Below are 72,089 nucleotides of genomic sequence, written 5' to 3' on the forward strand. Positions count from 1 at the left end.
AGGGTCTTGGGGTGGGCTATTTTTCTAACCCTCACTGTTTTCTTACAGTCCCAGCGACCCTCTACAAGCTCACATAGGTTTGGGATCCATTCGTGGTTTGCATTCCACTTCTGGAGTATATGGTTTGTGTTGCCCCTATACCTATGTGGTCCTATTGCAATCTACTGTAACTTTACATTGCTTGCATTACTTTTCTTGCTATTACCTACATAATTTGGGTTTGTGTACATATATCTTGTGTATATATCTTATCCTCATACTGAGGGTACTCACTGAGATACTTTTGGCATATTGTCATAAAAATAAAGTACCTTTATTTTTAGTACTTCGGTATATTGTGTTTTCTTATGATATTGTGCATATGACACAAGTGGTATAGTAGGAGCTTTACATGTCTCCTAGTTCAGCCTAAGCTGCTTTTCCAAAGCTACCTTCTATCAGCCTAAGCTGCTAGAAACACCTCTTCTACACTAATAAGGGATAACTGGACCTGGCACAAGGTGTAAGTACCTCTGGTACCAACTACAAGCCACGCCAGCCACCTACATTGGTTGTGCAGCGGTGGGATAAGTACTTGTAACTGCTTACCAATTTGTCATTGTGTACTTTTCATAAGAGAATAATATACAAAACAGTTCAGTGTATGTACACCTAACCAAAAAGTTTTGCTTTTCTCCTCTTAAACTTTTTACAAAGTTCTGAAAAGTTTCTCTAAACTTCTAAAAGTTTTCTAAAAGTTAGAAAACGTTTTTTCTCTGTTCTTTAAAAAGTTCTGAAACGTTTTCTTCCTTCTCACTGTCTCTAAACCTTTTGCTATCATGTCTGTAGAAGACTTTACTTTTAGAATTGTCAATACTACTTATGACAATTTGAATTACAAGAGCCTAAGGAGTCTCTGCTTAGATAGAGGTTTAGTGATAGGAAAGAACCCTACAAAAGAGTTTCTATTTAACATGCTTATTGTGAACGATGAGTCTTAAGCAGGCACTTCAAATGAGAGGTTAATAGAAGGTTCCCATTCTGACTCAGGGGATCTCCTTGAGGGCGGTGGGGAGTGTTCTGTACCAGATCTGCCCCCTAGCAGAATACCTAGTAATGTTGGTAGTAATGGAGGTTCCCATCATAGTAGGGGAGTCTTTATTCCTGGAGGCCAAGTTGTTAGGGTTCAGACAGTTAGGGACAGATCCCCCTCTGTTGTTTCCAATTTATCTTATGTGTCCAAGCATTCCCAACCCACCCACCCTGAAGACAACATGTTAGAAAGGGAACTCAAAAAGTTGAGGGTTGAAGAGACCAGACTGAAGCTTAAACAGCAACAGCTGGCCTTAGATAGGGAATCCCTAGACATTGAGAAGGAGAGACAGAGATTGGGGTTAGGACCCCATGGTGGCAGCAGCAGTATTCCTGATAGTAATCCTGTTAGAGAGCATGATTCCAGGAATCTGCACAAGATAGTCTCCCCTTACAAGGAGGGGGATGACATCAACAAGTGGTTTTCTGCACTTGGGAGGGCCTGTATGGTACAGGGGGTCCCTCAAAGGCAGTGGGCTGCTATATTGTGGCTATCTTTCAATGGAAAGGGTAGGTATAGGCTCCTTACTGTTAGAGAAAGTGATGCTAACAATTCTGCAGTTTTGAAGGATGCACTCTTGGATGGATTTGGCTCAACCACTGAACAATACAGGATTAAGTTTAGAGATACCAGAAAAGAGTCCTCACAAGACTGGATAGACTTTGTTGACTGTTCAGTGAAGGCCTTGGAGGGGTGGTTACATGGCAGTAAAGTTTCTGACTATGAAAGCCTGTATAATCTTATTCTGAGAGAGCATATTCTGAATAACTGTGTGTCTGACTTGTTACACCAATATCTAGTGGACTCAGATCTGACCTCTCCCCAAGAATTGGGAAAGAGACAAATGGGTCAGAACAAGAGTGAACATAAAGGTTCATACGGGGGTGAGAAGGATGGCAAGAAGAAGGATGGTAAGTCTGCTGACAAGGGTGGGGACAAAAGTAAAACTGAGTCTTCATCAGGCCCACAAAAATCCTCTGGTGGGGTGGTGGGTCCATATCCTCTTCCAATAATCAACCTAAAAAGCCTTGGTGTTATTTGTGTAAAGTCAAAGGCCATTGGACAACTGATGCCAGTTGTCCAAAGAAAAACACCAAACCTCCCACTACCACAACCCCTACTGCAAACTCTAGTGCCCCAAGTAATAGCAGTGGTGGTGGGAGCAAACCTACTAATAGCCAATCCAAGGGAGTAGCTGGGCTCACTTTTGGTAATTTAGTTGGGGTTGGTCTTGTTAGGGAGACCACAGAGGCTGTGTTAGTCTCTGAAGGTGCCATTGATTTGGCCACCTTGGTTGCTTGTCCCCTTAATATGGATAAGTACAAGCAACCTCCCCTAATAAATGGTGTTGAGGTTCAGGCATACAGGGACACAGGTGCCAGTGTTACCATGGTAATAGTGAAACTGGTGCACCCTGAACAACACCTACTTGGTCAGCAGTACCAAGTGACAGACACTCATAACAACACTCTTAGCCACCCCATGGCTGTTGTGAATATCAACTGGAGGGGGGTTACTGGTCCAAAGAAAGTTGTGGTTGCCTCAGATTTACCTGTAGACTGTCTACTAGGGAACGATTTAGAGACATCAGCTTCGGCAGAAGTGGAGTTGGAGGCTCATGTAGCAATGCTGGGCGTTCCTGGGCATATTTTTGCTTTGACAAGGGCTGAGGCCAAAAAGCAAAAAGGACAGGGTAACTTGGATCCTGGAACAATGGACCAAGTGTTCCCTAAAGCTAGGGGCAGCAAGGGTAAATCCCTACCCACTATCCCTCCCTCTACAGATGATTCTCCTTCTGAGGAAGAAGAATTTCCTCCCTGGGCAGAACCGTCACCAGATGAGCTGGCAGCAGATACTGCTGAGCTTTTGGGTGGAGGGGGGCCTGCCAGGTAAGAGCTGAGTGTGGCACAGCAAACCTGTCCCACATTAGAGGGTCTCAGACAGCAAGCTGTCAAACAGCAAAATGGGGATGTCAGTGACTCACATAGAGTTTACTGGGAAGACAACCTCTTGTACACAGAGGCAAGGGACCCAAAACCTGGAGCAGCCAGGAGATTGGTCTTTCCCCTGCAGTACAGAGAGTTCCTCCTAACTCTTGTACATGACATTCCTTTGGCTGGGCATTTGGGCCAGATCAAAACATGGGAAAGGCTTGTCCCCCTGTTTCACTGGCCTAGGATGTCAGAGGACACAAAAGATTTTTGTAAGTATTGTGTGACCTGCCAAGCCAGTGGCAAGACTGGTGGCATACCAAAGGCTCCCCTTATTCCACTACCTGTGGTTGGGGTCCCCTTTGAAAGGGTAGGGGTTGACATAGTTGGCCCCCTTGACCCTCCTACTGCTTCAGGCAATAGGTTTATCTTGGTGGTTGTGGACCATGACACAAGATATCCTGAAGCAATTCCTCTAAGGACCACTACAGCTCCTGCAGTGGCAAAGGCCCTCCTGGGAATCTGGGTGGGGTTCCCAAAAGAGGTTGTATCAGACAGGGGTAGCAACTTTATGTCTTCATACTTGAAAGATATGTGGAAGGAATTTGGTGTAACCTACAAATTCACCACACCTTATTATCCACAGACTAATGGACTGGTAGAGAGGTTTAATAAAACTCTCAAAGGTATGATAATGGGACTCCCTGAAAAACTCAGGAGGAGATGGGATGTCCTGTTACCTTGCCTCCTTTTTGCTTACAGGGAGGTACCCCAGAAAGGAGTGGGCTTCAGCCCCTTTGAACTCCTCTTTGGACACCCTGTAAGAGGTCCACTAACTCTTGTGAAGGAGGGGTGGGAACAACCTTTGAAAGCTCCCAAACAGGACATAGTGGACTATGTACTTGGCCTAAGATCCAGAATGGCTGAGTACTTGAGAGAGGCCAGTAAAAACCTTCAGCCCAGCCAAGAGCTCCAGAAGCAATGCCATGACCAGAAGGCTGTTCTGATCCAGTACCAACCAGGACAGAAGGTGTGGGTATTGGAGCCTGTGGCCCCAAGAGCACTCCAGGACAAATGGAGTGGACCCCATCTAATTATTGAGAAAACGGGTGAGGTCACCTATTTGGTAGGCCTGGGCATTGCCAGGAGTCCCCTCAGGGTAATTCATGTCAACCGCCTAAAACACTACTACAACAGGGCTGCTCTCACCCTGCTCATAGCAACAGATGAGGGACATGAATAAGAGAGTGACCTTCTCCCTGATGTCTTCTTATCCACTGAAGAAGATGCTTTAGTGGAGGGAGTAGTTTTGGCAAATTGTCTGACTGCAGAACAGAAAGACAACTGCATAAATCTCCTTGGACAATTTTCTGAACTCTTTTCAACTGTGCCAGGTACCACATCTTGGTGTGAACACACAATTGATACTGGAGACAGCTTGCCTGTCAAAAGTAAAATCTATAGGCAGCCTGACCATGTCAGGGACTGCATAAAACAAGAGGTTCAGAAAATGCTTGATCTAGGAGTGGTTGAACCTTCTGAAAGCCCATGGGTGAGTCCTGTGGTGCTTGTACCAAAGCCTCACTCAAAAGATGGAAAAAGGGAGATGAGGTTTTGTGTAGACTACAGAGGTCTCAATCAGGTAACAAAAACTGATGCTCACACTATACCCAGGGCAGATGAGCTCATAGATACACTGGCATCTGCCAAGTATTTAAGCACCTTTGATTTGACTGCAGGGTATTGGCAGATCAAATTGGCTGAGGATGCTAAACCTAAAACTGCATTTTCAACTATAGGAGGGCACTACCAATTTACAGTGATGCCCTTTGGTTTTAAGAATGCACCTGCCACTTTTCAAAGGTTGGTGAACACAGTCCTGCAAGGGTTGGAGGCTTTTAGTGCAGCATATCTAGATGATATAGCTGTCTTTAGCTCCACCTGGGATGAGCACCTGGTCCACCTTTGGAAAGTTTTGGAGGCCCTGCAAAAGGCAGGCCTCACTATCAAGGCCTCAAAGTGCCAGATAGGGCAGGGAAAGGTGGTCTATCTGGGACACCTAGTAGGTGGAGAACTGATTGCACCACGTCAGGGGAAAATCCAGACAATCATGGATTGGGTTCCCCCTACAACACAGACCCAGGTGAGAGCCTTCCTAGGCCTCACTGAGTATTACAGGAGATTCATTAAAAACTGTGGCTCCATAGCTGTCAGAAAGCTTTTGAGGAGCTCATCAGGCCCTGTGCTCTGCACCTGTCCTAAAAAGCCCATGTTACTCCAAGAAATTCATTTTTCAAACTGATGCATCTGAATTAGGGGTAGGGGCGGTTTTATCACAACTGAATTCTGAGGGCCAGGATCAACCAGTTGCTTTTATCAGCAGAAGGTTGACCCCTAGAGAAAAGCGTTGATCTGCCATAGAGACGGAGGCCTTTGCTGTGGTCTGGGCACTGAAGAAGTTCAGGCTATACCTGTTTGGCACTCACTTTATTGTTCAGACAGACCACAAACCTCTACTTTGGCTAAAACAAATGAAAGGTGAAAACCCTAAATTGTTGTGGTGGTTCATATCTCTACAGGGAATGGACTATACAGTGGAACATAGACCTGGGAGTACCCACTCCAATGCAGATGGACTCTCCAGACATTTCCACTTAGACAATGAAGACTCATCAGGTCATGGCTAGTCTTATTGTCCTTCGTTTGGGGGTTGGTGGGTGTGTAGGAAAGTACCATCTTGCCTGGCATGTTACCCCCATATTTCACTATATATATGTTGTTTTAGTCTATGTGTCACTGGGACCCTGCCAGGCAGGGCCCCAGTGCTCATCCGTATGTGCACTGTATGTGTTCCCTGTGTGATGCCTAACTGTCTCACTGAGGCTTTGCTAACCAGAACCTCAGTGGTTATGCTGTCTCTGCTTTCCAAATTTGTCACTAACAGGCTAGTGACTAAATTTACCAATTCACATTGGCATACTGGTACACCCATATGATTCCCTAGTATATGGTACTGAGGTACCCAGGGTATTGGGGTTCCAGGAGATCCCTATGGGCTGCAGCATTTATTTTGCCACCCATAGGGAGCTCTGACAATTCTTACACAGGCCTGCCACTGCAGCCTGCGTGAAATAACGTCCATGTTATTTCACAGCCATTTACCACTGCACTTAAGTAACCTATAAGTCACCTATATGTCTAACCTTCACCTGGTGAAGGTTGGGTGCAAAGTTACTTAGTGTGTGGGCACCCTGGCACTAGCCAAGGTGCCCCCACATCGTTCAGGGCAAATTCCCCAGACTTTGTGAGTGCGGGGACACCATTACACCTGTGCACTGTACATAGGTCACTACCTATGTACAGCGTCACAATGGTAACTCCGAACATGGCCATGTAACATGTCTAAGATCATGGAATTGTCACCCCAATGCAATTCTGGCATTGGGGGGACAATTCCATGGTCCCCCGGGTCTCTAGCACAGAACCCGGGTACTGCCAAACTGCCTTTCAGGGGTCTCCACTGCAGATGCTGCCAACCCCTCAGACAGGTTTCTGCCCTCCTGGGGTCCAGGCAGCCCTGGCCCAGGAAGGCAGAACAAAGGACTTCCTCTGAGAGAGGGTGTAACACCCTCTCCCTTTGGAAATAGGTGTGAAGTCTGGGGAGGAGTAGCCTCCCCCAGCCTCTGGAAATGCTTTGATGGGCACAGATGGTGCCCATCTCTGCATAAGCCAGTCTACACCGGGTCAGGGATCCCCCAGCCCTGCTCTGGCGCGAAACTGGACAAAAGAAAGGGGAGTGACCACTCCCCTGACCTGCACCTCCCAGGGGAGGTGCCCAGAGCTCCTCCAGTGTGTCCCAGACCTCTGCCATCTTGGAAACAGAGGCGTCTGTGGCACACTGGACTGCTCTGAGTGGCCAGTGCCAGCAGGTGACGTCAGAGGCTCCTTCTGATAGGCTCTTACCTCTCTTGGTAGCCAATCCTCCTTCCTAGGTAGCCAAACCTCCTTTTCTGGCTATTTAGGGTCTCTGCTTTGGGGATCTCACCAGATAACGAATGCAAGAGCTTATCAGAGTTCCTCTGCATCTCCCTCTTCACCTTCTGCCAAAGGATCGACTGCTGACTGCTCAGGACGCCTGCAAAACCGCAACAAAGTAGCAAGACGACTACTAGCAACCTTGTTTAGCTTCATCCTGCCGGCTTTCTCGACTGTTTCCAGGTGGTGCATGCTCTGGGGGTAGCCTGCCTCCTCTCTGCACCAGGAGCTCTGAAGAAATCTCCTGTGGGTCGACGGAATCTTTCCCCTGCTAACGCAGGCACCAAAAGACTGCATCACTGGTCCTCTGGGTCCCCTCTCAGCACAAGGAGCGTGGTCCCTGGAACTCAGCAACTCTGTCCAGGTAACTCCCACAGTCCAGTGACTCTTCAGTCCAAGTTTGGTGGAGGTAAGTCCTTGCCTCCCCACGCTAGACTGCATTGCTGGGTACTGTGTGATTTGCAGCTGCTCCGGCTCCTGTGCACTCTTCCAGGATTTCCTTCATGCACATCCAAGCCTGGGTCCCCGACACTCTAACCTGCAGTGCACAACCTTCTGAATTGTCCTCCGGCGTCGTGGGACTCCCTTTTGTGACTTCACATGGACTCCAGTTCACTCTTCTTCCAAGTGCCTGTTCAGGTACTTCTGTGGGTGCTGCCTGCTTCTGTGAGGGCTCCGTTACTTGCTCGGTACCCCCTCTGTCTCCTCCTCCAAGTGGTGACATCCTGGTCCCTCCTGGGCCACAGCAGCACCCAAAAACTTCTACCATGACCCTTGCAGCTAGCAAGGCTTGTTTGCAGTCTTTCTGCGTGGGAACACCTCTGCAAGCTTCATCGCGACGTGGGAAATCTATCTTCCAAAGGAAAAGTTCCTAGTCCTCTTCGTTCTTGCAGAACTCCAAGCTTCTTCCAACAGGTGGCAGCTTCCTTGCACCCTCAGCTGGCATTGTCGCAACTATTGGACTTGGTCCCCTTGTCTTACAGGTACTCAGGTCCGGAAATCCACTGTTGTTGCATTGCTGGTGTTTGTTCTTCCTGCAGAATCTCTCTATCACGACTTCTGTGCTCTCTGGGGGTAGTAGGTGCACTTTACACCTATCTTTCAGGGTCTTGGGGTGGGCTATTTTTCTAACCCTCACTGTTTTCTTACAGTCCCAGCGACCCTCTACAAGCTCACATAGGTTTGGGGTCCATTCGTGGTTCACATTCCACTTTTGGAGTATATGGTTTATGTTGCCCCTATACCTATGTGCTCCTATTGAAATCTATTGTAACTTTACATTGCTTGCATTACTTTTCTTGCTATTACCTGCATAATTTTGGTTTGTGTACATATATCTTGTGTATATATCTTATCCTCATACTGAGGGTACTCACTGAGATACGTTTGGCATATTCTCATAAAAATAAAGTACCTTTATTTTTAGTACTTCTGTGTATTGTGTTTTCTTATGATATTGTGCATATGACACCAGTGGTATAGTAGGAGCTTTACATGTCTCCTAGTTCAGCCTAAGCTGCTTTGCCATAGCTACCTTCTATCAGCCTAAGCTGCTAGAAACACCTCTTCTACACTAATAAGGGATAACTGAACCTGGCACAAGGTGTAAGTACCTCTGGTACCCACTACAAGCCAGGCCAGCCTCCTACATACTGATACTCTTGTCTGTGGGAGATTAGGTCATATGTGAACCCACTGGGTGGATCTGCTTTCAATGAGCTTGGTGGGTCAGGAGTAATTGCCATGGGGAGTGCACACTACTGTTGCCACCTAATAAGTAAGGGTGACAGACACGAGCTAAAGGTTTTATTTCAGGGCATAAAGAGCAACCCTTAATGGAGGCAGGGTCTTGTCAGGGCCATTGTGGGACCAGACAGGGGACACTCTCAAAAGGATCCTGCTAACATCAAACCCATGTCCGCTGGACTCAAGGCATGAATGGAAGATACAAAGCTGAATGTCCTGACATCGAAGGAGAAGTACCTTGATGATTGGATAAGCATGGTGCCACAAATGGGGAAGCCAAGCAGTGATTTTCTGATCTAGAGGATGCAGCGGAGCAGTGTTAGAATCCATGCAGAGTCTGGACTCTCAAATGTTGCAGCTGCTGATGTAGGTAGAGTACTTTGGGAAGTGGTTCTGCAGAAACAGCATTTGCATTCTTGACATGGACAAGAATGCTCAGACAGACATAATGGAGGACTTTGTTGACAAGTTACTGCACCTTGATTTCCGATCTCTCATTCTCATTCTGCTCCGCCAATCAGTCACTCCTGCCATGGCAGACTCCCAGGATTCTGAGACCCTGTATTGTGATGCTACTAAATTTCTGAGCTAAATATCGGGTTCTCTGTGTGGATCAAAAAAAAGGACTACTGCAGTACCAAAGATGCTCTGTACTAACCCAATAGGACTTCAGCTCTTTGGTTCAGGTGGCTTGTAAAACTTTCATTGCCGTTGCAAAATTCGTAGAGTAGAATCCAGTATGGGTTTGCTGCTCAACCTCCACATCAATTACAAGGGATGATGCATTTCTTCTGCTCTTCATAACCTGCCATGGACTTTGTGCATTACCATACAGGAAGTGTCTCCAAAGATGGATCTTTGCTTCAGTGGGACAGCAAAGTATCCGCTAGTGGTCGAGACCTAGTTGAACATTGATGTCTTTGAAAATCATTGAAACGGAGGGTGTCTGACTGTCTGTGAAGGTGTTGGTTTCCTTGGTGAAGTTAAAGACTGGAGACATATTTCGTCCTGGGCCTGCTACTTCTGTCATCAGATTCCTCTATGTTTTAACACTGGAACAATAATGCCTTAAGCTATTGAGTGTTTTCTAAGGATGTCTTTCAACAGATATGTGTAGCATGTTGAATGAAAATTTACTTTATTCTTGTTATAGCATGGTTGGGTTGCTCAGGCTAACAAAGTTTTTTTTCTCCCCAAGTGATCACAATGACTAGTTTGTTGGGTGTGCCTCTTGGTGGGTGGGTGAGAGGGGGTATGGGATCATCTACAAAGTTGGACTGCTCACTCTTTAGTTCATAAGTGTAATGCTGAAATACTTGAGTATATTAAAGATCCTTTAGACGTGTCGATGAGGATGGCTTCTAGTGGTAGGGGAATAGTGGCTAACCTTGAATGTAAAGGGTTTAAGTTATTACATGAAGGCTAATAAATCATGTATTATTCTGAACATAATAAAACAAATATAACTATACTGGAGAAGAGCCATTTAATTCTCAGAAAATGGATTCACGTTTTTTGCTTTGTATTTTGTGCACTTCAGTGTTGCAGACACATTGATACATAGAAGAGTGGGCATTTACTTTATCAAACGAGTGCCCAAATGGCAGGTATGTAATAGCATATGCAAATGTAAGTGATCACATTGTAACAAGTCAATGTTTATGAGAAAATATTAATGATGATGCATTTTTGTTAAGCTAGCTGTCAAATTTCACTGTTCACATATTATTTGTGATGGTGATTTCAACACAATAGTTGACCATGACAGTAACTGATCTCTTAGAGTGATGAGATCTCTTTCACAGTTTTCTAGGTCCGTAATACCCTTTCAGGATTTGTTTGAGTTAGTGGATTCATCGAGACAGCTGCATAAATATTCCTTTGAAAGTACTATCCAATCCATGGTACACCAGACCTATTCCCATTTGGACAGAGTAATAATTACAGTAGGTGTGACACAAGCAATAGAAGAAGCCATTATTTTGTCTACAGCGTTTAAAGATAATTGGCCAGTTCTTTTACAGCTGTACCTTGGGTAGACTTCCAGTCATTGGCTGCTTTGACACCATTAAAGGTGGAGCCCTACTGGATACAGTCTTTTGAGGTAAATCATCGAGTTGATAGTTTTACTTCATCTCTAATGCTAGGCCAGTGGCTGATCAAAGTGTCCGTGACGTGCATGCAAGGTGTATATAGAGGGCATATATATTGCTAAAGAAAACGTGGTGCTGAAAGCACTGCACCAGCGTTAGATGTACTGAAAAATAAGGAACATGACTTGGAAGTGCAGTGTAACACCACTGGGTATGAGAGGGTCCTATCTGAGGTTAGGAAAAGTTTGAATGAACTTTGGTCCTTAGCTGAAAGGAAACTCAGCCTGTTAGATTGTAAGACAATAGCTGGCTGATATAAGAAGGCAAACACCCTGAGTATACTTTGGCCAACTCACCTATGAACGAAAGGGGGCATACAACACCACAGGTGTTAAAAATCAGAGGGTGGCATGGTCATCAGTGAAAGAGAAATTAATATTGAGTTTGCTCAATATTATATCGGCTGGTTTTCAGCTCAGAATGAGGCCCTGATTGAGGTGATCTATCATTATTTGGATGTAGTTCTATGGATTGAATGTGTGGTGGGAGACCTTTTGTGCACTCCACTAAATGCTTCAGTGGCTGAGTGCCCTGGTTCAAAACCCCAAGGATTGGGTTACCTGCTCCATGAATTTTATAAGGCCTATTATGAAGATGTCTACAAGGCACACATTCATGTTTGGTGTAAACCTTAAAAGTTGCCGGAGCATTGCAGCAATTCTAGGCCTTTAGCCCTCCCTCAAAGACAAAACGCGAAGGTTTCTGCTATGAATATGCGCTGTTTTAAGCAAAAAGAATAGAGAGAAGATTTAAATGGAACTATATTAAAGAAATTGACTTTTTCAATATTGTTGATTGTGGTGCACTGCCATTATTCAAATTATATCTAGTTCATTGTTCAAAGGAGTGCACCTTGACAGCAGGTGTTTGTATGAATGCACATAAAAGGAATTTTTCGTCTTCCACTTAAATTACAGTCATATGGTAGGGAATTAGGGTTAGGCGCGTTGAGCTATAGCCCACTGCCACGTGTCCTGCTGTAATAGGTGTGTACACTGTCAAGGTGAATGTCCCCTATGCTATTCGTCGTAGCTGTTCAGCCTTTAACCAGTATGTTAAGGAAAAAATGCAGAGGCATCTATTTCTGAGGCTGGCATACACTGCTATTCATGTAGGTGGATGACACTTACTGCTTCTGAGGGATTCAGGCTAATCTTCACCCTATTCAAGAGGTCATGGCCTTCAGTGAACTATCAAGGTCGATTAAGCTAATTCTGAGCTTCTCTCCCTGACTGAGAATAGTGATGAGATTGGGGAAGGTCAGAGATTTTGTTTGGAAGGTAGAAAGTACAAGATATCTGCGGATAATAGTAAGTCATAGCCTGGGTCTCCTACATGAAGATAAATTGGCTATTTGACAGTTTGAGTAGTTAACTGAAATGTGGATCGAACTCCCTCTGTCTGTTATCTGTAGGGTGTTTTTGCTGAAAAAGGTAATCCTTCCCAGGTTCTTGCACCAGTTCATGAATATCCATTTGATTTTACTCTGCTTGTGTTCTTCTCAGCTTAGGAGTACATGCATTTGCCTAAGGTGCATTTAGACACATTGAAACCCTATGGAAGGAGAGGGGAGTCTGGTGGTCCCATATTTCTAAGTGTGTTATTTGGCTACTCAGGTCCCGTAGGTGTGACAATTGTTTTCTGAATCTAGGCCTTATGTAGATGGAAAAAACAGTAGTGTACCCAGCCGTTATGAGAGTGGGATGTCTGGTAGTGCAGAGGTGTCATGCAGAAAAATCAACAGCTGAACTGTTATAGGGTGGGCTTGGAAGAAGCGGTCAATCAAGCTTGATGTAAAGGTAGTATACTCCCTACTGTTGCCCTCTGTCGACATTTCAGGGGTGCCGCACTCGTTTGACCCAGGTTAACACATGCTTTCATAATTTAAATATTGCACAAAAGGGATGTTTTTTACACGCAGGAATTTAAGGATGAAGGGGACATAACGTGCTGAATGTCCTATTTTACTTCAGGATTCAGCATGATCTCAAAGCAGTGCTACAGTAATTTCAGAAGCAACCCCAAATTTGACATCTTGGAAAAGGCCAATTCCATGAAAGGAAAGTGACAGTGGTGAGTTAAGTGTGGAAAGACTGTGATGCAAAAAGTACCCAGGACCCATGGTGAAACCCTGCACAAAAGTGTATAAGAGAAAGATGCAATCCTCTCCACAAATCGGTTCTAGTGATGAAGAAAAACCTATAAAAGAAAATCTCCTCCTGAAACCAGGAAACGAGCTAAGCAAGTTTCCATGGGAAGAAATCCAGAAGATCAATCTGCTAAAATTAAAAATTAAGGACAAAAGAAGTAGCATGGGGATGAAGAACGTAATGAAAAATAGGCTAATGCATATAATGTGATGCATCTTCCTCTTGTTATCCCTCCCTTATATAGGATTTTACAGGAACCGGCAAAAAAAGAGTCAACATCTATCTTAGATTCAGCATCTCAAATCATATTCTATGGCAAACCCAACATCTTAAGAAGGACTGGTTATAAGGCATGTCCATGTCCTATTTCAGAAAGTCATGGCATTTGTTTGGAGACTGAAGTAGAAATCCAACATCAACATTTTCCATTCCATGCTGGGTACCAGGACCCCACAACTGCCTGGTGCTCAAGGAAACTTGCAGACCACTCATCACGTGTCTGCACGAATGAAGAAATGAGAGTGTTCTGAGTGGTGTGATTGAGAGCAATGTTCCAGTGACAGAAAGTGCGCGGAGTACTCCTTCTTTTCTTAAACACTTGCCTCCTTCTACAACATCTTGACACAGATGCATGGTGTGTTCCAAAACACTTCAGTTCAGTGTGGTTGATGTGTTACTGAGGACGTGAATTTTATGCATTACGTTTAGAGCTGCTTTAGGGTACAGGGGCTCTAGAAGTGATCTACACTGTTAAAGATGTAGCTGGAAGAGAAATTCGGTGAGATCCTGTAGAATTTGTTGCTGGGGCACTCATAAGATCTCAAAGAAATTAGTGGCTCTGCGTTTGCCTGCTTACCAAGCAAGGCATTGCTGTGAGCTGGAAATGAAGGTAAGGTCGCAGGTCAAAAATGGCTACTTGAACTAAATAATGTCATAATGTCGAGCACGAATCCCTCAAGGAAATCCAGCAATGTGTGTCCATAAGACATATGGGCTCTGTTTGTGACCTACGTACTAAACAGAGATTAATATTGTCATTTAATTGTGGTTATGGTTATTATCTATCATGGCATGGTACTTTCATTAATGTTAAGGTTATATACAGAAAATGGTTGCTAAAGAGCAGTGGGGTTTCAAGGAGTTTGTTTGATAGCCATCAGTGTGAAAACGATGTAGTACATGGCATGTGGTACATGCAATCTGTTATAATCGTGTACTAAATAAATGAAAACGATTTTGCTGGTAGTAGTTGTGACTTACTCCTGGTGTACACTTGACTCAATCCAGAAGTCTTGGCACTATTGTGTCACGTATGTGAACATTTTAGGTTTGATTCACAAAGATTATGCTGTGACTTCCTTTTGGAGTACTACTGACATTCTCCTGATATCCTTGATATCCAGGGGTAACCCAGGACTCCTTAATATTCAAGAGTCCTGGAGCAGCTCAAAATTACTCCAAGAGTAAGTCACAACAATATCTTTGTGAATCGGATATGCAGTGTTCATATGCATTACCCTTTGCTAGTAGTATCTCAATTCAGTTATAAGAAACTCTTCAGATGATTACTCCATATGGCTGTCCTGTGTTGAAGGGTGCATGGAACTCTACGTGCAGGATGGTGAAGCCGGACAGCGGAGATTAAGGTTTACTGTGTTCTTCATGGCAAAGTGGACCATAGAGCATGTGTACCACTGGCCCTATTCCTTCTGTACACATCACCTGACAACCTCCATGGTGCTATGCACATAGTCAATGCTGTTTGCTCAGCCAGTGGATAATACCCATCACTGAATTATTGATTGAGTGTTAGTATTCTGAACATAAGGAGAGGGCTCCTAACTAGGGAGCCACTCTAAATTAGATTGTAATATTAGCAACACAGTCTGATAAAATGTTCAAATAAACATTCCCCTTCCAGGGAGACTCAAGAGGTAGAACATTACCCTGCCACTCCTGACATACTCATTTGACCACAACCTGCCCAGCCCTATAGAAAGCTTAGTTAACAATCATTGGAAAGGCCAACTGGTCTTGGCAATTCATAAGCTATTAATGTTCTCAATGTTAATGTCTATTACCTATGCATTATGGAGTGGAGTGGATGTATGTGGTGTGGAGAGGAATTGTGTGGGTTGGAGTGGAATTGTGTGGGATGGAATTGTGTGGATAGTAATTATGTGGTAATTAGTCTGTAGTGGATCCTGTTTTAATGGGAATCAGGAGTTAGCTTAGCCTTCTGGCTTGCGGCCTCTGCCCTCGCCACCCAGTGACTGTTAACCTACTTAGCTTGCTCTGTTTTAGCACATTTATTTAATTATTTCTTCCAAGATGGCTGCCATGTTTATAGTTAGGAAGATGTTTTAGTTTCACGTTATCAGTGCCATTCTGTAAAAGTGTCACTATCAGCGTCAAAGATAAATGAGATACGTAGGTATTCCCATTATGTACTTTCCCACTTTTGTGTGGCAGTAACATAATGTACCTTTTCAGGGAATTGTTTATATAATTGCTACCCCAAGTATGCCTTCTTATCTATTGTTTTGGAACATACCTGTGTCAGGGGTCCTACCACATCTGTATAAATGCATCTCACACAGACAAGATAATCAGAGGGATTCCTCCCAGATGCCATTGACGCTATCTATGCTATACGTCACCTTGATGTTGACCCAGTCTTTGTGTCCCCACGGAGTCTGATCTAGAGACCTCATTCCAAGGTAAAGAGGGTTGGGGGGCTCTTCTCATGGACATTGTACTGGCAGATTAGGTTTAACAAAGCTAGGGCCAGATGTAGGTAGCTTGCAAATTGCGACTTGCAATTTGCGAGTCCGTGCGACTCGCAAATTGCAAGTCACAATTTGGTATGCAGAAAGGTGTCTCAGACACCTTCTGCAACTCGCAATGGGGTCGCAAAGACCCACCTCATTAATATTAATGAGGTGGGTCGCAGTTTGCGACCCCATTGCGAGTATGGGCACTCACGGGATGGTGGCCTGCTGGAGTCAGCAGACCACCATGTCCGTGACTGCTTTTTAATAAAGCAGTTTTTTTTTTTTCCATCTGCAGCCCGTTTTCCTTAAAGGAAAACGAGCTGCACTTGAAAAAAAAAACGAAACCTTTAGTTTCGGTTTTTTTCAGGGCAGGCAGTGATCCCTTGGACCACTGCCTGCCCTGAATTATTATTATTTTTTTCATTCACGAAGGGGAAGGGGTCCCATGGGGACCCCTTCCCGTTTGCGACTGGGTTACCATCCACTTCAAGTGGATGGTAACTGCAATTTCATTTGTGACCGCTTTCGCGGTCGCAAATGAAATTGCATTGCATTGCGAGTCGCAAATAGGAAGGGAACCCCCCTTCCTATTTTCAAGTCAGAAATGCATTTTGCGAGTCGGATCCGACTCGCAAAATGCATTTCTGCATACCGGTGAGGCTTTTGCGCCTCGCAAACGGCGTTTTTCGCCGTTTGCAACTCTCAAACGCCTTTTTACATCTGGCCCCTAGCTCTCTCCAGGTTAGAGATTAGGTTTATCATGTTAGGGTCGTAGGGCCTATTTCACATATATTTCATATTTCATGATATTGCAAGATGATGGGGGTAGTTGTACTCATGACTCTTGCTTTTACAATTCTGTTTCTTGCATTGTTCATTATCCTAATGATTCTAACTATCCCATGCAATTTATCATAGATTGCAGTCTTGTTAATAAAACCTATTGAAAACTTTACTGCATCTCTTTGATAGCTTGTGTTTCACTGAGACATGTTATTCATGTGAGAAAGGTGTAATCTCCATTTAACCACGACCTCCCTCAGATGTCGCACTTTTGAGTCCATGCGCAAAGGCTGCCACAAATCACCTTTAACTATTTGGGTTCTTGGTGAGGTACTGCTTGTGAGTCGGAAGGGTGGGGACGACAGTTTCAATTTGTTGTAGGATTGGCCTAGTCACCTACAAACATGAATACTGTCATCCTTTAGCCAGCAGTCTTGCCTTGAGCAAGAGTCAAACTACGACACGTCTAGTGGAATTATGTGGAGTGGGACTGTGTGTCATGGAGTATAATTGTGTGGAGTGGTATTGTGTGTTGTGAAGTGGCATGTAGTAGAGTTTAATTATGTGGCATGGAGCTGAATTTTGTAGCATGATTTGGAATTCTGTGGTGTGGATTGGATGTATGTGGTGTGTAGTGGAATTATGTGTTGTGAAGTGGAATTATGTGTTGTGGAGTGAAATTATGTGTTTATGTGTTGTGGAATTATGTGGTGTGGAATGGAATTATCTGGAGTTGAACTGTGTGGCTTGGAACTATAGGGCACCAAGGGCACCAAGTGAAACTTTCTTGAGTGGAATTATGTGGCATGGTATAGCGTGTATTTATGTAGAGTGTTGCTGTGTGGCATAAAGTGGAATTATGCAAAGTGTATTTATGCTGTATAGAGTAGAGTGTACTTTTCTGGAGCTGTGGAGCTGTGGAGCTGAATTCTGTGGTGTTGAGTGGTATTATGTGGATTGTAATTATGTTGCATGTGTGCAATTAAATTTTGTGGTGATGAATTGTGTGGTGTTGTGTGGAATTATGTGGCATGATGAGGAAAGGAAATATGCAGCATGTTGCAGAGTTGAATTTTGCGGAAAGTATTAAAGTGTTTTTGAGTTGAGGGGATATATGTGGAGTGTAAATATGTGGTGTGAAATGTAATTATGTAGGTTGGAGTGGAATTATGTGTAATGGAATTATCTGGAATTTAACTGTGTTACGTGGAGTGGTATTATGTGAAGTGGGATTGTGTGGCATGGAGCCGAGTGGAAATATGTGGACTCAAATTTGTTGGGTTCTAACTATGTAGTATGAAGTGGAATGAGGTGGAGTAGATTTGTGTGTAGTTGAACTGCATGGCATGGAATTGTGAGATGTTTGAATGTATTGTGTGCAGTGGAATTACCTGTGTGGACTGGATTATGTGACACTAAATTGCGTGGTGTTGTGTTGAATTATGTGTAGTTGAATGGCTGTTGTCTTCACCGCCCCTGCTTGTGCAGTGATCTCTGTGGGGCTTAGATTGCTGCAGGCAGCACATCTACTGCAATACTGAGGGAGCAGCCTTCAGCGGAAGTGAGACAATGTTGTTTGTTTATCTTAAACAGCAGCTTGCATTGCAGTGATGCCCTTTAAATTGCGAGCATCTGCAGCCATTAAAAGAAGACATTACCCTCAACTTTGGTTTCCTGCTCTGAAACGGTGCATGCGGGAATGAAGAAATACAAGTGGGGGGATAGGGATGAGGAGGGGGATGAAGAGAGAAAAACATTACAGCACAAGATGCAGAGGAAAAGAAGCAACAGTTGCAACATATCCCTAATCAAATTTGCTCAAATCAAAGAAAGGCACAATTGCCTTGATTTAAGGTAACCACACAAAATATGCTAAGGGGAACCCCCCCCCCCAACCAAAGCTTACGATTCAAAACTGATGAAGATGCAAACCAGATCTACGTGAAAAAAAAATATGATTGGAACTGGAAATAGTAATCCTAAAATGACGTAGGGCAGGAGTAGAATACAGTATATGCACTAAGAACCCTGCTTGCACTGGTGGCAGATCCAGAAACCATGAGGTATAAATAGGGCCATGTATGGAATGACAAGAAACTGTAAATTATGGCATATTCTGTGGCAATATTGTCTGTTTTTAAGGTCCATGAACACTGTTCGCTGAAAGGATTCACATTATTGGTATCAGTTTAACACCCGACTATATCAATCAGAAACTAAAACTGAGGCCAGTTAACCTTTGCCAAAAGTTTGTCACAGCACACCATCTCCTTAGGTACGTTTTGAGACATTTGAGTTAGCTTTTTTTTTTCTGAAATATGCAAATTATGTACCTCACAAGGATTATGTGGGAAAAAAAACACTGCAGAACCACATAATTCTGTGACTTTAAGTATAAGTAATAAAATGCTTCCTGGAGGTATATTGTAGCTTTGTCTCTTTGAGTGGATATCGAACTTGGCGAGGTCAAATGACTGGGGAATGCCACTTGTTAAAAGAATGTATACCATAATGTAACTGTATAACTTGTGTAAAATGTGAAAAAAAATTTTTTAGGCTACTCTGCCATTTTGTCCTAATTACATCTTCCCACCCTCTTTCTCCTGACCTCATCAGATCTGGTTTGTGTGATAAATGCTCTACCACAGTGGTTCCCACCTTTTGACTTCTGTGGACCCCCACTTCATCATAACTGGAACCCGGGAACCCCCACTGAATCATTATTGGAATCCAGGGACTCCCTACTGAGTCATTACTGAAAGCTGGGGACCTAATCTGTTGATATTATTTAATTTTCTAAGCTGTCGCGAACCCCCTGAGGAGGCTTCGCAGACCCCAGGAGTCCCCAGACCACAGATTGGGAACCACTGCTCTATCATATTATTATGAGTACAGTTCTTCCTTTTTTAACTACTCCTACTGCAATAAAAATATTCTCCTCCGCACAACGCTGTGCCGCTACTGAAAGCTACTAACCCTTCTGTATCAGATTGGTGAATACCATACCAGCGGGTCTTATTGGACTATAGAGTGCTGCAGCAGCGTTGCAAGAGAGCTGGTCATATACACAGGGGACACCAAAAGGGGTTGAGGGAGGGGTTGAGGGGTAGTGAACACTGGCTGGCTAATTATATACATAAATAGACTAAAAGAGGAGGGGAAGAGGGTAGCAGAGAAGAGGAAGCTTGTGCACTTTACGCAGGGGGGCATACGAGGAGTTGAAGGAAGGGAGGTGAATCATGAGAGAGCGCTGCTCTAATGGGAACAGAGGAGGATAAAAAAAACTAGAAATAGATCCGTGTATTTATTTTAAAAGAGGGAAATCCACAATTGAAACCCAAACATGCACCAATTCTAATTTGTGAACTTTTTAGGTTCAAGTGAAAGCTGTTGTGAAAGTGAAAGCATGCAAGTTGCGATGTGGGCATCTGGGGCAGGAGGCACTGCCCGTGAATGAATACTAGTGCTGGGAGATGAAAGCAGGGCAATATGTAAAGGGGAATTATCCAAGTGATAAAGACACAGTGCCAGAGCATCCACTTCAGTGAAGAGTGCAATACTCCAGTAACTGCACAGAGGGACAGACCCTGGCCCAAGAGCAGCTCTGGGATAGCGAATGTGGTACCCGAGCAGTCGTTCCGGAAGAGAGAATGTGGTAATTATGCAGCTACTCCGACTAAACAAATGCAGCATCGAATAGGTGCTAAGAAAGAAACATGGGTGTGCATAAGCAGCTGCTTCCAAGAAGGAATGCAGTGCCCAAGTAGCTGCACTCGTCCGTGGAACGCGGCATTCGAGAGGCTGCCATGAAGTAAGAGTCAGCAGTCGTGGCCCGCTGGGATTCCTGGGGGTGGGGCGGTGCTAGGCGGGGGAGGGTTGGTTAATACAATTACAAAAAAAAAAAAAAAAAAACATTAAAAATTACCTCCGGTCCCGTCCCGCGTCGCTCCTCTTTCCCTCATAGTAGCTGCAGGCACAGGCTGCCCTGCACGCGCGCTGTCTAGAGCCCAGACCTAAAAATAAAGAGAGAGCTGTGCCAGCTTGTGTGCACTGTCCTTAGTGTTGCAATTATTCGGTTCTGTTATGAGTGGGTGCCAAACCGGGCAGGATAGGTAGAATAGCCTTCCTTGGCCAAAACGCCAATTCAATGCTTCATGTTCTACCCTGCCAGAGTAATGTGATTTTTAAAGACATCATAGGCATCTTTCCCCTTATATTTCTACAATATGTTGCCCTTTATATTTTTTCATGCATGCAACATAATAAGTATGTCTGTTTTCACAGTGCTGCCTGACACAATCCAGGGACTTCCCTGAATACAAAGAACAGCTTTTATTAATGCTGGTACCGATTTTATTAAGGATGATTCGATGAATTATCCCCAGCAAAACTTGAAACACCTGCACGTTTCTCAGAGATTGCTACCGAAATTGTCGTAAATCCACTGGTTTATTTAGGAATAGACTGCAACAAACTGGAAGGGGAACTGCAACCATTGGATAAAATTTAACCTTTTTTGGGCTCCAGTGATTTAAAAATAACACCTCAAAAGGAATTTTAGCTCGGAGTCTACTATTTTGAAAACCTTTTTGTACTTAATGTCATTGAAAATACAGGTGCGGTAACGGCTTTCTAAATTGAGACGTCATTTCAATCAAAAGAAATCAATGTAATTACTTAATCAGGCGTGACTAAAAGCATGTTTTATTTATATTACAGCTCAAAGATGTTACTTTTATTTGCATGGCATTTACGTAATTTGCAGAAGGTAGAGGTAGAAAATACACATCATAACATAAAAGAACAAAATTAAATCAACATCATATCACTAGCGTCCCGCGAATCTACGCGGACGCCCAGTATGGAAAATGTTGTTTTGAAAACTTCTCGTGCGACATCTAAGGTCGCTGTCATGAAACACGCCAAACTTGAAAAGATCCTCCCCTGTGTACAGGTTTTCTAAGAAAGGTCCACGTCCCTACGGCACAAACTTTTGACTTAAACATTCTTACTCCATCATCAATAGTAAGGCTAAGCAGAATGGATAAAAAGAGGATTTTTACTATGCAGCAATTCCACCATTCAAAGTCAGGAATGCGTCATCATGTAATGTATCGGGGCCATATTGGTTTTAGAAATGTGCACACATATTTACTTGTTTAATGTAGTTACTTTTAACAGTCTAGTCTGCATTTGTTTTAAAAAGAAGAATTTGAGCTGCATAAATTCCAGGTTTACAAATACCTACAAAGACGGAACCCTCCAGGGGATTACAAGAAGGCCCTAAATGATGTTCTGGAGTGTAGGCCCTTAAAGTGGAACTTATCCTACTTCCCCTGGGGGAGGAGAAAAACAATTCTCAGGTGCATTTATAAACGTCTGGCAATCTAGATCACCTTTAAAAAAGACTGGGAGGCAGATATGGGGCCTATGGATGATAGTAACTGGAAGAAGGCAATAATGGCATCCCGTACACATGCTTGTAACTTACTTAAACATATTCAACTTCATTGCATATACTGGTTCTACTTTATGCCAGAAATGTTGTGGAAAATGGGGAAGACTAAGGTCCTCATTACGAGTTCGGCGGTCTCAGGACCAAATCATGACCATGAACATGGCGTTATTCCCAACAGAATACAGCCAATCCACCGCCGGCACCACCAGTGCGGTCAGGCCACCACAGACGATGGCAGCCACCTTCAGGGCGGCAGAGACCATGTTCCCGCCAGACAGATTAAGAGGCTGCACACTGCCAAGCTTTTCGTCACGGTTACACCACCACAGAACCCCTGGCAGAAACCAACACTATAAAAGGAGACACCCACCTTCAGGAACACATACCTATCTGGAGCCGCCATGGAACCTGAACAGCACGTCTTCCCTCTGCTCCTGCTTACCGGAACCAGCGATGATGGCAACAACACCAACCGTCGGTACAGAGACCTATCTGTCACTGTTGCAAAATGCCAATATACCTACGCACACACAACATACACATCCGGGATGGGTGGTGTGGGTGACACACGTCACCTCACACTAACACACACACACACACACAGCCACATACACACGCACATACACAGTACACACACAATACGGCCATCACACACACACACCAAAAACACACAGCAACCCCCAGATACACAGCACCAGCACGGTCACAGACAACAACACATAACACCACCAAATGATACAACACCACCACAATTGCAACACCACAAAACACCATTACGCACCCACATTCCACACCTTCTCTTGACACATCACACATACAACACAATGTAACACCAAAGAACAAAAACACACAACAATGAGCCATACCACTTACCCTGCAAACTCACATCACAACACATCTGACATACCAATCCCCACTGACACTCATGCACACAGTACAACCACACAAAAGCACACAACACAGCAAATAACACATGTAAAAACAAACAACCCACTATAACAACACAACAACATGTCCCCAACATACACATGCCCATCACAAAACACACCCATCACTGGGGGACAATTGCTATGCACACAACCACACATGCAGCCCAGACACAACTGGTAGCACAACCACCAGTCACACACAAATGCTTGCACACAAACAAGGTCAGCCAAGACCTAAACTGCCCTAAGTAAAGAAATGCAGGACAAAGATGTAACCATGAAATCAACAATAGGTTGGTCCTGTGATATAATAAACATTAAAACATCCGAATAAATGTCCAAGGCCAGAGTCCAGTCCAATATATACAAGTGCAACATGTACAATATGCACATGTCTGTGCCCCAACTTGAATCCTGACTGCCATGTAACTCCCACAGGTTTGGGCATCAAAGGGGCAGGCATGCACCTCAGGGATTGGAGGGGGTTTGTCTTAGGGTTGGGTGGATGGTTCTTGGGCTTGGGTTTGGGAGGGGGGCTTCGGTCGAGTCTTAGGGGAGGGCTGGGACCTCTTTGGAGGGGTCACCTTCTCAGTGAGGGAGGGACATGGAAACTTGCAGGGGCAGCAGGGGAGGTCTTGGAGGTGGAAGGGCTGGTATTGGGGAGGGACACAGACTGTCTAGGAGTGTCATGGGGTGGGAGAGGAGTAGGGAAAAGGCACAACTCTGAGAGCAAAACGTACTTACCAACATGGGGACAGTCATGGGAAAAGGGTTTGGGGATGGAGGGAGAGGTAGTGGTTGTTAGTGGTGTCTTGGTTTGATGTCTTGGGTGCAGGTGTGTGCGAGGTATGCTTGTGGGTGTCTGTTGGGTGGTTGAGTGTGGGCGTTTATGTGTCTTGGGAGGAGGGGGGTGGAGGTGCTGGGAGATGCCGTTGTGGATGGGTGACTGTCTGTTGGGGTGGTGACTGCAGGCATGGTGGATGTGCTGCATGTAGGTGTGCCGATAGTTGTGATGGCTGCGGATGTGGTGACTGAGTTGGATGTCTGAGGGTCTGCTATTGTGATGACTGTGTGTAAAATACATGTTGTGGCTGTATCGGTGAATGTTGGTGAGGTGACTGCAGGTATGTCAGATGTGGTGTTTGTGGTGCTGGGTGTGGTGGGGTGTCAGGGCAGGTAGTGACTTGCTGTGTCTGCAGGTGGGTGTTGTTTGTGTGCATTGTAGGAGACTGGCCCTCTATGAAGTTTACAAAATAGGCACTCTGTGCAGGGGGTCTAGGCAACAACACATTGGTTTCCAGAGGCAAAAACTAGGTCACCTAATGCGCTAATCTGTTTAGGCAGCTTATTTATTAAGTTCATTCGGTCTAGAAATCTAGTCCATTTAAAATAATAATAACAATCATACTTAAAAAAAGGATGTAGTAAAAACATGATACCAATGTAAAACCAATAGACTTCAAAACAGTGTAACAATAAGAACAACAAAACAAAACATTTCATCAAATATATAAATACAATAAAATAAAACATGAATAGATATAGTAAAAAAGGGGACAGAGCTAAAGACTAAAATATAAGACTTTTTGTCTGGAGGACCAGTATGCACCACCAAAAGATAAAAAAGACAAAAGATAGTCTAATTGGACTAAAAGAAGACATTATCAGAGTACCAATCAAAGAAAACAACAGGAAAACTATATGAGAAGGCTATATGAGCTTGTGCAGTCTTGGTAGTCATAAGGAGGGCAACAAATTCATAATGGAAATTTCCAACTAAAAACAATACAAAAAGGATAAAAAGAGAAGATTAAAATCCTTCTAAAAACAAGTATAGAAATGGCTCAGGAGCCTTTGGGTGCAATGAACTTGCGACGGATGTACCAGGCCTCCGATAAATATTTGGTAACTGGAATGGCAACCCTGGGAGAAAAATCATGCGTACAGATTCTAATGGCTGTTACTCTGTCCTGAAATGACATGTTTTTACAGAGGGGAATAATCCACCTCTTTCTTGGTGTCTTGTACAAAGGGCAGAAGAATAATACATGCTCTGATGTTTCTTTACAATGTTGACAGAAGATACACCTATCATTTGTAGCGATGTTAGATGGCCAATGGGCCGTGAAACCATTGGTAGGCAATGTGCCATATCTTAACTGCAGGTATAGAGCACGGGCATACGGAGGGATAGGGAGGTTCAGGAAAATCTCAGCCCAGGGTTCATGCTTAATTTGGAGAAAATCCATTGTTAACCTACCCGCCTTCTTTTGGTGCAGGGAATCTTCGTTAACTTTCTCCCAATATCTGTTCGTAACAAATCTCCTAGCCTTGTCAGGGATTTGATCCGGGTGATTCCAATAGTGGGGAAGACCCATTTTGTCCCAGGCAATTTTCATCTCTTTCAGCCAAGGGATTCTCTCCAATGCCTTAGGGGCGGCTATCAACTCTCTTATAGCCAGCCTATATGGTTCTAGTTCAGCAGATTTCCATAGACGAATCCAGTAGGAAAGGGGTCTTAAGGCCGCTATGGTTTTAATGCCATTTAAACCAAGATCAAGCCTTAAAGGGGTCATTGGAGTGCCCGTACCTAGCCTGGACACCTGCCTAAGGAAGATATTTTCCTTAGTTTGCAGAATGTCCAGGTTTTTATGGGACCCCCAAAGTTCCGCTCCATATAGGGCTGCTGCTCTGATTTGAACATTATAAATCTCCGCAAGAATGTTCAGAGGGGGGCTCGGTGCCTTTCTAGATCTGCGGACTAAGGCCCCACCTCTTTGGCTTATGATCAGAGCCCCTTTGTCAATGGCTGCCTTCCATTTGCCTGATGTAGATAATCTGAAACCCAAATAATCAAACTCTTCAACTTTCTCCAATGGGATCGAATTCATCTCAATATTAGAACGCAGTCGTTTTTTCGAGGTAGTGAATATCATAAATTTAGTTTTCTTAATGTTTACATCTAAACCATAATCACTACAGTAAGCACAGAACTGGTTAATTAGGTGTTGAATTCCCATTGGCGATTTTGATAGTAGGATCGTATCATCTGCATAAAGCAGGCAGGGGATTTTTTTCCCACCTAGTTTTGGAGAATCATTTATGCAGTTCTCTAGGTAGTGGATGCAATTATTAATGTAGAGCAGAAAAAGAGTAGGTGCCAAAACACAACCTTGTCTAACTCCTTTTTTGATAGCTACAGGGTCAGTCAGCTCGCCCCCTTGTCCACACCTGATTTGGGCAAAGGTATTTTGGTGCAACTGGGCTATGAGTTTCAGGAGGCCAAATGGCACTCCCATGTTTAATAATGTTGACCACAGCAGATTCCTGGGGATCAGGTCAAATGCGGCTCTTAGGTCTATAAAGACCACATAAAGGTTACCCCCCCCCAGGTCGACATTCTTCCATTTTATTGACATAAATCTTAGAGCTTGGTCAACTGTGCTCACAGCGGGTCTGAAACCCGCTTGTAAATCAGAAAGGGCTTCAGACTCAATAATCCATTCCTCAAGGTGGGACAGAAGATGTTTCGCATACATTTTTTGGAAGTTATCGAGGAGACTAATTGGACGGTAGTTAGCCGGAATGTTTGGATTTCCTTTTTTGAAGATCGGTACAATTTCTGCCCCTTTCCAAGTAGATGGAACTGGAGCGCCTGCTGCAATAGTATTGCAGATAAAATTGAGGTAGGGAGCCCATATATCAGGTCTAGATTTATATAGATCACCTGGAATTTTATCTGGGCCAGGAGCCTTCCCCCATTTCAGGGAGTCTATTGCAGCTCTAGTTTCGGAAAGAGAAAAAGAAATTGGAATGATCTCTTGGTTTGTTGAATCATTGGGGGGCCACGGAGAAACTTCTGGTGGACCTCCATAAAGTTGCCCAAAATGCTCTACCCAAGTTGCTGAGAGGATTGTAGAGCCAGGCGCGGCTGGAGAGTCACTGTCATTATCAGCTATTAGTTTCCAAAACTTGGAAGTATTATTAGATGAGGCTGAAACCAGGATAGTGGCCCATCTGGCCTCCTCCCAACTTCTGCGTGCCTTTGAGCATTCCTTCTTATAAGCGGCCCTGGCTATTCTCAGCGTCGCAGCATGGCCTTCTTTAATTGCATCCAGGAGAGCTAGTTGTGCTGTTCTGCAGGAATTATTGAACCAAGGGGCATTGTGTTTTTTATTGGAGTTGTTAACAGTCTCTTTTGTAAAAAATTGTTTTAAAGATTGGAACAGATCAGTGTGGGCTGTAAGAAGGCTATCACCCTCCTCGGACTCATCTAACCGGATCATACACTCCATATGATTCGCAAGCAAGCTGTAGATAGATGCTAAATGTTTAGGGGAGGAGATAACAGATTCCCATTTTAGATTGCGTCTATTATTGGTTAGGGCCAGTTAGGACACATTGGACCTAGAGTGAGGCACTATAAACGAAGGAAAAAGACCTCTGGTTGATAGAATCAGGGGGTCGTGGTCGCTCACAGGCTGCTCATCTACCCTCATATCTACCATGTAACACCAAAGACGGATATCAAGAAGTATGTAGTCAATGCGACTGCTATGTTCTCCGCGCCTAAAAGTGGGTCGCAAAATAGCATCCGAGTGTGAGCGGCCATTACAGGCTCGGAGGCCATGAGCTAGTGCGATGTCAGCCAAAAAGCGTGCAGATTTGTTCAATCTTGGTTTTTTGTTGGAGACTAACTGGGGGATGCCCCAATGGGCATCCTCTTCTTTACAGATTCCTTGGACTAAAGGATTAGGTTCGAAGGTAACATTAAAATCTCCTCCAATTAAAACAAAAGAGGGGGAATTACTTTTAAGAACATAGTCCAAGTTTGACAGAACGTCAGACTCAAAGTGGGGACTCACATTCCTGTTATAGATATTAATTAAAAGGAGGGGTTTTTCTTCAGAAATCATTAACAATAGGGCTTGCAAGTCCGGGCAACCAGTGTCTAATTCTTCTATCTTGCACCTGAGAGAAATATTTAGCCACACGAGCAACCCTCCCGAAGGTCTCCCAGAAGATGACTTACGGGCCGAAACCCAAAAGCTTTTAAAACCGAGTCTATATTTGGGTTCTAATGCCCATGTTTCTTGAAAGAGACAAATCAAGTGATCATCAATAAGGTTACCCCAACCTGGGCTGTGTAATTTGCTTTCCAATCCAGCTATATTCCAGCTGAGCACCTTATCGAGATCCTCTGGGCATGAGGACCCAACTTTGTTCTGGGCATATAGAATACTAGGGGAGGGACTGTTAAGGACCATGATGCTTCCCTCGGGTGGATTAAGATCAGAAGATTTCTCACTCTGAGTCTTTGAAACCTCGCTGGGTGTATCCTCAATAGTGTTTGGATTTGATGGGTTGGCCATGCAGATGTGACCCAAGGTATAGGGAGCGTTTGACTGGTTAGAAATGCATTCCTCAGATGCTTGGCATATTAAACTATTGGGTGAACCCGGGACAACAAAATCGGCCGAGATGTTAAGACCAATAGGGCAAATGGACTTAGCTTCGCAGTTAGACAATACCGCATCCTGAAAGGCATCTCCTAGTCAGTCTGCCTCGGAGAGAGAGGATAGAGGACGTCTAGAACTAATTACGGGGGTAGGCAGTGTGTGAGTAGCCGAGCCGGCCCCGTGTAATGGTGGTGATTGAGTACTCCAGGACGACATAGAAGGAGGATAGAACACTTGTAACCTGCAAAGAGAAGTTTTGCCAGTTGTAGGGTAAAGTCTGTTGGCATTTAAAGAAAGTCGTTGGACAAGATCGGGAGAATTAAAATTAATGACGATACAATCCCCAAAACCGATCTTCGCTAGAGGGCCCACCCACGAGGGCCCACCCACCCTACCCTTCTCACCATCAATATAGAAGATGACATGGAAAAAGCAAACCCCGCATTCACGTGCAACCAGTGGATAACCTTATTTTTGAGTTCGGTGAAGGATTCGGAAAAATGAGGTTTGAGTTCAGGAACATTTGATATAATAAGAACATAAGGACATGATTCAGGTGGTAGATGAAGCACTTTGGGTTCTTGAGAGTCCCTACTCTTATTCTTCTTCTGGTATGCTGGCTGTGAGGATTCCCTAAAGGGGGGGCCGTCTCCTGAATTAGTTGCTGGATTGTTCCAAGAGGCGGTTCCTTTTAATAAGGGAGCTAAAGCCATATGGGGTTTGTTCGTCAGGATGCTGGGGGTTTTAGCAGAACTAGGCCAAACGTGATTTAGAATAGGAGGAAAAGTTTTGGGAATTTGGCCTGTGTGACTAATGGCAACAGTAGAGTCATGATTAGGATGAATTTCTACAGGTAAAGAAATTGTTGGTAGCTGACTGCTCGTAAGACTTTCAAGTTTGTCCTCAATTATTTGGAGACGGTTGGAGATAGGAAGAAGTAGTTTAGAGAGCTCATCTCTTATGAGATCCCTAATAAACTCGTTTGCATGGGAGTTATTGGTATTGTGTAAGGAGACTGATGCCATTTCATTAATAGAAGATTGGGCCAGATTAGAGGGGCTCAAGGTTCTAGATCGTTTATTTTTGAGGACAGGTTCCCTACGCTTCCTTTTCCCTTTAGTATTAGATTCAGTTAAAGTAAGGGAACCTTCTATTGGGGGACACTGGACCAATGAAGTTGGTGCGGCACAAATGGCAGGTGCAATTGGAGTATCATCTTGGATCTCTTGAGGAATTTTGGACGGAGAAGGGGAATGGATGATCGGGACAGACTGGAGCTCTAGTCGCGGGTGGGGCTGTGAGACTGGGCTATCATGGGCTGAGCTAATGGATGCAGAAGGAGGGGCAGCAAGACGACGTTGCACTAGTTCTATTTCTCTTTCAAGTTCCCCAACGGCCTTTTGTAAAAAGCCGTCCAGGGTTTGGTTAGAGTGCAATTTTCCGTCCAACCCCCCCCCGCGTCGTCGACCCATTTTGCTAAGAACCAGGGGCCTTGAATTTAGTGGGAGAATCAAGTAAAATCACAGCGGGGCGAGCAAAGGCAGGTTAATATTGGAAATTGACCACTAACTAAGTAGAGGCCTAGAGCTTTGGGGGAAAGCTACCCCACCACAGTGTGAATAGGCTTGGGTTTGTCCTTCAGGCAGTCCAATGGAAAGTGGTTATCTGGGACCACAGTTTAAGGTAAATGTCAGGGGGGTGGCCCTGCCCTGCCTCTTCCTGGCAATGACGGGCAAGGACGGGCCCGCCCTTGGCCCGGGCGCGTCCCGCGGAGCGGGAGCGCTTACGTGAATTTAAAGGGCTCCTGCCCTGATTGAATGCAGCACACAGCTGCTGCCCACCTCCTCCTCCGCCTCAGGAAAGTTCCAGCGCGTCCCGCGGAGCGGGAGCGCTTACGTGAATTTAAAGGGCTCCTGCCCTGATTGAATGCAGCACACAGCTGCTGCCCACCTCCTCCTCCGCCTCAGGAAAGTTCCAGCGCTTCCCGCGGAGCGGGAGCGCTTACGTGAATTTAAAGGGCTCCTGCCCTGATTGAATGCAGCACACAGCTGCTGCCCACCTCCTCCTCCGCCTCAGGAAAGTTCCAGCGCGTCCCGCGGAGCGGGAGCGCTTACGTGAATTTAAAGGGCTCCTGCCCTGATTGAATGCAGCACACAGCTGCTGCCCACCTCCTCCTCCGCCTCAGGAAAGTTCCAGCGCGTCCCGCGGAGCGGGAGCGCTTACGTGAATTTAAAGGGCTCCTGCCCTGATTGAATGCAGCACACAGCTGCTGCCCACCTCCTCCTCCGCCTCAGGAAAGTTCCAGCGCTGGATTTGAGTAGCTCTTCATCAGCCTCCTGCTGGCCGCCATCTTGGATTCTGCTGGATTTTCCCCCTCCCAGAATGCAGAATGTTTAGGCAGCTTGGTTGAGCAGTTAGGCTAATCTTGTAGAAGTACAAAGCATTTGTTGTACTGACAGTATCAGTCATGTGACTCACACTCAAAGGAATAACTCGAGACCAATTCATAAAAATACTTTAGATTTTTATATAATTTTTGAGACCAACATTATCAAAATTGATTAAGTACTTTTTAAGATATGAATTTTTCAAGTTTTAATAAATGCAGTATTTCTGTACTTAATTATGCGCCATAGGAATCAATGGAAGGCCACCTGTAAAAATGTATATAAAATCATGCGTTCTCTTTACCAAGGTCAGCTTTGGCAAGTTGGTTGCAGTCATCGGTGGGCACGCTGTGCCAGCAGGAGAACTTCAGGTGGCTCCCAGTTCCGGTGGGAGCAGCGTTTGAAAGACTCTTGGAGCTAGTGCAGGGTCAACTGTGAGGGACCACTTGGAGAAGGCCTGCAGAGGCAAGATTAAAGGTGGTGCCTTGGGGTCCCCTTGTGGTGTCAAGGTTGCAAGGTGTGAGGGACCCTTGGGGCACAGCTGATTCCTCATTGCAGGACGCAGGGCAGCTGGGTGCAGGGCGAGTTGTTGATCCAAGGGCTGTGTGCAAAGATGCCTCTCTGGTCCAGATGTCAGTCGCGGTCAGGGTCGCTTGCAGGACAACGGGGGTACTCTGGCAGGAGGTCCAGGGTGTTCCTGAAGTCCCTTGACTGGGGCTTTCGTCTGGTCCAGTTGCAGCTCAGGGAGAGCTATTTTACTTGGTTTCCGACATCCACTGACTAGGGCCTGGGGTATTGGCATGACTCGGCCACGGCAAGGCACAGTGCCACCAACATTGTCACACTTGCAGGGTTTGTCCTGGCGGTTGTCAGTGTTTCATCAAGTCTGACTGCAACTTCCAGTTCAGGAGCTATTGGCTAGTCAATGAAATTACCCTCACTTGCTTGTTGGTCTTTATCGGTTTGTAGAGTGGTACCTCCACTCAAAAGTGAGATCTGGGTGATTTGTGAACCCTGGGTTTCTTGGAGTCAGTCCAGTGTCCAGCTCTTCTGCAGTGGTCATTTTCGGACCCGGGTGCAGCAGGCAGGGTTTGGTGCCTTTTCTTGGTGCAGCAGGTCCACGGTTCTCTTGCTTTCAATCTTCTTTGGTGCTGGTCTTCTTTGTCTTTTCAAATCAAAACTCTTGGTCCAGGGGGGCCCACTAAATACTGAATTTAGTGGGAACCTGGTAGTATCTGATGGCCACTTACCTTTGGGTGGCTACACCCACTATAGTGACCACTTCCTGTGGGAAGGGTCAGTACCCTAATAATTTTTGGCTATTTCCCTTTATCCCAAGATAGAGGAAAGTGAAAAAGACGGTCCACCTCGCAGGCAACACCTTAGGGTTGGTGCATTCCAGGTGATGCCACTCCTCTTACCCTTTGTTAGGTTTCCTGCCTTTGCTTCTGCCAAAAGTGGGGGTTTGCAAAGGGGGCTAGCAGCAGGTTTTGAGGTCGAGTTTCAAGGGCGGTAAGCCCTTTGAACCTCACCACCAGGACAGTGAACATTCCTGAGGGGAGGGGGTGTTAGTTCCGCTACCCAGGAAGTGCACTGTCTTACAAACCAGAGAGGCAGGCCTCTCCCCCAAGGTTTGTATATTGGCTGTCTGGAGGCGGCAGCCGGATAAAACCAATCAGCAACCATGCCAGGATAGTTAGCTTTTGCAGGGGGAACCTCTAAGGTAGCCTCTGGGTACATTTAGGGATAAATACAAGACTGGCACCGGTTTAGATTTATCTTTCTGAGTTGTTTGATATCAAACAACCCAGGGTTCAGAGTTACCATCATGTAGCTGGGAAACTCGTGTTTATCAGTGTCCAGCACATGTATTAAAATGGCTGCTTTGTTCACTGACTATGTCCCAGGTTTGGCAAGGACACAGTAGGGGCATATTGCTCATGCAACTATGCCCTCACATATAATATGGAGCACTCTGTCTTAGGGCTATAAGGCCTGCCAGAGGGGTGTCTTACCCAGAGTAAATGCACTGTATGGTGGACAGGCACACAGACAGTGCGCCATGTCAAGTTTGAGTTTTAGGTTTGCACCAGAAAACTCAGCTTGCAATGGCAGTGCTGGATGCATCTGGATGCATGGCCCTAGAGGTTGGCACAATCAATGCTGCTGCTTTCAGGGGCCTACCCCTAGTACCCCATGCCCTGGGTGCATATTTACCCACTTACTAGGGACTTATAGTGGTAGTTAAGGGTTTTTCCAATTGTGCAATACATTGCAACAGATTTAGGGAAAGAGCCCTGGCCTAGAGAACCTGGTTAGCAGGGGCCCTGAGCACGAAAATTTCATCAACATCAGGCAAAAAGTGGGTGGATAACCATGTCAAAAAGAGGCCCTCTCTCACATGCATACCCTAGGATGTTGAGGTGGATGCATGCTTGTCTGTCTGTGTGCTTTAGCTGGGTCAGGGAAGAGGAGTTTGGGTTTAGGAAGAGGAAAGTTGGAGGGGGAATGGAAGACAAAGGATGACTGGCTGTCATCAGTGTGTAGGCAAGAGCCTAAAGAGATCTCTGTAGGGCAGCCAGTGCACTGGGAATGTCCTCCATCAACAAATTACTCTGCTGGACTTGAGCTGCCAGTCTCTGAATGGCATTCACAATGTTCGGAGGACCCACAGAGATCGACCTCAGAAGGTCAACAGCCTCCTCCCTGAAGGCAGCAGGGCTGACAAGGGGAGGGGCAGAGGTGCCTGCGGCGAAGGAGACGCCCTCCCTCTTGGGTGAGCGGACACGGTGTTAGACCTGACATACGTGATGTGATCTCCCCTAACTTGTTGCATCTGCTTTCCAGGTTGTTGCTATGTGCTGGACTCAGTTTTTGCTGTTTTTATTGCTCTGGGCACTTTGCCGCTGCTGACCAGTGCTAAAGTGCAAGTGATCCCTATGTGAAACTGTCTGTGTATTTAGTTATGTGTAATTGGTTTTTCCATGATTGGCATATTTGACTGTTAGTCCCGGCAGCTTTTTGGCATGTCTCCCCTGTCTTCTTGCCTTCTGACCTCATGTTTTTATGGTATACTGGACTGTTTTTACTAGTTTATTGTCTATGCACAATTTACCACTGCTAATCAGTGGCAAAGTGCAAGTGCTCCATATATAAATTGTACCGTTGATTGGCATATTTGATTTCCTGTTAAGTCCCTAGTAAAGTGCACTAGAGGCCTGTAAATCAAGTACTACTAGTGAGCCTGCAGGACCAATAGTGCCACCCACATGAGTAGCCCTAGAAACATGGCTCAGACCTGCCACTGCAGTGCCTGTGTGTGCAGTTTTGAACTGCCAATTCGACTTGGCAAGTTTACCCACTTGCCTGGCCTAAAGGTTCCCTTTTTATACATGTAATGCATCCCTAAGGTAGGCCCTAGGTAGCCCCATGGGCAGGGTCCATTGTATGTTAAAGGTGGAACGCGTACTGATGTGTTTTACATGTCCTAACAGTGAAGTACTGCCAAATTTGTTTTTTACTGTTGCAAGGCTTATCTCTTTCATAGGTTAACATGTAGGCTGCCTTTACATATTTTTAAAGTGTAGTTTCCCTTTGAGAGCAGATAGAGATGTGGAGTGTGGGATCTCTGAACTCACAATTTAAAGCTAAGGTGGGCATTAGCAGAGCAGGACCACCAAATTATGGTCACGGTGGTGAATGGGCTGCAAAGCAGCCAGTTCACCGCCTGTACCACCAGGGCAGTGGGACCGCCGGACCAAATGTGTAGCACCTTCGGCCCGGTGGTCCACCTTATACCGCCGACGGTATTATGACTCTCCTTTCCACCAGAGATTTCCATTTGGCAACCCCGCCAGGAAATCGCTGGCGGAAAGGATACTTGCGACAGAAATTACTATTCCTGTCGCCAGTATGCGACTCCCCAACCCCTGAAACAACCACGCCCCCTCCCACCCCCTGAACCCGTAGACACCACCCTCTCCCACCCTCAACCCCCATACATACTCCCGCCCCATCCACACATGCACACACAACACACACACACACACATCCTGTTGCGCCGCGGCACACAGCGCAAGACGAACATTCGGCTCGGGGCACGGCGCGCGGCACAGAGACACACCACGCCCCCAGCCTCTTGTGCAGCATACGAGGCCCCAAATTGGGCATGGCGCCTCGTTTCTTCCTAGCGCGGCACACATTCAGGCATATTTAACCCTTCCCCACTTACCTGCTATCGTTGTCTTTTTCTTTCTGTCACCCTCATTTGTGCCTCCTTTTATGTTTTTCCTCCTTTCCCATTATTCCCCTCTCTTCCCAGCATGCTTTGGTTCCCTAATTTCTATGGCTCCTTGTCCATTACTTTCTATGTGTTTTTCCCTATCTAATATGGTGTCCTTGCACTTCCTGTTGGTCGCTTCTTGTTTTTGGGTATTTAAGGGCTGTGATTCTTTCCCTCCTTGCGCTGCAACACTTTCTGCTTGGATGGTGTCTTCGCTCCTTCTTCCTTTGTGTCAGATACTGTTTCCCGTCAGTTCCAATGTATTTCCTGTTCTTTTTGATTTTTGCTCCTGTTCCAGGAAATTTTCCATTTTGGAGGTTTTTTCCCCTTTTTAGTTTTTTTTTCCCTCTAGCACTAATTCTGTAGGACACGGCCTGCCCTTGGCTTTCCTATCGCCTGCAGCACCGTGGCTACTAGAAAGAGTCGCCCTACCTGGGCCAAGGCCGAACATTCAGGAACAAGAACCTCGCCACTCATTCAGCGGACTCCAGGTTAAAGCAGCGTGTAAGTCATGACACATCCACGCACACACATTCACACACATACACGCATCCACGACACTGCCGATGACATGCATTCACACATTCACACAGATACATGCACACCCACGCAAACACCCGCCCCTCCATTCACACACACTCACACTCAGACCCCCATTCAAGCACACAACACTCAACTCCCACCCACCCCTCTTGCCTCCCTCCCCTGTCGGATGATCACCTTACCTGCTTGTGGTGGTCATCAGGAAGGGAACTGGGTCCATGAGGCCTGCTCCACCGGCACCACCCCCTCACCACAACACTTCCACGCTGATTACAAATTTGTAATATGGCAGGCAGTGTTTTGATGACATGGCGTGCCAGCTGAACAACCTCCTCTAGACCGCTGACCACCAGTATGGCTGCTGGCAGCTCTCCGCCCAATTTATGGCAGAGAGCTGCCAGCAGTCCTTATATGTCAGTCTCAAGACCCCCATCAACGGCGGTCTCCTGGCCGACATGACTTCGGCTGTCAACTGTTTTGATCACCGAAGTCATAATGAGGGCCTATATCTTTTAGTGAACTTGTTTTTTTAGATTGTTAGTTTGAAAATGCCACTTTTAGAAAGTAGGTATTTTCTTGCTTAAACCATCATTGTGACTCTGCCTGTTTGTGGATTCCCTGTCTGCGTCAGACTGACAGTTGGGCTATTTGTGAATCTCCACTAGACAGTGACACAAAGTTGGCTGTGGTGTAGGCTACTAATCCTGATGAGCCATCTGGACTAGAGTGGAGGGAGGAGTGGTCATTTGCACCTGAATGGGCTGTGCCTGCCCTCACACAATGCATTTTCCAACCACCTGATGTGTGCCTGGGGCCTGGCCCGGGCAAAGCAGGATCCTATAAACAACAGAGACTTTTCATTGAAGTTGGCCAACTTCAAAAGCAGATATTGATATAAGTATTGGACCCAAAACCCCAGATTTTAGATTTCTCAAGATTTGTTTCTGGAACCAAGAGCAATCTCTGCTGAGGAGAAGAGGTGAAGACATGAGGAGAAGTGCTGCCCCTGCCTGTGACTGTACTTTGCGGGGCCATCCTGCAGTTGCTGCTTCTGCCTGTGAAAGGGGACAAAGACTGGACTTTGTGGTATATTCCTGCTTGAGAAGAGGGGCTTAGACTAAGCTTGCCCCCTGTTCTGAAGTCTCAGGGCCATCAAAGACTTCCTCTGCCAGCACCTGGACTCTCTGCTGAGAATCCTGCACTGCCAAGTGGCGTCTAATCATGCCCCCTGGGCCCTTGAAAGCAGAAGAGCTTGTCCTTGCTGGAGTGCGATGATCCCACAGGCCCGATGCTGCTGCAGCCTCACTGAAGTCCGCGACTCAGTGGAAGTGGTCAAACCATGTTGTGACCGCTGGCTATCGACTCTGCCAGAAGTGCGTGGATCCATTGCTTTGCACCGACACCGCCTCACCTCCACCGCTCCACAGTAAGGACCCGACGCCTCTTTGTGATGCCTCAGCTCCTTTGCTCTGCAGCGTCAGAAGCAATGCCGCCTCTGGTCCAGCGCCGCCTCAATCCCTGACTCCGTGCACCTTCTTGTTCCCTCATTTTCACAAGGTACTGTACCTGGGTGTCCGTGTGACTCTATGACCGGTGCCATTGGCATCAGATTGTTGGGAACAACTCCGTCACAATACCGTGATATCACCAATTAGAAGCATTTGTGTTGCTAAGCGCTATATTGAAGTTTAATCATTTAAAAGTTCATAACTTTGCTTGTGTATGTTGGATTTTCGTAATTTGGTCTTGTTTTGCTCAGATAGATATTGGCTATTTTTCTTACCTGGTGGTACGTCATTTTGTAGTGTTTTTACTGTATTACTGTGTGTGTTGGTTCAAATACTTTACACATTGTCTCTGGGTTAAGCCTTTTTGCTCACACCAAGCTACCAAGAGGGTGAGCGGTGTACAACTGGGTGTGTTTCCCCTTTGCCCTGACGAGGGTGAGGGTCCTTGCTTGGACAGGGGGAAACCTGACTGCCAACCAATGACCCCATTTCTAACACACAAGCAACTGGTAGGGGAACTACGGGGAGAGCAGTGGTAGAAAGGGGGATGGCAGACAAAGATGGTGCTGGGGTGGTCCCAGAAGGGTCTGCCACCGCCAGGGAGTGTCCATCGGAGGAGGTTTCCGTAGATGATGAAGTGAAAGATCCGGTCTCCTCCGTGGCTCTCCCCTCACCCTCCATGCCACTTGGTCCCTCACCGTCGGTGGTATCAGCACTCAGGGTCCTGTGACTGGCAGCATCCCCACTCGCCTGTTCCCCGTTTCCTTCCCCTGCCAATGATGATGCACAGAAATAGAGAGGGAGAGAAGGAGGGAGAGGTAGAGAGGGAGAGAGAGGGTCATCACCTTCTTCACATACACACATAACAACATGCACAACTATAGGCATACATCTCATGGCTAGAGAATCCCATCTGAAACACCACATATCCTACATCATGTCACAACATGTCAATTCTATCCACTCCTTCATGTCATATCTCTCACCGATATAATCCATGTAAGGTACCACAACTGGAGCCTTCCATTAGTTCACGGGTAAACCTATGTCAGCATGCCCATAATGCCCTTGCTAAAACTGAAAATCTGTCCTAATTCTGGTCATATCTCTCCTTTCACCATGAGGAAGAGCAGTTGACAGACACCACCATATCATGCATGTTCACATTCAACTCCTGATCTGTCCAGGTCCATAAGTAATGTACTATGCAAGTAAAGACAACTCTGTTGACTAACTACACAGCGCCATTGCAATCACATGCCTATCTGAACCCTATGTAGATATCTCACACTTTGGATACAGTCCGTGATGAAGACACAACATGTGGAAGTCCCATTCAGGTACCATTTGAAGCTTAGAATTCATGTCTGGAGAACAGCTAAAACATTACATGTATCAAATCCTGGAGGCTTAGTTGCAGTCATCTTATACAGATATTCCACACCACACCATACATGTGCGTGTATAGCCACAGTGGCCTACCTAGCACACATGATACATCACCTGACAATCACAGAGAGCAGTGCAACAACAGCTAAACAAAGGCAACTTATATTCCATGTGACATGCAGAGACAGAGCCACAACATGTCAACATGAGCGAACACACATCACTCACACCAATCCTGACATGTGAATACTAGTACCTAGGTCTACACAACACACATATCCCACTGAAAACAGATGATGCACACATGGACCTACTTGACTGCCATTGCACTTACAACATATGCCACAACAACACCTGTATGAGTAATGGTAGGACAGCCAAGCCATGACATCTTGAAGTATGAAGTAAGCCAAAATCAATGCCTGTCCAACCTGTCCAAATCAGCTAGGCTAAGGGAAACAAGAATTGTCCCACTCCACAAGATCTGACCCTAAATAACCATTGTCACATGATGTAGGTGGATAATACCATATGTTGATCTACTATTGGTAGGCCAATGGCACATATTGCATGGATATTGCACTTTGTCTAAAAGAAGGACTGCCTAATCACTAACCTCCTCTGAAACAAAGGCATTGGGATAATAGTGAATTCCCTCCATTTCAATGGCATGGAAATTCATGGTGCGCCCAAATACACAATATCAGACACCTATAGTTGGATATCCTTCATTTACAACCTTTACATACCCCATAGTATGCATATGAAGGGTCAATGTGGACAACACCACAAACCCATATGTACAGGCCAATTCTTCCCATACCTGTTGACTGAATGAAATGCCAGACTCACATGGAGTCAATACCTGTACCAGGACAAAGGGTAACTAGGTCCTATACCACATATTTCAGGCACTGTGTAGCAAATACAGAGGACGTACATAGATGGGAGTGGTATGACACCATAGAGCTACATCTTTATATAATAGGATTTATGGACCAGGAAAAACTGGACAGTTAGGATAATAAAGCAGCCTTACACCATATATATGGATTGTTGGAGTCACACATGTGGCACTGTCAAGTGTCCATCCCCACAATCAGACATAGATGTACCTTGACACAGGTGACCTAAACATACACATGCGCTAGCCTAGGGCCAGATCATCATCTCTTAGCAATTAGAGTACTATCTAATCCCAGTAGTCGACATACACGTGGCACCTCCTACTTTGTCACAGCTGCTAAAGTGTGACAACAAACACTAAACTATCAGAGCAAAGTGAATGGGTTCTGTAAGTACTTACCCCCTCGTGGCTGCTGTGATGCCCTCAAATGCCCATGTACCTTAGGGTAGGCCACCGCCCAAATGTGGGCCATTAGGGGGGTCAGGGTCTGAAAGGCACCTCTCCCTCATTGGGAGGACATCCCCAGCTAGGCCTCCGCGGTCTTCCGTGCCCAACTTCTCAGGTCCTTCCACCGTTTCCGACAGTGGGTGCTCGGCCTGCCAGAGACCCCCACGGTCCTCACGTACTTGGCGATGGCACGCAATTATTCCTTCTTTTGATGGGCGCTGACCTGCAGAGGTAATACAGACAGGAGGGCCCCATTACACATACAATCCATGGGCCAGCGTTTCAGGTCCTCCCACTGCTTTCTGCAATGGGTGCTCTGCTGGCCATGGACCCCCAGTGTCCACACTTGCTTGTCCATGGCACACCAGATCTCCTTCGTCTGATGGGCATTCATTTGCAGTGGATAGTATGGATACCCCACACCTGACACACATCCACACACCTGACACACCTACTTACTGCACTATATAACACACCCCTACACAACCCACAACTCTTTGCAACAAAAACACTATTCAGAGACACAGAGAACAGGCAATTATATTGAGATAGCACCTTCACACTGTAGACACACATACACATCACAGCCAGCACACCACATACCACACACCAGCACATATACAAACATCACAAGCACACACAATACAGGACAACCATCTCACCCTCACAACGCAGGAAGTGTGGAGGGCCTGACACTTACATTTCAAAGGCTAGTGGCCTGCCCTCACACAATGGACTGCCAAACCCCCTACCGGGACCCTGGCAGAAATGCTGTTACCTTCTGCCCTGCTGCCCTGCTGACCTCTGACTTCACTGAGAAGTGCTCTCCAAAGGCTTGAATTGAGCTAGCCTCCTGTTTTCTGAAATCTCATGGCCAAAAAGACTTCAGCCCTCATTACAACCCTGGCGGTCTGTGATAAAGCAGCGGTAATACCGCCAACAGGCTGGTGGGGAATACCACCAAATTATGACATGGCAGAAGGAGATCAGACAGACAGCCACTTTACCACAACGACTGAGAGGGCAGAATCAACAGCCACCACGGCGGTAGCTGGCAACAGCCAGGTGGAAGCCAATGTTCCACCCACTGTATTATGACAGGCTAATCTGCCACCTTTTCTGGGGCAGTACCAACGACATCAAAAGCCTGACAGAAACACTGCACAGAAAGGAAACAACTCACCTCTGGAGACACGGAACAACCACGCCACCATGGAGCCGAAACTGCAGACCTTCCCAATTATTTTCTACATCCTGCTTCACCACGAACACCAACGACCACAGTGAGTACTGCCGCCTAGCACACAGGGGAGGGGGGAAGGAAACAGTGACACACACACGCACAACACACACCTCCACCCCCAACACCTTACACACAAGAAGATGCAGTAACATAACATGTTTACCCTGTACCCCTCAGGAATAATGCAAGGACAAAATTGATAGATGAAAGTGAGTGTAATAATATAAATATAGTAGAAATGCGGTTCTAAAAGTATATACATATGTGCAAACAAGGGACACTGCCCAGTCCTCAATCTGCCTGGGCCACAGGGCCACATTACAAAGTCCAAGGCCCCACTTGACTCCTGCAACAACATGGAAAGAACACTGCAGGGACATCAGTTCAAAATTAGGCAAGCACCTCGGGGACGGGGAACGTGGGGCACCTCAGCTGGAAGATGGAACAAATCCACTGGTCCTGGAGGGAGCAACATACCCTGTGCTTGGTCCTGGAGAGTGCAAGGCAACATTCTCTCAAGTGGGTGACTTGCCCACTTGCTCTGGAGGGGGAAACATGCCCTGTGCTTGGTCCTGGGGAGTGCAAGGCCACAGTCTCTCAAGTGGGTGACTTGCCCACTGGCTCTGGAGGGGGCATCTTGCACTGTGATCTTCATCCTGGAAAGAATGGGGTGAGTGGGTGTCTTCAACACTGGTTCTGGAGGGGGCATCGTGCCCTGTGATCTTCATCCTGGAGAGGATGGGGTGAGTGAGTGCCATACCCACTAGTTCTGGGGGGGGCATTGTGCCCTGTGATCTTCATCCTGGAGAGGATGGGGTGCGTGGGTGCCATACCCACTGGTTCTGGAGGGGGCATCGGACCCCGTGATGCAGATCTTGGGGCATGCAAGGTCACAGTCTCTCAGGTGGGTGTCTAACCCACAGGATTTGCAGGGGGCAGGCCGCACAACAGCCCATCGACGCAGGACTACAGACTGTCTGCCAGCGGTGACGGCTGCTCAGTGGTGGTACTGCTGCCGGTGGTGGTGGTGGGGGGAGGCTCCTGCCCATCCCCTGTAGCCTCGGAAGGCTGCACCACCATGGTTTGTGGTCGGGGCTCCAACTCAGTCCCAGCACCAGGCCCCTTGTCCTTTCTGCCTGATGGTGCAGGCCCCTTGCCCTTCCTGGCAGCAGCTGGGGATTCTTCCTTCTCCTTCCTGGCAGCAGCTGGGGGTGGCACCTTGATCTTCCTGGCAGCAACAGGAGATTCCTCCTTCCCCTTTCTGGCAGCAGCTGGGGATGGCACCTTGACCTTCCTGGGAGCACTTGGGGCAGGCACCCTTGTGTGGCTGGCTGTTGGCCTGGATCCTTTCCCACCACGAGTTGCTGTGGAGAACCACTGGGCCCATGGACTGGGTGGCTGAGGTGCTTGCCTGGGTTTTACACGCCCTGGCCAAATGTGAAGGACGGGGGGAGGGGGAGGGAAGAGGTCAATGGTGGAGAGGAAAAGCTGCTTAGGGACACTGGGGCGGGAAGAGGGAGAGGGTTTGGGAGTGGAGGAAGATGGAGTGGTTGTAGGAGGTATCTGTCTGCTGTGTTTGGGTGCAGGTGCATGGGCTGGATGCTGTTGTGAGGTGGATGGCTGTTGGTGTCTGAGTGCTTGCATTTGTGTACTTTGGGAGGGGGTGACAGACACAGTGGGAGAGGATACAGGGGACGTGTGCATGGGTGTAGGGGTGGTAACTGCCAGTGAGGTGTGTGTTCTGATAGGTGTGCAGGTGATGGAGGTAGTGGATGTGGATGTAGTGCATGCAGGTGTGAGTGTAGACGCAACTGAGAGGGAGGTGGAGAATGAGGAGAAGGGGGCCACAGTGGAGGCAGTGGATGTTGGTATGTCTGCATCTGGATGGTGTTTGTGTGAGTGCATGTAAGATGAAGTGTGGTGCTTGTGTTTGCCATGTCCACTCTTGTGTGTTGTCCTGTGTGCGTGCTCATCTGCCTGTGTGCTTGGGATAGGTTGGGATTGAGGGGAATGGGATTGGGCAGAGGAAGTTGGAGGGGGAGGGTGGAAACAGGGACAATGGCTGCCATCAGAGAGGAGGCCAGAGCCTGGATTGATCTCTGTTGGGCTGCCAAGCCAGTGTGAATGCCCTCCAGAAATGCATTGGTCTGTTGCATTTGGGCTGCCAGCCCCTGGATGGCATTCACAATGGTTGACTGCCCAACAGAGATGGATCGCTGGAGGTCAATAGCCTCCTCACTCAGGGCAGCAGGACTACTGGGGCAGGGCCTGAGGTGCCTGGGGCGAAAGAGATGCCCACCCTCCTGGGTGAGCAGAGCACTGGCAACTCACTGAGGGGCTGCTGGGATGGTGGTGCTAGTATGGGGGTGGCGGCTGTACCTGTAGCTTGGGTGGGCACAGAGGTGTCGGCCACCACCAGGGAGCTTCCATCGGAGGAGGTATCAGTGTCAGAACTGTCCCCTCCAGTCTCCGCCGTGGTGCTCCCCCCACCCTCCATCCCACTGGTGCCCTCACCGGTAGTGGACTCTGTCTCCTGGATCCTGTGGGATGCAAGTCCCTCCGTCGCAGGTGCCTCTCCTCCTCTACGAGATGATGCTAATGCACATGAGGAAAGGGTGACAAAACAAAAAGGGGGGAAGAGACAAAGGATACACTTGGTCAATGGCTACACCAACACCACGGTTGGTGTACCTACCCCCCTTACACACATGGAACAGCCCTACGCACTATGCATTGCACTACCAGTTATTTTGCTAGCCACCAAGGCATGGGGAGGGGTACACCGCGGCAAATGCAGCACACCTGGGACCAACACAGCCCTGCCCAGTAGTGGATGCCTAGTAGTTAGGTAGGAGAAATATCAAATAAGAACCCTGCCCAACATGGGACCTGCTCTGCAATGTCAGGCCTGATCTAGGGGCACCCACAGACACACATCCCCCACCCGGATACCATCCCATCAGGCGTGAGTTGTAATGATGGTACTCACCCCCTTGTGGCCGCCGTGATGCCCTCAAGTGCCCATTCATCTCCGTATAGGCCACTGCCAGAATGGAGGCCATCAGGGGGGTCAGGGATCGACGGGTACCCCTTCCTTGTTGGGAGGCCATCCCCAGCTGGGCCTCTGCAGTCTTCCGTGCCCAACGTCTCAGGTCCTCCCACCATTTCTGACAGTGGGTGCTCCACCTGCCGTAGACCACCAGGGTCCACACGTCCTTGCGATGGAACGCCATATACTCTTTTTTTGGGGGGCGCTGACCTGCAGAGGAAATATACACAGGGAAAGGTATTAGTTAGATTGTCCTGCCTGTTACACTCATGGCCCACCATTGCCCTTCCCATCTCTTTTCGCACAGACATGGCCCAACATACATGCTGCACGCTGCCCAGGGCCCATCCACCAACTCCACCTACACGAGGCCTCCACACACAGCACTCCATGCAATCATGCCCCATGCATCGTGCTCACAGTGTACTCACCTGTTGGTCTGGAGGCCCATACAGCAGTCCGTACTGGGGTAGGACCCCATCCACTAGTCTCTCCAACTCCACCGAGGTGAAGGCAGGGGCCCTTTCCCTAGTCATATGGGCCATGGTAGGTTCCAGACACAGGTCACAGCAGCACATGCAGTGTAGGTCCTCTCCTGTTGAAGGTCAGGTAGCAAGTGATTGAACAGATAGAAAATGGTAGTGACTTCCGCGGCGGTGCATACCGTCACCGCCAGCGTACATCACCATTGGCCAATGTACCCCATAGGGCCCAATTTCATCCAATGAGGTGATGCACTGCGGATCCTGACCGCCTCCCGCAATGGCACACAGCGTCAGCTGAATTACCTCACTTCCACCTGTCCCTCCATACAGGACAGGCGGATGCCATTTCGGGGGGGGAAGTGCATGGAACATAACTATGTCACAGATCACAATGGTACATACAGGACATATGCCACTAATATATTTATAATTCACATCATGCATTGAACTGTAGTGGCAACAATGTACATTTTATGACTGGCTCCTTACTCTTTTGCCCCATAGATTGCAACCGCTTCGGATGAATAGGAGATGGAGACATCCCCCTGTGTACAGACCCCTGGTGGACTTGGCAACAGTGGAGGACAGGTACATTATCCTCACCTACAGACTTGACAGGGCCACAATCACAGAGCTTTGTGCCCGATTGGAGATTGACGTGATATCTGCTATCCGTCACCCCACTGGGATTCCCCCCTTGTGCAAGTGCTATCTCTGCTCCATTTCTTGGCAACCGGTTCTTTCCAAGTGACAGTGGGCTTGGCAGCAGGAATGTCACAGCCAATGTTCTAAATTGTGCTGCAAGAGTGTTGAGTGCCCTGTTTAAATACATGTGCAGCTACATTGTTTTCCCCAAGGTGGAGGATTTGCCCACGGTGAAGGCTAACTTCTATGCAAGGGGACATATCCCCAACATAATTGGGGAGATTGATGGAAAACATCTTGCATTAGTCCCCACCCCGGCAAAATGAACAGGTCTTCAGAAATAGAAAAAGTTATCACTCGATGAATGTGCAGATGATGTGTTTGGCGGACCAGTACATCTCCCACGTCAATGCTAAGTATCCTGGGTCAGTGCATGATGCCTTTATCCTGAGGAATAGCAGCGTCCCAAATGGGATGGGCCAACTACAGAATCACTGTGTGTGGATAATAGATGAGCCCTGGTTCCCACCCAGTGGATGTTGGTAAATGGGTATTGTGTGGGCCACAAGGGATAGTGTGTGGCTAACAGTTGTCCCTCAATATTTGAAGGAGACTGGGGTTATCCCAACCTATCATGGCTACTGACCCCTGTGAGGATACCTAGGACAAGGGCTGGGGAACGTTATAATGAAGCACATTGGCAAACAAGAAGGATTATTGAATGTACATTTGGCCTCCTGAAGGCCAGGTTTCGGTGCCTCCATCTGACTGGTGGATCCCTGTGCTACTCACCCAAGAAGGTCTGCCAGACAATTGTGGCATTCTGCATGTAGCATAAACTTGCCTGGAGATGCCATGTGCCTTTTCTGCAGGAGGAGGAGGCTGGAGATGCCCCTGTGGCAGCAGTGGACCCTGTGGACAGTGAAGATGAGAAGGCAGAGGATGAGGATGAGGACAACAGATCTGCAGTGATCAGACAATACTTTCAATGACATGGGTGTGTGGGTGGTGTTTAGGTGATGGTGGTATGTGGCTCTGGTTGTGTGAGTGGTCTTGGTGTCTCTCTCTCTGTTGGCAATTATTTGTAATGGTAAAGGGTTGTGGGTAATGTAGGTGTGTGTTTTATAGTGGTGTGGGTGTGTGGATGTGGTGTCTGTATGTGTGTCAGGTGTGTGTAGTTTGAATTGTCCAATGAGTTGTTGTTTTGTTTGAGTGTGTCTATTTTGAGCACAGTGATATGTACAGCTAATGGTTTACCACGGTTGAATGTCCGCCGTGATGATTCTTGGGTCATAATGTGATGGGCGTAGTTCTGTTGGCATAACGGTGTGGGTTTTGATACCTCCAGGTTATCACTGACCTCTGGTGTGGCAGAGTTGTGTCTGTGGCTGAATAGTGACGGATTGGTGTGTGTGTGTCATAATATGGTGAACGGATATCTGCAGCGGCGGCGGTCTTTTGGCAGCAGTCAGCATGCAGTAAGTGGGATTTAACGCAAATGTCATAATGAGGACCTTCATCTGTTCAAGAACCATCCTGTGCACCAAAAATCGATGCACAGCCTGCCAGAAATGATGCACAGCCTGCCTTGTGTAATCGCAGCACAGGAACAACACAGCCCGACTTCCCAACTGGAAATACAACGCAGCGCCTGCCTTGTGACAGAAAATCCAACACACCGCCCCTCCAGATTGATGCACAACCGAACAGGAACAATGCAGCCAATTCCCCGGCTGGAAAATCGATGCAGCACCTGCCATGCAACAGAAAATTCGATGCATCACCCTCCTGGATCAGCACAATGCCTGTGACTTCTTCCAGCATGCCCAGGATTTCCCAGCATCGTCTCTGGGTGTCAAAAAGACCCCTGCATCGCTGTGAGGAACCAAGACTGCATGCCAATAAAGAACATAAGCCCCTTGCAGGGTGGAAAGAAATGGCGCAGCATCTGTGCAGAGTCGGAAAACCCAACGTACACCTTATTTTTCCACACATCTCCTCCTCTGCGGTCTCGGTGCATGTTATATTTATGCAAACCAGGTACTTTGTGTAATCAAGAGACACCTATTCATTTAAAAAGATTTAAGACTCTTTTTAAACTTGCAAAAGTGATTTTTCAACTTGTGCTTATTGATTCTTTATTGTTTTGACCATATTTTATTCAGATAAATATCAACTATTTTTTTAAACCTGTGTAGTGTATTTTTGTGGTGTTTTCATTGTGTTACTGTATGATATATTGCACAAATACTTTACGCATTTCCTTCTAAGTTAAGCCTGACTGCTTAGTGCCAAGCTACCACGGGGTAGGCACAGGATAATTTGGATTGTGTGTGACTTGCCCTGGCTAGGATTGTGGTCCCTACTTGGACAAGGGTGTATACCTCTGCCAACTAGAGACCCCATTTCTAACAATGAGGAAAATAAGGTCATTGTTATGTGATCATGATGGTGGACACTTATTTTATGTTCTGTGTGGCTAATATGATGCTTTATTTTTTTCAAAGATAAAATAAATAAACATATTAAAAAGAGAATACTGGCTTGCTGTTGTATGAAAAAAAGGCAATAGCCCAGAGGCATTTTATTATACAATCAAAACATTAAACATTCTTAATGACTCATCATGCATGAGGAGGAGTAGCAATGCAGAAGCAAGTAACTAAAAATGTGAAAACTTTTAATTGTATTGCATGATTTTTAACACAGCAGTTTTTCACAAAAGAAGTACCTTTGGTTGTGATTTCAAAGGTAAACAAAATGTATCTTCTTCAAAAGAATCAGTTTAGAGACACACTACAGGATAACATAACGTACTAAAAAACAAATATATTCAAACAACATATTCAAATAAAATTCACACAACAAACATATTAAAAGACACCAATAGACCCTTTAAGTACCATCTCATAGGGTAAATACACAAATATCCAATCAAAAATATACTGTTAGTTAAATATCATGCCAAGATATTGTCACTACTAAAATTGGAAGGCACATAAAAAAGAAAGTAAGAATATCATCTTTATCTATATAATAACGCATTGAAATACTATTTAAATATTATCTACATAATATAGTTTTATGTCATATAATTTACTTTAACATAGTTGTATTAACTATAGTTTTTAATTAATGAGAAGTATATTAGTTATATTAATTAAACATTATTAATGTTATTCTTTAGTATAGTTTGTATTTTCTCATGTGTAATTAAAATGTTGCTACATTCAATTTGTCATCTATTAATTAGTACACGCTTGGCTTGTAGGGGAAGATGGTGGAAAGCTATTTAAATGATAATTTATTGCTTTTTGTTTTCAATACTTTTTATGTTTAACAAATATTTAGTCGGTGACTAATTATGTAAACTTTTTAAGTGATTAACTGTTATGTTAATAATGTAGGTGTATTTTGGATTTTTTTTATTTTATATTAGATTTTTTAACAGTTTAATCACTAAGATATTTTACATACAGGTTGGTGGATTTGTAGGGGAACAGGGACGAAAGTTATTTAAATTATAACATCTTTACAAATTAATTTCATAATTAGATATTTATTTGGAAATAATTATGTAAAGGTTTAACTGATTATTTGTTATGTAAATAATTTGTCATGTACAATACTTGTATATGTACTATTTGTTAATTTATTGAGAAGTGTATTTAATAATAAACATTATAAAATGTTTATATATCATTTATTTTGATTGCATTTTTTATTTCATTACTATTTAAATTACATTATTGTTTTATTTACAATGTATTTACTTTTTTAGAAATTGATAGAATTGTTTGGGCAGTAGGGAAGGAAGTGTAGTTATTTTCAATATATTTATTTTGTGTATTAAAATTTTTGTATTAATAATGTTTGGTTTACATTTAATTTTATGTATTTATAGTGCATATATATTTGTTAATTTTCAATATATTTTAAATATGTTCCTGTCGTTAGTTGGTGAAAGTCAGTTTAACCCCTCGGGTGCCTTGGACGTATTGGTTACGTCCTGGGCAGCACCGCTCCGGTGCCCAGGACGTAACCGTAACGTCCTGCACCCGGCCGTCGGGGGAAGGGCTAGCGCTCCCCCCGAGGGCATGAGACAGGGCTGGAAGGGGAATAACTCCCTCTTCCACTCCCACCCCACCCGCCCCCATCTAATGACATCAGTGCGTGATCGCGCACTGACATCATTATACGCCGCCCGACGCGCTAGAAGCCATTTGCTTCCTGTGCATCACAGGAGGAAGAAGTGAGTTTCTCTTCCTGCCGCGGGGGGCGGGGTTATTGCTTCAAAAGAGGCATCAGGAGAAAGGAAAGGGTTTTCCTTTCCCTCAATGCCTCTTTTAGCATTCCTGCTGCTCGATCGAAATGCGATCAGGCAGCAGGAATGCCCACAAGGCACCAGGGTTTTTGTTTGTGTGTGTGTTTTGTGCGGGGGTGGCCCCTTGGGCAAGGGTTGCCCCCCCAAGGGAGAAAAATACTGTTGGGCAGTTCTGCCCCCCTTGGGGGCAGATCAGCCTATTTCTTTTTTGCCCATCTGCCCCCAAGGGGGGCAGAATCCCCAAGGCACTAGGGATTTTGTTTGTGTGTGTGTGTTTTTTGAGTGGGGGACGGCCCCTTGGGCAAGGGTCACCTCCCTAAGGGGCCATCATTTTTTAGCCGATCTTCCCCTGGTGCAATGGCGCCAGGGATGTTTTGTGCTTTGTTTTTTTGTGTGTGGGGCGGGGGCTTGGCCCCTTGGGTAAGGGTCACCCCCCAAAGGGGGAACAACACTGTTGGGTACTTCTTCCACCCTTGGGGGCAGGTTGGACTTTTTTTTTTTAGGCCCATCTAACCCCAAGGGGGGCAGAATCCAACTTGCAGCAGGGATCTTGTGTGTGTGCTTTGTGTGGGGCAGTTGGCCCCTTGGGGAAAGGATTCAGGACAGAACTGGTGGCCATTTCTGCCCCCTTGGAGGCAGATCGGGCTAGTTTTCTTAGGGCCATCTGCCCACGGAGATCACTAGACACCAGTGAAAATTTCTAAATGTTTGGTGGCGGAATGTTTGTCAACTGGCAAAGTATTTGCATTTCTAATTATAAGTTTTTGTTCTAGTTCAAAGCTTTTACTTCCTTTGCTGTGGTTCGTTGCAGTTTTGGGAGTGGTTGACCTGCAGTTGACGTAGTTGCATATTTTATGTAAGTACATTTACTCCAAAGGAGTATTGTTGCCATGCATGAATGACATGTTTGTAGGTGGTGTACTAAATGCAGGATTGTGTGTGAAATTGTCCTTAGATTTGTGCACAATGATATTTGTGTTGTCTTATGTCTAATTTTTTTTTCCATTTTTCTTTTTAGTGGGGTATCATTGGTGATTGCTGTGTCTGTGCAGAGTAGTTGCTGGTGAGTCTAGATTTTTCAGGCAGGTGAATAGTATCGTTTTTGAGTACATAACTCTTTGTGATAGAGCCACACTTCATTTATTACTTATTTTAGACACTGCTGGTTGTTGTCAGCGAATTTGTCAAGTTACACTTCTTAGAAAGGATCATGGCTAGCTGCAGAGTGACCGCTCAGCAGGTTATTAGCATGCTTTTTGAGTCATCTTCTGACCATGATTATGAGACGGACCCTGCATCTGAGGCAGTGGAGGAAGAGAGAGATTCTGGCAGTAACTTTTTGTCCGAGAGGAGTCTTCTGATGAGGAAGCCACCCTCAGTGCAGATGAAGGACCTGTTTTAGAGGAGGACACTGATGCACCAATGGAGCAGCAGCCAGTGGCTGAAAGGCTTCCCATTGGAAGACCTGACATCTGGGTTGCCCTAAATATGGAGCAGCCACAGTTGCCTGCCTTTACTGGTCTCCCAGGGTGAAGAGTAAATACGGAAAACTTTATGCCTGTCAATTTCTTTGAGTTGTTTATTGACGAGTTATTTTTGGAAGAGATTGTTGAGCAGACTAATTTGCATGTGGAGCAGGATTTGAGGGACAACGCTGCCAGACTTAGGCCTCAGTCTAGAGCTACCCAGTGGATTCCCACTAATCTGGAAGAGATGAAAAAGTTCTTGGGTTTGACTTTTTTGATGGGGTTTATGAGGAAACCGGCTTGTTATTGGTCTACTAGTCCCTTGATGGCAACAGCTATGTTTTCTGCAACCATGACTCGTAATCGGTATTTGTTTCTTCTTTGGGTGATTCATTTTGTTGACAATGCTTTAGCCTTGCCACAGGTTCACCTTGATTGTGCCCGTCTTTTTAAGATTATGCCTGTCCTTGATCATTTTGTAGATCGGTTTTCAGAGGTCTATGGCGGTCATTCTGACCGCGGCGGGCGGCGGTCGGCGCCCGCCATGTGGTTACCGCCGAATGACCGCCCGCGGTCAAAAACCGCGGCGGCCATTCCAACTTTCCCGCTGGGCCGGCGGGCGACTGCCAAAAGGCCGCCCACCGGCCCAGCGGGAAAGCCCCTGCAACGAGGAAGCCGGCTCCGAATGGAGCCGGCAGAGTTGCAGGGGTGCGACGGGTGCAGTGGCACCCGTCGCGATTTTCACTGTCTGCCAAGCAGACAGTGAAAATCTGTATGGGGCCCTGTGAGGGGGCCCACGACACCCGTTCCCGCCATCCTGGTTCTGGCGGTGAAGACCGCCAGAAACAGGCTGGCGGGAAGGGGGTCGGAATCCCCGTGGCGGCGCTGCAAGCAGCGCCGCCATGGAGGATTCCCTGGGCCAGGGGAAAACCGCCGGGAAACCGCCGGTTCCCCTTTTCTGACCGCGGCTTTACCGCCGCGGTCAGAATAGCCCAGGAAGCACCGCCAGCCTGTTGGCGGTGCTTCCGCTGCCCTCCGCCATGGCGGTCATGGACCGCCAGGGTCAGAATGACCCCCTATGTTCCAGGCAAAGAAATAAGTGTGAACGAGTGTTTGGTCTTGTTCAAGGGGTGTTTGGTTTCAGGCAGTACATTCCTAGCAAGAGGGCATGGTATGGAATTAAACTGTATATTCTGTCTGAAAGTAGTACAGGATATCTTTATAATTTCTAGGTCTACACTGGTAGGGATTCCACTCTTGACCCCCCTGGTTGTCCTCCCACTTTTGGAGTTAGGGAGAAAATTCTGTGGGAACTTGGTAGATGACTGTTTAACAAAGGTCACCATTTGTATGTAAATACCTTCTACACTGGAGTTCAGTTGTTCAAGGAATTGTTCAGAGTGGACACTGTTGCTTGTGGCACAATCCGCTCTAACCGGAAAGGCTACCCAAGGGAGCTTGTCTGTAAAAAAAACTTGAAAACTTGAGATGGGACAGTGCAGTGCCTTGCAGAATGATGAGCTGCTAGCTCTGAAATTTGTAGACAGGAGGGATGTGTACATTCTAAGTACCATCCATGATGAGAGTCCTTCACCTGTGGCTGTTTGGGGTCAAGTTGCTGAAGTGCTCAAACCGATGTGCATTTTAGATTACAATAAGCACATGGGTGGCTTTGATAGAGTAGATCAGAGGTTGGAACCCTACTCTGCTGTTCATACGTAACTTTTAATGCTTTTATTGTGTTTAAGGATTGTTCCCTTGAATCAAGGATGAAATTTGTTAAATTTCAGGTGTCAGTGATAGAGAGCCTTTTTATGGTGGATCATACAAGAGTTCCTAGAGCAGCAGTTGTGGAGGATGTGGCTAGATTGAAAGATCACCACTTTCCTGATCAGATTCCTCCCTCTCTCAAAAAACACTTTCCCACTAAAAAATGTAGAGTCTGTGCTTGCAATGGTATCTGGAGGGAAACTCAGATGTACTGGCTGGACTGTCCTTCAAAGCCTGGGCTGTGTGTGGCTTGCTTTTTCAGGAGTTACCACACACAGAAGAAATACTGGGAACTACTGTGCGTGTAAACTGCAGTTTTATATTTCCATATGTTCAGTTTCACTGTTGGCATTACTGTCATGTAGTCAGTTAGAGCTTTTGTGTTTGTAGTTTTGTACTTATTTATAATTAGTTAGTGGTCTCTTTGTTGTTTTAAAACAAAAAAAGTGATGGCGGTGTGCATGGAAAGGTGCTTGGCTGGTGGTGTGTGTGGAGAGGCGCTTGGCTGGTGGTGTGTGTGGAGTGGCGCTTGGCTGGCAGTGTGTGTGGAGTGGCGCTTGGCTGGTGGTGTGCATGGGGTGGCACTTGGCTGGCAGTGTACATGGGGTGGCACTTGGCTGGTGGTGTGTGTGGAGTGGCGCTTGCCTAGCAGTGTGCATGGGGTGGCCCCTTGCTGGAGCTGTGTGTGGGGTGGCGCTTGGCTGGCAGTTTGTGGAGTGGTGCTTGGCTGGCTTTGCCAGCCAAACATTAGTCCACACACTCCCATCAGCTGGTGTGATTTCTCTATCAGGCATGTGGGTGTATGAAATTGATGGGCCCTTGAGTGGCGCTGTTTGTCAATGCGAGTGCTGTAATGTGCTGGGCCCGTGGCTGGCGGCATGAATTTTCTTGTGCATGTCATCTATGAAAGGTGTGTGATTGGACTGTAAAGCGGTGGGTGCCTTGTTGCGGCTTCACTGGTTCCATTTTTTTGGCCTTTCTGTTATTAATAGTGCATTTCATTTTTGTGAAATGTTTTGTTAATGAAATGTGATCTACTGAACCATCAATCACCCTTGTGCCAAATCCAACAAGTATGAGTGGTAAAATGACAAAACCTGCTCCGCTGTAATCAGGCGTCACAGCACACCTGTGACATGCTGGGTGTTTCGGGTGTGACCCCGATGATGAAACATGCCACCAACTCGGTTTGTGGGTGAGGAGTCTTTTTAACATAACCTAAGTGCATTTCTTTTCACAATTTTAGTATTTGGAACATCACAGAAGTACAAGGACACATCAAAATGATCTACTACAAAACTACCTGTGTTTAGGAGGGGCACCTACATTTTTGGTCCCGGGTGCGGCCTTCATCTAGGGAAACCTACCAAACCCACACATTGTTTTAAACTAGACACCCCAAGAAGTCAAGGAAGGTGTGGCTTGCGTGGATCCCCCAACCTTCTCTTACCCAGACTCCTCTGCAAGCCTAAAATTTGCTTAAAAAAGCATATTTTCATCACTTTTCTTTGTAGGATCACCGCTACAGCAAAAATTTGCTCCCATCCAGCATTCCTCTCAGTTTCCCAAGTAAAATGATACCTCATTTGTATGGGTCCCCAAAGCCGAGTCAACCTAAGGATGTATAAAAGAAAAATATGTGCTTATCAACTCGCTGTGCTATCCCCTCAATCTCAACATGTTTTTGGCCTTTTTCTGTTGCAGGCACCTGGGCCACGCATACAAGTGAGGTATCATTTTTATCAGGAGACTTGGGGGAATACTGGCTTGAAGGAAATTTGTGGCTCCTCTCAGATTCCAGAACTTTCTGTCACCGAATTTGAGGAAAAGGTGTTTTTTTAACCAAATTTTGAGGTTTGCAAAGTATTCTGGGAAACAGAACCTGGTGAAAGCCCCAAAAGTTATCCCATCCTAGATTCCCCTAGGTGTCTAGTTTTAAAAAATGCACAGGTTTGGTAGGTTTCCCTTGGTGCCGGTCACTTTACAAAAAACAGCACTGTTTTAGTTGGAAATATGTGATGTATCCACGTTGTATTTTGGAGCCTTTCTTGTCGCAGGCACTAGGCCTACCCACACAAGTAAGGTACCATTTCTATCAGGAGACTTGGGGCAACGCTGGGTAGTAGGAAATTTGTGGCTCTTCCCAGATTCCAGAACTTTCTGTTACCAAATCTTTGCCAAATGTTGAGATTTACAAAGGATTCTGGGTAACAGAACCTGGCGAGAGCCCCACAAGTCACCCCATTCTGAATTTTCCTAGGTGTCTAGTTTTCAAAAATGCATAGGTTTGTAGGTGTCCCTAGGTGCTGGCTGAGCTAGAGGCCAAAATCCACAGCTAGGCACTTTCTAAAAACACTTCAGATTTCAATGTAAAAATGTGATGTGTCCATGTTGCCTTTCCTGTCGCAGGCATTAGGCCTACCCACACAAGTGAGGTACCATTTCTATCTGGAGACTTTTGGGAACACAGAATAGAAGCAAAAGTGTTATTGCCCCTTGTCTTGTCTTTCTCTACATTTTTTCCTTCCAAATGTAAGACAGTGTGTAAAAAAGACATCTGTTTGAGAAATGCCTTGTAATTCAAATTTGAGTATGGGGACCCCCGAATTCAGAGATGTGCAAATAGCCATTGCTTCTCAACAACTTGTCTTGTGCCCATTTTGGAAATACAAAGGTTTCCTTGATACCTATATTTTACTCTTTATAGTTCACCAAATGAATTACTGTATACCCGGTATAGAATGAAAACCCATTGTAAGTTGCAGCTCCTTTTATTGGCTCAGGGTTCCTAGGGATCTTGATGAAACTACAAGCCCTATATATCCCTGCAACCACAAGAGTCCAACAGACATAACAGTATATTGCTTTTGAAAATCTGACATGGCAGAAAAAAGTGAAAGAGTAAAATGTGGGGAGAAATGGCTGTTTTCTCACCTCAATTTCAATTTATTTATTTTAACTGTTATTTTCTGTAGGAAAACCTTGTAGGATCTACACAAATGACCCCTTGCTGAATTCAGAATTGTGACTACTGTTCGGAAATGTTTAGCTTCCCAGGATCCAGCATTGGTTTCATACCCATTTCTGTATCTAACTAGAAGGAGGCTAGAAGCACAAAAAGTAGTAAAAAATGGAGTATGTCCCAGTAAAATGTCAAAATTGTGTTGAAAAGTGTGAGTTTTTGATTCAAGTCTGCCTGTTCCTGAAAGCTGGAAAGATGATGATTTTAGCACCACAAAACCTTTGTTGATGCCATTTTCAGGGGAAAAAACACAAGCCTTCTTCTGCAGCACTTTTTTCCCAATCTTTTTTGAGAAAACAATTTTTTTTCTGTATTTTGGATAATTTCTTGGTCTCCTCCAGGGGAACCCACAAACTCTGGGTACCCCTAGAACCCCCAGGATATTGGAACAAAAGGACACAAATTTGGTGTGGGTAGCTTATGTGGAGAAAAAGTTATGAGGGACTAAGCGCAAACTACCTGAAATAGCCAAAATGAGGCCTGGCACCTGAGGGGGAAAAGGCCTGGCAGTGAAGGGGTCAATAATCATTAGGATTTGAAATATTATAGCAACCCTTCCTAAGTCCAACACTTTTCCCGCTTTTGCTTATGTTGTAGTTGAAATAGTAAATGTAACCCTTTCAAAGTACCGTACTTTCCCTGCTTTTGCCTACATTTAGGCCCTCATTACGACCCTGGTGGTCGTTGTAGAAGTGGTGGTAATACCGCAAACAGGCCGGCGGTAAAAAAAATGAAATTCCAAGCATGGCAGATATCGCCATGCCAAACCGCCACTTCTACACTCCGACCGCCAGGGTGGTAACGACCGCTGGGCTGGAGACTTCGGTCTCCAGTCCGGTGGCCGTCACTAGACCGCCGGCGGTATCACAACCCCGCATACCGCCATGGATTTCATGGGGTTCTGTACCACCATGAAATCCATGGCAGTAGGCACTATCAGTGTCAGGGAATTAGTTCCCTGGCACTGATATTGGTCTCCCCCTCCCACCTCCCCCTCCCCAGAGTCCTACCCCCAACCCTACGACCCCCCTACCACCCCCAAAGGTGGCAGGACCCCCCTCCCCACCCCACCCCCCAAAACATTGACACACACACACACCCCACCCCCCTACACTACACATACACGCAGACATACATGCACACATGCACACAGACATATACGCACACATTTCCCATACACACAACACACTCCCCGCATGCATACACGCACTCACAAACCCCCTCTACAGACTCACACGCACAGCCCCATGCACGCACACAACACACATCCCCCCTCCCCTAACGGACAATCACCTTACCTTGTCCATTGGCCCTCCAGGAGGGAATGGGATCCACGAGGACTGCTCCACCGCCAGCTCCCCGTAACCAGAACACCACCACGCCGAATCATGGATTGTGATTCGGTGGGCGGTGTTCTGATGACGTGGCGGTGGAGGTGGAGCAGCCTCCACTTCACCACCGACCGCCAGTGTGGCTGCTGGTGGCTCTCCGTCCGAAAAAGGTCAGAGGGCTGCAAGCAGTCATAATACGATGGGCGGAAAACCGCCTGCACTGGCGTCTTCAGTCCAGCGTTACCTAGGTCCAAATGAGGCCCTAAGTCGTCCAAAGTTCCACATTTTCGAAACTGTTGTTTAGATTGGAGTGGAAATAGAAAATCTAACCCCTCCAAAGTCTAATATGTTCCCTTATGTTGCTTCTGTTAGAGTGGGAATGATAAATGTGCACTCTCCAAAGTCCAACACTTTCCCTACTGTTGGTAGATTAGAATGGGGATAGTAAATCTAACTCCTTCAAAAGCCATCAGATGAGTTAATTTGGCTCCTGTGAAGTCCAATAAATTTGCTAGTGTTTTTTTTATTTTTAATTGTTGTTAGTATTTCATATTTTAAATTTTATATAATGTTTATACTACTTTAAAAAAAATGTTATCTTTATTTCAATTACACTTTTTAAAATGTTTATATAATTAATTGTGATATATGTTATTCTTAATAAACGTTTGGTATTTTTATTTTGTTATCATTAATATCAATAATTAAATTTTTGGAAAATTGTTTAACTATTGTTTGATTTTTTACAAAATATATATATATGTGTTTTATTTATATACTTAATTCACAGCATTCTTTAACGTAACTTGTAAACTTATTTTAACATTTAGATTAGGTAATATATCAATTATGGTTAACTATAAATTTAATATCATTTTTACTTTTAAGTTTTTCTTAATATTTTTAATGTAATATATTTCAAAATATATTTTTAAAAATATTTTTATAGAATATATACATATATATGTATGTGTGTGTGTCTATATATATATATATATATGTTTTTATATATATATAGACACACACACACATATATATATATAAATAAATATATATCCTTCAAAAAGAGAAGCAGCATCGAACAAATACTCCATTTAGTTTGCAAAGTTTTACTGCCCAGCAATTATATGATTGGCTGAGTTACTTGAGTCCTGCAGGTGCAACAGGAGGAACGAGGTGCAATGCAAGAGCAGAAAACACCCCTGAGAGACACACAATTTGATTTACCCAGATTAAAGTTTCACTTGAACAAGATGACATTGGGAGCTTTAGATGCAGCTCAATTAGATGTTTACACTGGAGATGAACTGCAGGTCAGGTGCAAAGACATTGTACAATGTGCAGGACAAGCCTATGACACACTAGCTGAATTAACCAAGAGATACAACGTTAATTTTGAAAAATACAAATCCTTGAAGATTAATTATAGAATAGACTTTATTGACAGGGATATTTTGAACATGAAACCTCCTGGACTGAGATTGCAGATTAGAGAATTGATCACTTACATTCAGAAATCGGGAGCTTTAGATAAGTGGGAAGGTTGATGGGCAAAGAAACAAGATCATAAGAAAGCAGATTTGTCTCCAGCAGGAAAAAGTCCGAGTGAGAGAAATGTGAAGATGCTTTCCATGAGACAAATTCCTGGTGGAGGATATTTACCTGTACCTTGGAGTAGGAGTGATATTTTGTCTTTATAAATGCTTACCCGAAATTGAGAGAGAACCCAGTTAAGTGGTAAAAGCAGACAGAACGATTTGTGAAGTTTTCAAAATGCCAGTGGGAAAATTTGAATATATTGTTTGACATTGTGCTTCCCAGTGATTTAAGGACTGAGTGTAAGGTTGCTGTTGATTGGTCTGATAATGAACCTCTAAGAGATCTAGGGCCTAATTAAGAGTTTGACGAACAGGATAGCCCGTCTGCCAAACTCCTGACAGGGTGGCTGCCGCCATATTGGCGACCACCCCGCTGGACCTATTAGGTGTTTGCCACTGGGCTGACTGGTGAAAACCTCGATTTATGTCTGTCAGCCTGGTGGGAAACAAGCAGCAGCACTGTCTTCGGCTCCGGCCACCACAGGGTGACCCAGCCACTTTGTAATGTTCACTGTCTGAACAGCAGATAGTGAAAATTGTGATTGTGCTGGGCAGGGGGACCATTGCACTTCCCATGCCAAGTTCATGGTCAGTGCTGGGGCCCCCTGTGGCTCTCTGCACCTGTTTTCTGCCAGGCCATTTCATGGTGGTAAACCACCATGAAAAGGCTGGCAGAGAATGAGGTTGTAATCAACAGGGTGATGCTGCATGCAGCACCACCCTGGCTGATTGCGATCTCTGCCACCGCCAGCCCGTTGCAATCATGGATCCTGGTGGTGATGGTGTTACCCTGGTGGTCTAACTGCTAGGATCTTAATGTGGCAGTCAGACTGCCACAGCAGCGGTGGTCCTGTCCATCACCACGACGCTGGTGGTCTTACAACTGTCAGTCTTGTAATGAGGCCCCTAGTGACAAATGTGCAGTCTGAACAGGTGATAAAAAAGTGATTGGCTTTCTGAAAGACAAAATGTGCCCTAAACATGTTTATTGTTTGAGGATTGACAGGATGACTCCGGAATCTCAGAAGTCAATACATTCCTACTGTGAGAGACCGCTGTAGGTTTTCAAGCATTTCAGTGGTATGGAAGCCATGGAAGTGAAAGGTATGGGCCATTTGTGTTCTGATTTTTGTAGGGGCTCAAAGCCAGAAATAAGTAACATGATTCAGCAGTATTGAATTTGTTGGCAGAACAAACTGATTGATGAGATCCTGCGGTATGCAAAATTCTGCAGCGATGAATAGGAATTGAAGCAGAAAGATGGAGAAGGTGATTGTGATACAATTGAAAGCTGCCTGGAATGCTAGCCAGAATTAACAGTTAGCAGAGAATACTGGTGGTATGCAAGGAATACAACAACATTATTAATTTTCAAAAGCAAGGAATAGGATGTTGTGTTCCTTCAGATCAAATTGAAATTGTGGATGTGAAGTTTCTAAAAAGAACTAATCTGTGTCACAGTTGTGGCCAGTTTGGCCATTAGAGAAGGAAGTGTCTCCTTAATGGTGCAAATAATCAGAACAGAGTAATGGAGTTGGGCAAGTGCAAAGGCAATAATCAGGTTCAAATGCAAAGAGTTCAGAGACCCCAAATGCAAAATTCAAATGTGTCCCAGAGACAGCAGATGCAAGAGCCAAAATGTCCCAACAACAGGCAAATTTTACCTGACAGAATTTAAATCAAGTTACAAATTAAGATGCAAATCAGTTGACATCACAGTTTCCTTTAATTGATTTAGGTGATGATGATTTTTCAGACATTTTCAGTTAATATGCCTCAAAGAAGAAGAGCTACGTATGCTAGGTGCTTCCTTAGAAGTGGATCAATATGGTCCATATGTGGATGGAGATGTAAATGGTCACCAAATGTCCTTCCTAGTATACACAGGTGCCACATGCTCTACTGTCAGAACAGCAGAAGCGCCAAACTTCACACTTTCAGGAACGTGAATTCAGGTTGTAGGAGTTGTGAATAAGCAGTTGTACAACCCATTGACAGAATTTGTCCCCGTTAAAAATAGGATCATTTGAGGATGAGCATCAATTTGTGATATTTGATGGAAGTCCTGTAAATCTGCTTGGATGCAATTTGCTACGCAAGTTGAATTGTTCTATCAATTGTATCCCACGTGGTATTGAGATCCACACGAATGATGAAGATGCAGCATATAAAATTGTGAAGCAAACCTGAGTGTCACATTGTACCAGATGTTGACTTATAATGATTTGCCTGAAGATTTCAAAGATTCTGTGTCCCCTGAAGTTTCAGACTTTTCAGGAAAAGGGATTATTGAAGGAGTTGAGCCTAACAAGTTAACTGTGAAATCATATGCTGGGTACCAAAGAACTCCCCCATAAAACATGACACCTGAAACTATTGCAGGAATTACAACCATGATTGATTCACTGATAGAACAGGGAATCGTAAGAAAGATAATGGAAGTCCATGTAACTCTCCCACTATGGGACTGGGGAAGCTCAGTGGAAAACACTGCATAGTCCAGGAAAAGTGAATGAGACTGCAGTTCCATTTTATCCTGTGGTACTAAATCCAGTGGTAACTTTATTCTAAATTCCATGTGAAGCAGAGTGGTTTATTGTGATTGCCTTGTGCCAAGAGTTCTTCTCCATACCGTTGAATGAGGAGAGCTAGTTTCCCTTTGAGATTGGGTTTGGCAGTTGTGTTTTGGCATGGTGCCGAGTCCTACAAGGGTATACCGAGAGCCTTTGCATTTTTAATCAGATCTTCCAAAAGAATCTGAAGTCCTTTAAAATGCCCTGTCATTCAGTCTTAGTTGAGCCCATTTATGACTTATTAGTGGTATCACATACTGAAGGAGCATGTAGGAGAGATACAATTGCCCTGTTGTACTACTTAGCTGAGAATGGACATAAAGTTTCTCCGATTAAATTGCAGTACTGTAAGAAAGAAGTTTTGTACTTAGGACACCACATTGAGACAGGTGCAAGGAAGGTGTTACAAGACAGAAATCCCAGCAATTCTGAAAATGAATCCCCTTGGGATGCAGAAAGCAGTCAGGATGTTTTTGGGAAGAGTTAGCTACTGGTGCCAGTGGATTCCAAATGTTTACCTTGTGGCCAAGCCTTTACAGAGGCTGACACACAAGGATGTGTCTGATCTGGTACCATTGGATCAAAACTGCAAACATGCCTTCACAGAGTTGGGCGAACATCTCTGTCATTCCCCTTCTCTAGGAATGCCTGATTACAATAAATGTTTTACATTGTACTGCTGTGAGAGTGAGGGATGCACTCTCTCAGTTATGACTCAATTTCATGGAAATGCCAACAGACCTGCTGCATATTTTTCTGCTACTCTTAATCCTGTGGCTTCAGTATTGCCTAGTTGCCTTAAAGCAGTTGCTGCAGCAAGCATCAGCATAAAACAGTGCAAAAGCATTGTTAGGAGTCATCCTTTCAATGCTTTTGGCCCCCACTCCATGGAAATGTTGTTAACCAGATCCAAAACTCAGCATTTAAGAAGTGCACGTTTGACACGTTATTATCAAATAATCTTGACTGCTCAGAACTCCAGTCTTAAACATTGTAATACTTTGAATCCAGTGACTCATTTGCCAATTCCTGTGAATGCTGAAGATGTACATGAGGATTGTACAGATGACATTGAGCATGGCTGTCTAGATGTAACTGATCTATGTATAATGCCAAGACCTGATATTCAAGATTTTCCCCTACCGGAAAATGATTATGTGATGTTTGCTGATGGTTCCTCTATAATAGACATTGATGTTACCCTGAGAGCTGGTTATGCAGTCTGTGCAGTCTCAGGTAAGGTTTGAGCCTCATAGCTTCAGGTAGTTTTTTCTGCCCAAGTACCAAAAATGTGGCCTGATTCACAAAGGTAAATTTAGATATTTGGACTAAACTTAGACCAAATGTCAAAGTTTATGATTTGGGAATTCACAAAGGGCATTTACGAGTAGTATCTTTACGTCTGCACTCAGAGTGGATTCTCTTACACTCAGTGCGGAGACTCTGTACTCAGGGCAGAACCCCACTTGGGTGGGGAATCAACAATTGAGTCAGAAAACAGAAATCTCATAATGTACAAACAAAATAGCACATAGTACATTACTGATAACATGAAATAACTGCATATAGTCACTGGCAATTACAAATGCATGTATGTAGGGTATGTATTGCAGTGGCAAATGACCTGTAAAAAATACAAAACACTAAAACACTAGAATAGTGTTTAAATACTACATCATATCGCATAAACAACTTCTTGACAGTATGACAAGTAATCCACAATCATGCAACATATAAACTATTTCCACAAACATTCAAATTGTCAATGTTATATGCCACTTTAAATCTATGAACAAACTACAGAATCCTAAGTTCCTCACAAACACACTCTACGCACACCTGTGTCAATGCTTCCTATCCTTCCACCCAGCTCAAGGTGGAAGCCATTAGCCAATCAAACCCTTGCTACAAAGATAAAAATTGAGCTGCCACACACAAACCCTTTCAGATCATTCAACTTGTCAGTCAATGTGCTTGTCGATTTGCTCCTGGTAATGCGACAGAATGATGTGGGGAGAAGGAGGAAGAGGAGGAAAGCAAAGAGGATCTTCAGGCAAAAGATTATCCTCTCTGCGATGTCTAGCCAAGATGTCAGGGCCAAATTCAGGTTTCCCCCTTATGTCATTTTGGAGATGGTTTCTGAGTGGAAGCAAGATCTTGATTCTGTGGCCAGCTCTCCTACATCATCTTAACTTATGTCAAGATCCTAGCCGCTTTCCATTTATTTGCTACTGGTCCATTCCAGAGAGTGTCTGGTGACATTGTGGCCATATCACAGGGAATTCAACCCCAATGTGTGTGTCAAGAACTGTGCTACATTAATTGGAGAGTGCATCAAAAAATATGTATGCCCCACACATTGGCAGGAAGGAAAAGGGCTTCCAGAGATTTTTTACATCTTGTCTTGCTTCCCTTATGTGCACTTCAGCCACCTTGCCACAATGCCCACATTTTCTGCAACAAACACCACTGGCACTCTATTAATATGAAGGGTTTGTGGGATGCCAGTGGCAGCTTCATGGATGTGCATGCAGTATTTCTCGTAGTGCACATGACACCTACATATTCCGCAGGTCACTTCTGGCCAGGCGGCTTTCAGTGAAAGAATTTGGCAACAAGTGACTTCTTGGCAAGTTCACAAATTACATAGAAGTTTGAGTATGCGTGATATTGTTTTCATACACATCCTTCACAATGTCAATTATTTTTTCCTACACATACATTATGCCAAATGACACTGCATCTACCATTTCATCTCTCAGCAACTTAATAAATGTAATAGGGACAAGCACCAAACTCTGTACTTTTCATTCCTCAGGCGATGCTGCATATGCACTATCCCCTCACTTCCTCACACCACACAGACATGAAATCACTGTATCTCAGCAGAGATATAATAGGGCACACATAGGACAAGAGCCAAAATCAAGCGTAGTTTTGGACTCCTAAGGTCACATTTCAGATGTCTTGACAGATCAAGGGGCGTGATGCTATACTCCCCTGAAGTTGTGTGAACGCTTCTAATACCCTGATGTGTCCTATGTAACATTGCAGTAAATCATGGCTTTACATAAACCTCTGAACCCTCTCCTAGGACTGAATCCATGAAACTGGACCATTAGACCCAACAGGGGCAGGATATACAAGTGTGTGACCAGCTGGTTGATACTTTTTTCTCATGAGCAACTAGTTGTTACAGACTTGATGTGATTGCACAATCTGTTGTCAATTACGATTGTATGACATTTAACATTCTGTCCATACATTCCATCCTGAGATTTCTCTGTAAACCATACACAGGCCCTCATTACAACCCTAGTGGTTGGGGATAAAGTGGCAGTAATACCGTCAACAGGCTGGCGATACATACCGCCAAATTATGACCATGGCGGAAACAGCTCTGACAGACAGCCACTTCAACACACCGACCACCAGGGCGGAATCAACCGCCACCACAGCGATTACCGCCTGCAGCCAGACGGAAGCCAATGTTCCACCCACTGTATTATGACAGTCCAATCCACCACCTTTTCCGGGGCAGTACCAATGACATCAAAAGCCTGGCAAAACAGATCTCAGAAGTGAAAGGACCCACCTGTGGAAACCCAGGGAAGAACCATGGCGCCATGGAGCCCAAGTTGCATGTCTTCCCAATGCTCTTCTGCGTCCTGCTTCACCACGGACACCATTGACGGCGAAGACGACCACAGTGAGTACAGCTGCCTAGCACACAGAGGAGGGAGGGTGGAAAATGAGAGTGACACACATACGCAACACCCCCACCCCCAACACCATACACACAAGCAGATGCAGTAACATAACATATTCACCCAGTTCCCCTCAGGAATAATGCAAGAACAACTCCAATAGATCAAAGTGCATGTAATAAGATAAATATAGTAGCAATACATGCATAGAAGTCAAATAGTGTATACATATTTACAAATGAAGGGACACTGCCCAGTCCTCAATGCTCATGGGCCACAGGCCCACATTACAAAGTCCAAGGCCCCACTTTACTCCTGCAACAACACAGAGAGAAAACTGCAGGGGAATCAGTTAGAAAATAGGCAGGCACCTCAGGGGGACGGGGAATGGGGGGCACCTCAGCTGGAAAATGGAGCCATGCCACTGGTCCTGGTGGGGGCAACATGCCCATTACTCTGTCCTGGTGAGTGCAAGGCCACAGTCTCTCAAGTGGATGGCTTCTCCACTGGTTCTGAAGGGGGCATCGTGCCCAGTGAGCTTCATCCTGGTGAGGATGGGGTGAGTGGATGGTTTCTACACTGGTTCTAGAGTGGGCATTGTTCTCAGTGATGCAGGTCTTGGTGTGTGCAAGGTCACAGTCTCTCAGGTGGGTGTCAATCCCACAGGATCTGCAGGGGGCAGGTCGCACAACAGCCCATGGAGGCAGGACTACACAATGTCCACAGGTGGTGACGGCTCTTCAGTGGTGGTGCTGGTGGTGCTGCTGCTGCTGGTGGTGGTGCTGGTGGCGGTGCTGCTGGTGGAGCTGGTGGTGGGGGGAAGCTCCTGCCCATTCTCCTGCCCCCTCCGAAGACTGCCCACTGGTGCTGCTGCTACTGCTGGTGGTGCTGCTGACAGTGCTGCTGGAGGAGCTGGTGGTGGTGGGAAGCTCCTGCCCATCCCCTGCAGCCTCAGACGGCTGCCTAATGGTGCTGCTGCTGGTGGTGGTGCTGCTGCTTGCGGAGCTGGTGGTGGTTCTGGGAGGAAGCTCCTGCCCATCCCCTGCAGCCTCAGACCACTACCCACTGGTGCTCCTGCTGTTGGTGGTGGTGCTGGTGGCACAGCTGGTGGTGGTGGTGGGGGAAGCTCCTGCCCATACCTGCAGCCTCAGATGGCTGCACCACCATGGTTGGTGGTGTGGGCTCCTACAGAGTCCCAGCACCAGGCCCCTTGTCCTTACTGCCTGTTAGTGCAGTCCCCTTGCCCTTCCTGCTAGCATCTGGAGATGGCTCCTTGCTCCTATTGGCAGCAGCTGGGGATGGCTCCTTGCTCCTTTTGGCAGCAGCTGGGGATGGCTCCTTGCTCCTTTTAGCAGCAGCTGGGGGGGGCTCCTTGCCCTTCCTTGCAGCAGCTGGGGGTGGCTCCTTGCCCTTCGTTGCAGCTGCTGGGGGTGGCTCCTTGCCCCTCCTTGCAGCAGCTGGGGTAGGCACCCTTTCCGTCTTGCTGCCTGGTGCCCGGGATCCTTTCCCACTACGAGTTGCTGGGGACACTACTGGGCCCGTGGACTGAGTGGCTGAGGTACTTGCCTGGGTTTCTACCACCCTGGCCTGACGTGAAGGATGGGAGGAGGAGGGGCAGGGAAGAGGTCAATGGTGGAGAGGAAAAGCTTCATAGGGACATTGGGGTGGGAAGAGGGAGATGGTTTGGGAGTGGAGGAAGAGGGAGTGTTTGTAGGAGGTGTCTGTCTGCTGTGTTTGGGTGCAGGTGCATGGGCAGGATGCTGTTGTGAGGTGGATGGCTGTTGGGTGTCTGAGTGCTTGTGTTTGTGTACTTTAGGAGGAGGAGTGACAGACACAGTATGAGAGGACACAGGTGACCGTGTGCATGGCTGTTCGGGTGGTGACTGCCAGTGAAGTGTGTGTTCTGCTAGGTGTGCTGGTGATGCTGGTAGTGGATGAGGATGTAGTGCATGCAGGTGTGAGTGTAGACGCAACTGGGAGGGAGGTGGATGATGAGGAGGATGTTGGTATGTCTGCATTTGGATGGTGTTTGTGTGAGTGCCTGTGGGATGAAATGTGGTGCTTGTGTTTGCCTGTTCCACTCTTGTGTGTTGTCCTGTGTGCATGCTCATCTGCCTGTGTGCTTGAGATGGGTTGGGGTTCAGGAGAATAGGATTGGGTAGAGGAAGCTGGAGGGGGCAGGGTGGAAACAGGGACAATGGCTGCCATCAGAGAGGAGGCCGGAGCCAGCATTGATCTTTGTTGGGCCGCCAAGCCAGTGTGAATGCCCTCCTGTAATGCATTGGTTTGTTGCATTTGGGCTGCCAGCCACTGGATCGCATTTACAATGGTTGACTGCCCTACAGAGATGGATCGCAGGAGGTCAATGGCCTCCGCACTCAGGGCAGCAGGACTAACTGGGGCAGGGCCTGAGGTGCCTGGGCGAAGGAGATGCCCACACTGAGTGAGCTGGCACGGGCAACTCCCTGAGCGGCTGCTGGGAGGGCGGTGCTGGTACGGCGGGTGGCAGCCTGCAGCTGGGGTGGGCACAGTGGTGTCCGCCCCCACCAGGGAGCTTCCATCGGAGGACGTATCAGAGTCTGAACTGTCCCCTCCTGTCTCCACCATGGTGCTCCCCTCGACCTCCATCCCACTGGTGCCCTCACTGTCTGTAGACTCTGCCACCTGGGTCCAGTGGGATGCAGCTGCCTCTGTCGCCGGTGCCTCTGCTCCTCCGCCAGATGATGCTAATGCACATAAGGACAGGGTGACAAAACAAGCAAGGGGGGGAGATACAAAGGATACAGTTGGTCAATGGCGGCACCAACACCACCGTTGGTGTACACAACACACTCACACACAGGGAACAGCCCTACGCACTAGGCAATTCACTACCAGTTACACTGCTAGTCACCAGGGCATGGGGTGGGACACATATCACCAAGTGCAGCATACCTGGGACTGACACACCCCTGCCCAGTAGTGGATGCCTACTAGCTAAGTTGGAGGAATTTCACATCTCAACCCTGCCCAACATGGGACCTACTCTGCTATGTCAGGCCTGGCCTAGGGGCACCTACAGGCACACATCCCCCACCCGGATACCACCCCACCAGGCATATGTAGTAATGAAGGGCACTGTACTCACCCCCTTGTTGCTGCTGTGATGCCCCCAAGCACCCATCCAGCTCTGGATAGGTCACTGCCTGTATGCGGGCCATCAGGGGGGTCAGGATTCATCGGGCACCACTTCCTCGTTGGGAGGCCATTCCCAGATGGGCCTCCGCCATCTTCTGTGCCCAGCGCCTCAGGTCCTCCCACCGTTGCCGACAGTGCATGCTCCGCCTGCCGTATACCCCCAGGGTCCACACCTCCTTTGCGATGGCATGCCACATACCCTTCTTTTGATGGGCGCTGACCTGCAGAGAAATATACACAGGGAAAGGTATTAGTCAGACTGTCCTACCTGTAACACTCATGGCCCACCATACCCCTTCCCATCCACATTTGCATAGACATGGCCCAGCAAACATGCTGCACGCTGTCCAGGGCCCATCCACCAACCCCCCCTACACGAGGCCTTCACACACACCACTCCATGCATTCATGCCCCATACATCGTACTCACAGTGTACTCACCTGTTGGTCTGGAGGCCATACAGTAGTCGGTACTGGAGTAGGACCCCACCCACCAGTCTCTCCAACTCCGCTGAGGTGAAGGCAGGGACCCTTTCCCCAGTCACACACCATGGTAGGTTCCAGACACAGGTCACAGCAGCACATGCATTGTAGGGTCTCTCCTGTTGAAGGTCAGGTAGCAAGTGAGTGATCAGATAGAAAGTTATGATCACGTCCGCGGTGGTGCATACTGTCACAGCTGGCATACATCACCATTGCCCACTGTACCCCATAGGGCCCAATGTTAACCAATGAGGAGTTGCACGGCGGTTCCCAACCAGCTTCCGCAAGGGCGCACAATGTCAGCGGAATTACTTCACTTCCACCTGTCCCTCCATACAGGACATGCAGACGCCATTTCGGGGGGGGCAGGCCATGGATCCTAACTGCATCACAGTTCTCGATTTAACATGCTGGACATATGCCACCAATAAAATAAAAAATCACAATATGCATTGAACTTTGGTGTTTACAATGTACAAATTATGACCAGATGCTCACTCTTTTTCCCCATAGATTGCAACCACTGCGGATGAATAGGGGATGGAGACATCCTCCCCATGTACAAACCCCTGGTGGTCTTGGCAACAGTGGAGGACAGGCACATTATCCTCACCTACAGACTTGAAAGGGCTGCAATCACAGAGCTGTGTGCCCAATTCGAGCGTGACCTGATATCTGCTATCCGTCACCCCACTGGGATCTCCCCTCTTCTGCAAGTGCTATCAGTGCTCCATTTCTTGGCAACAGGTTCTTTCCAAGTGACAGTGGGCTTGGCAGAAGGAATGTCACAGGCAATGTTCTCAATAGTGCTGACAAGGGTGTTGTCTGCCCTGATAAAACACATGTGCAGCTACATCATTTTCCCCCAAGTGGAGGATTTGGCCACAGTGAAGGCTGACTTCTATGCAATGGGACATATCCCCAACATTAATGAGGTGACTGATGGAACACATATTGCATTTGTCTCCCCCTGCCCCGGAGAAATGAAGAGGTGTTCAGAAATCGTAAAATTTTTCACTCTATGAATGTGCAGATGGAGTGCCTGGCGGACCAGTACATCTCCCACTTCAATGCTAAGTATCCTTGGTCTGTGTATGATGCCTTTATCCCTTTTGGGAAGCGATGCTAAATCAAGGAGACTGGCATCACCCTTGAACACCGGCCAGATGAACAGGTCAGGGCTCACTTTGCAAGAATACAAATTTGAGAAGCAGTTCAACGAGAATGAAGCCATCCAATGGATGCAGGAGAACTGTGCATTTCGTGATGTAGGAATACAGGGACACCAATCTACATATAACCCGATGGGGGGGTTTGGTTCTCTCCACTAGTCCTGATGAGGCCCAGAGCTATAGGGGCCGAAACGCGTCTTCAACTTAATTTGTATGGACACCACATAGTTCCCTAAATCAAGGAGAGGACTATTGGAATAATTAGTCCTGTTTCCTGTGATTCGGTGTTTTGATTTTCAGTGCTGTTAAATGTTAGACATCGATTTGGCGATCTGTAATGTTGATTTTGGTCAATGTATATATAAAAATGACTGCTATAATTTGAACTGTTGTTCTAGTCGGTGGATGAGACAAGACGCTTTGATTAAAAATAGCAAATTCAATTGCATGCCCCACGATTGATTTATTGCATCATTGATGGAATTTAGGTGTACATTATTATTATTTTTTCCTACAAGTTGACCACTTCTTTTCAAAATGATGTTTATCCTGAGGACTAGCAGCATCCCAAATGTGATGGCCCATGTCCAGAGGCACCGGTTGTGGGTAATAGGTGGACCCTGATTCCCACCCAGTGGATGTTGGTGTATGGGTATGGTGTGGCCCGTAAGGGTTAGTGCGTGGCTAAAAGCTGTCCCTCGATATTTGCAGCTGACTCTGGTTCCCTCAACCTCTCATGGCTACTGACCCTTGTGAGGAATCCCAGGGCAAGGGCTGAGGAACGCTACAATGAGGCACATGGACAAACAAGAAGGATAATTGAACATACATTTGGCCTCCTGACGGCCAGGTTTTGGTGCCTCCATCTAACAGGTGGATCCCTGTGCTACTCACCCAAGAAGGTCTACTAGATCGTCGTGGCATGCTGCATGTTGCACAACCTTGCCTTGAGATGCCATGTGCCTTTTCTGCTGGAGGAGGAGTCTGGAGATGGCGGTGTGGCAGCAGTGCAACCTGTGGTCAGTGAAGATGAGGAGGCAGAGGATGAGGCTGAGGCCAAAAGAAATGCAGTGATTCGTCAATACTTCCAATGACAAACAGGTAAGACAGTGTTATTTCACATTTATTTGGCAGTTTCATGTTTGACATTGTCACTGGCAGGCTGTGAATTCCCACTTGTATGCCCACTCACTGTACCCTTTGGCATCTCTTTTTCCATGTGTTGGTGCCCCACTATTGCTCCTGGTGTGTTGACTGCAGCCAACTACAGGTCTTTCCTATGTAAACATTACTGTACAGTTGAATTGCTCTGTTTAATCCTTGTTAAACTAATACCTACTTAAATCATTTGATATACTCCATACGTGTATTTTTTCAAGGTGTGTTTATTGCAGTGCTCTGACGAAAAAGGGGAAGTGCAGTGGGCTAGAGTGATGATGGAAGAAAGTCCAGGTTAGAGTCCAGTCTATTTGTAGCAGAGGTGCATTGTCCAAGGGGGCGTAGGAAGGGGAGCAATGGCAGTTCAACGTGGACAGGGTGACAGAGTGCGATACAAGGGTGATAATCAGGACAGTCTTATTTCCTGGCGCGGGTCTTGGCCATAGTCTCTGGCTTCTACCTGGATCACAGGGAATGTTTGCGGGGTGGTTCTCCTACTGCAGAGGGAGGAGTGCTGGTGTCCTGTTGGTCCTGTGGCAGGGCCTCCTGTCCACAAGCGGCAGCAGAGGTGGAGAGCTGTTCAGTAGTCTGGCAAGTGGCAGGGGATCGCTGGTGTGCCACTGCTTCCGTCATACTGTTGCCTAGGTCTGCCAGCACCCCTGCAATGGAGACCAGGGTGGTGTTAATAGACTTCAAGTCCTCCCTGTTCCCCAGGTACTGTTCCTCCTGCAGCCGCATGTTCTCCTGCATCTTGTCCATGATCTGGCCCAGCGTATCCTGGGAATGTTGGTATGCTCCCAGGATCGCAGTGAGTGCCTCCTGGAGAGTCGGTTCCCTGGGCCTGTCCTCCCCCTGGCACACAGCAGTCCTCCCAGCTTCCCTGTTGTCCTGTGTCTCTGTCCCCTGAACCGTGTGCCCACTGCCACTGACCCA

The sequence above is a fragment of the Pleurodeles waltl genome, chromosome 4_1, assembly GCF_031143425.1.
Source record: "Pleurodeles waltl isolate 20211129_DDA chromosome 4_1, aPleWal1.hap1.20221129, whole genome shotgun sequence".
Lineage (NCBI taxonomy): Eukaryota > Metazoa > Chordata > Amphibia > Caudata > Salamandridae > Pleurodeles > Pleurodeles waltl.